Source organism: Quercus suber, unplaced genomic scaffold, assembly GCF_002906115.3.
Source record: "Quercus suber isolate HL8 unplaced genomic scaffold, Cork oak 2.0 scaffold_209, whole genome shotgun sequence".
Taxonomy (NCBI): domain Eukaryota; kingdom Viridiplantae; phylum Streptophyta; class Magnoliopsida; order Fagales; family Fagaceae; genus Quercus; species Quercus suber.
The window spans coordinates 1-72089 of record NW_027069667.1 but is presented as its reverse complement, the minus strand read 5'-3'; the positions used below and the strand labels follow the sequence as shown (position 1 = coordinate 72089).

The 72089-nt window shown below is 35.0% G+C and overlaps 3 protein-coding genes, 1 long non-coding RNA gene and 2 other non-coding genes across 8 annotated transcripts; 4 read left to right on the top strand and 2 right to left on the bottom strand.

Annotated features, from left to right (window-relative positions):
- The first annotated feature begins 20763 nt into the window (after nucleotides 1–20763).
- LOC136070090 (uncharacterized) lies at nucleotides 20764–21488 on the top strand. Its single transcript, XR_010631333.1, has 2 exons — nucleotides 20764–21215; nucleotides 21365–21488. It is a non-coding gene; the product is annotated as an uncharacterized LOC136070090 (long non-coding RNA).
- A 713-nt stretch (nucleotides 21489–22201) lies between these two features.
- On the top strand, nucleotides 22202–28636 carry LOC112028501 (heterogeneous nuclear ribonucleoprotein 1). 3 transcript variants are annotated; one of them, XM_065779461.1, is made up of 5 exons: nucleotides 22202–22347; nucleotides 22768–22993; nucleotides 23303–24503; nucleotides 27230–27311; nucleotides 27966–28636. In XM_065779461.1, the coding sequence occupies exons 2-4, from the start codon at nucleotides 22772–22774 to the stop codon at nucleotides 27232–27234; spliced, it is 1428 nt and encodes a 475-aa protein (XP_065635533.1). In that variant the 5' UTR covers nucleotides 22202–22347; nucleotides 22768–22771; the 3' UTR covers nucleotides 27235–27311; nucleotides 27966–28636. The 3 variants fall into 3 exon arrangements, with proteins under 3 accessions (XP_065635533.1, XP_065635531.1, XP_065635532.1); XM_065779459.1 differs by lacking the exon at nucleotides 27230–27311 and adding an exon at nucleotides 25234–25331; XM_065779460.1 differs by lacking the exon at nucleotides 27230–27311.
- A 16684-nt stretch (nucleotides 28637–45320) lies between these two features.
- On the top strand, nucleotides 45321–45401 carry TRNAL-CAG (transfer RNA leucine (anticodon CAG)). The gene has a single exon. It is a non-coding gene; the product is annotated as a tRNA-Leu (tRNA).
- Nucleotides 45402–46125: 724 nt separating this feature from the next.
- On the bottom strand, nucleotides 46126–47652 carry LOC112028504 (cytochrome b561 and DOMON domain-containing protein At2g04850). Its single transcript, XM_024061207.2, has one exon. The coding sequence runs from the start codon at nucleotides 47504–47506 to the stop codon at nucleotides 46307–46309; it is 1200 nt and encodes a 399-aa protein (XP_023916975.1). The 5' UTR covers nucleotides 47507–47652; the 3' UTR covers nucleotides 46126–46306.
- Nucleotides 47653–51407: 3755 nt separating this feature from the next.
- Nucleotides 51408–52923, bottom strand: LOC112028493 (uncharacterized). The gene is made up of 2 exons (XR_010631332.1): nucleotides 52700–52923; nucleotides 51408–51856 (listed from the first exon to the last, which is right to left on the bottom strand). It is a non-coding gene; the product is annotated as an uncharacterized LOC112028493 (transcript).
- Nucleotides 52924–62719: 9796 nt separating this feature from the next.
- LOC136070097 (uncharacterized) lies at nucleotides 62720–70338 on the top strand. The gene is made up of 4 exons (XM_065779479.1): nucleotides 62720–63221; nucleotides 63347–63572; nucleotides 65044–69844; nucleotides 69945–70338. Exons 1-4 carry the CDS (start codon nucleotides 62720–62722, stop codon nucleotides 70311–70313), a joined length of 5898 nt encoding a protein of 1965 aa, XP_065635551.1. The 3' UTR covers nucleotides 70314–70338.
- The last annotated feature ends 1751 nt before the right edge of the window (nucleotides 70339–72089 follow it).

The following is a 72089-nucleotide window of genomic DNA, read 5'->3' as shown; positions in this document are numbered from 1 at the left end:
ATGAGGAAAAGATAAGGGGATAAGAGGTCCCATTGTCTAAGACCTTCTGAAGGTGTGAAATATTGTGTTATGTTACCATTAATAAGTAAGTTATAGTGATAGTGGTAACACATTCCATAATCCGATTCACCCACCTGGGACCATATAAGGACAACTTTTAGGAACTTCCAAACAAACCTATCTTATGCTTTACTCATGTATATTTTTAGGGCACCAAAGCATTTTTTCCTACCTTTCTTTTTGCCTAGGAAATCAAAAATTTCATGAGCAATTAAGATGTTGTCAATAATGTTTCTCCCTTGAATGAAAGCATTTTGAAAAGGGGTAATGAGGTTATCCATTAGAGGTTTAAGTCTATTAACCAGGAGTTTGGAAATGACTTTGTAGATAACATAACATAAAATTATAGGCCAAAAATGGGTAACATCATCAGGAAAGGAGATTTTAGGGATAAGAGTAATGTAGGTATGGTTAAAGGTTTTAAGGAGAGAACCTGAATGAAAGAAAGCATGCATTGTGTTGAAGATATCAGTACTAATAGTGCTCCAATATTCTTGGTAGAAAAAAGCAGGGATGCTGTTAGGACCAGGAACTTTATGTGGACCTAGCTGAAAGATAGTACTATCAATTTCTTCATTAGTGATAGATCTATTAAGTAGAGTAAGTTGTTGATTAGAGAGTTGAGGGATAGGAAGAGGAACGATTTCTTCAAGAATGAAATCAAGGTCACCAGAGATAGGACCATTATAAATTGCTTAAAGTGATTAACCAAAGTGGTTTCAATTTCCACTGGGTTTTCAATGACATTTCCATCAGCAGTTTTAAGTTGTAGGATATGATTTCTAGCTCATCTTTGTTTAACCCTAGTTGGGAAATTCTTTGTGTTCCTGTCTCCCAAAACTATCCAGTTACTTCTTGCCTTTTGCGCCCACATTAATTCTTCTTGATGCATCATGAGTTCTAAATCTTCCCTGATTATTCTCTCCTTTCTAACATCATCAATAGTGAGAATGGAGTTTTGAATGTCTTGAAGTTGGAGTTGCTTTTGATGAATTTCACGCTCAACTTTTCCAAATATTTCCTTGTTCCAAGTAATCAGATATGTCCAGACTCTGGAAATTTTGTTTTTGAAATGGAAAGCTCTAGAGCCAGCACTGTGGGGGTCCTAAGCTCTTTGGACAACATTCTTCAAGAGGGGTAAAAAAAGTGTATGCCGAAAAGGGTGTTGGAATTCAAGGTCAAGGATGATTGGACCATGGTCTAAATGTAAAATGAGGAGATTTCGAATGGCGAAAGAGGGGTAAGTATTGATCCACTCAACACTAGCAAAAGCCCTCTCTAATCTCTCCATTTCAAAATCACCTTCCTCTCTTTTATTCATCAACCTGTATTTTTGCTCTAAAGTAGCCAATTCACACAATTCTAAATTTGATATTAACTGTTGAAACAACTCCGCCCCTATAGATTTACCCTAATTGAAGGAAAATTTGTCATCACTAGTGAGAAATTGATTAAAATCTCCTATGCAGAGCCAATTGGGGTGTACAAGATTTTTAAGTTCCCAAAGTTTAACCTTAACTTCCTCTCTTTCGGAATGATCCGGATGCCCATAAACAAAAGTAATAGATAGAGGGTTACCTTTATTATCCAACAACTCAATATGGACTAAGTTTTTTTATTCGTAGGTGATGTGAACATGTTGTCTAAGCATCCATGCCAATAATAAACCACCACTGAGTCCTCTTGACAACTCCCAGTCTTCGAAAAAATCACATTTTTCCTAAATCAGTTTACTTCTATCTTTAACTAATTGAGTCTCCAAAAGAAAAATCATACCAGGCTTGGACTCAAGGGCCTTTTTCTAACATTGTAGAACTACAGAGGGTTTACCCAAACCTCTATAGTTCCAACTGAGTATCCTCATGGCTATTGGGGAAGCTAATGAGGGCCAGCATTCCAACACCCATTTGGATTTTCAGTATGTGGTGAACAGAGATTTGCATTAGGATCAGATGATTGACCTTGACCATTGACAAGAGTACCAACTACTTCTAGTTGCTTCTCACTAATAACCTTTCTTCTAAACAGTCCATAAAAAAGTCTCTAGCAAATATTTCTTCCAAATTTTCCTATCTCCTTTCAGAATCTCTTTCTAGAACCCAAGAGTTGTGATTTTGTTTCTGAGGTTGATTCCTAAGTTTTCTCACAGAGGAGACTAGAAATAGGGCTGGGGTCAGAATGGGTTGAGTTTGGGGAAGGAGGACCTGGGCCAAGTGAAAAATCTACGTTATTGAAAGAGCCCAATCTTGTGTTCAAATTGATAATTGGGGTGATACTTATGGCAAGGATTGGGCCTTGGGTCAAATGGAGTGACTCAATAGTCAACTTCTTCCTATCATCTCATAAACGATCCATAACATAGCTTTGGGCTTGTACTTGGGATAATCGAGGTCCAGTACTAGAATCGCCTAGTTCAAATATGAATCTTCCTCTATTCACTCATTGCACCAAAGATTCTATGAAAGAATCAGGTGATTCAGGGATTAAACCTCTATCCTATGTTGTTTCTTGCATGACTTCGGGCCTAACAACATATAGACTATCCAAGTTGAACATTATAACTGTGACCAAGTCACCTTCCATTTTCGAAGGTGAATGATAGGATTCCTTAACTTCTCCATTGGTAATAAATGGACTAGAGCCACCAAACCAAGTCCACCTTAACCCCGAGGACTTTGGGAGAAGCCTAGAAGGTCGCATGTTAAAAGTATTCGATGGATTGCCAAGGGAAAAAACTGTTGGTTAGGTTGTGGAATATGGGTCGGATTCAGGTTAGCCATATTTGAGAGGTTACGATCAGGCGATGAAACGTGGGAGTTAAAGGGTGTAGGTGGGAAGGAATGGTTATCAAGATCCAAGGAATTGATAACATAATTGAGGGTTGCATGGTCGTTATTGGGTTGGTTTGTTGCATGTTGGTTTGGGATAGAATTTTTGCTAGGTGGTAAGTGGTGTTATGGTGTTTCAAGATCGAGGTAATGTGGATGACTAGTTGCATGTGAAGGTGAGGATGTATTTGAGGAATGGGTACCTGAATTATGAGGGTTTGGGGGATGATGTGGTTTGGGATGGTTATGGTGATGATGATAAATGTTGCCAAACCAAATTTGGGAGGTCCAACGTCTCCTCAGATTATAAAAAGCTTTAAGATCATTAGCAAACTAGGGTTCTAATGCGTCAAAACTAAATTGAACCTGGTGCAAACTCTGGATACGATACCATTGTTGAAAGAGCATCATCTCGATGTCATCCATGCAATAGGTGCATTGGCTTCTGGTATGACCAATCAAACCACATCTGTCACATAGCTTATGCACTCTATAGTATCTGCATTGAATCCAAAATTTGGAACCATCATCAAGCCTCAGCATGAAACTCAAAACTACAGGTAACCAAGGATCCATACAGACCCTTATTCATATAAAACGAATGTTGCAAGGCATGCAATCTTCCCAAACCACTCTTTCAAAGATGCCCATAAGTTGTCCCATCATCTTAGCATGTTCTGGGTATTGGTATTCAAAAGGGAGGCCATGCAATTGTATACATAGAGAGACATAGCTAAGTTGTAATCTACTAATAACCAGATTTGGCCTCCATTTTTCTAAAACAAAGAGAGTTCCATCTACTAAACATGGACCTTCATTGCTGATATGGGTAAGATCATCCAGAAATTCAAAATGGAGTAAGTAGAAGTAGGAGTCTTTACCCACAATAAACACAAAGCTTTTGATGCGCCTTGCAGGATGTGCTTGAGGTGATCTACAGAGAATTTCTTATAGTCTAAAATGAAACCAATCACATAGCAACTCCAAAAATCCTGTTGAGTGGAAATATGAAAAGGGTCAGCTTCAATGGTGGGACCATGCCATGCAAAATGAACCTCCTCATCGTCTCTAAACTGGTAGTTAGATTCAAATTCATCAAAAAAAAAAGTTCTGCGCTGACATCTGAATCACTACTTTCAGTCCAACCATATTCTCTAGTAGCAAAAAAATTGGCCATAAGAGACAAGAACGACACACAGAGTGCAAAGAAGTTGCATGCAAGAAAAGGAAGTATCAAAGAAAAGTTAAAAGTGGAAGGACCACAAAGGAAGACAAAAAGAACAAGGAAAGGAGTTGAAAAAGAGTCAACCAAGAAAAGAAAAACATGGGTAAGATAAGGGTAGAAAAAAAATGATTGATAGTAGACCTGAGGTTCGACCATGCCTTAACCATGCAGAGGAAACCAAAGTACGAAAACAAATAAAGAAGGTGGTTAGCAGTTAAGGGACAAGACGACTAATAATGAAAGAACTAATGGAAGAACTAAATGGGAAAGTACAGTGATTGGAAGGGAAAGAAGGTGAGAAGCTAGAAATCCTGAAATACAAAACACTGGCGGAAAACCCTAAAAAGGGGATAGGTCTCCTAGAGAGTGAAAATTTTCATCCAATTTTTTCATCTTGTCAATTTTTTAGTTCTTTAAGAGTGGTTTTGCTTGTTTTTCTTAGTGATTTCCATTTTTTTTCCTTTTAATCTTAAGGGTTTTATTTTGAGATTTACCGTCTATTCAGTTTGGTTTTTTTTTTTTTTTAATTATTATTATCTACTTATATGTTAGGTGTTTGTTAGTTTTTTGTTTATTTGATTGCTAAGAGAAACTAAAATAAAATGATCACGCCAAACTGTGGCTCTCATGGTTAGTACGGTGCAATTTTGTCAACGTATTGGTTAGGTTTATTTGCCAAAATGGCAACATTAAGACTCAATCTAGGGTAAATATTTTAATTCCCTTCTACAACAATTGAAACACATTGAAACCAACCCTACTTGAACCCAACCAAAATCAAACGGTAATGACTAAGTTATATTAAATATAACTTTTTGTCAATGTTATACCTTAAAATAACTTTTTTATTAGATACTAGTTAAAGGCCCATGAGTTGCACAGTTTTATCATAAACTTAGAAAATATATATTTTTATTTTGATAAAAAAAATAACAAAATAAATAATTATTATACAAAAAGGAATAAATTGCATTGGTGTAACAACCATTAAATATAAAGTGATAAGCCGATAACATCTCAATAAATTTTTTTTTTTCTGACATACCAATTGTGCTATAATGACATTTGTAGTTACATGTATCAAACTATTTGCGTTTGAATTTTGTATCTAATGGATTTGCAATATTAGTACTTGAGTTTTGTAAGTAATTTGTAGTATTGTTAACAATAATATTAATAATTAAAAAAATGTTAGAAGTAGGTTTTGCTTTTGGGAGATTGTTAAATACCTCTTCATACACTATATTTTTAGTGTATCCTAGTCATTTTTTGTCATTGTTCTTTATTAAAATATTTAAAAAGTGAAAACCAAATTTGTCCTAGTAATAGTCAGAAAAAATCAAAACACTCACAAACTAAATACATAGAATAACCAAAACCCAAAAACACATACAAAATAGTTCCAAAATTAATAAAAATTAATTTAATTTGTAATTAAAGTAGCTTTTTATCATGAAAACAATTGCTCAATTTAAATACTAAATATGTAGATAGGTTTGTAGACACATCAATATATGATTGGAAAACAATGCCACGAGTTAAAATATTATTTTTACATGTCAATGTATTTGCCAAAATACTAAACACATTGCATATAATTAAAATTTTGAATGAAATAAATACATTTATTATTTATGGTTTTAAAGCAAATATGGACAACTTGCCCTGTTTCCCTAAAAAAACCTTCATTGTTGAGTTCAAGATAATTTTTTAATACATCTTTTATTCAAAACGAATATCTGAGTGAGATTTGGTTCATTAGAAAGTACAAATCTTGGGCTTTAATTTGAACATAAATTTTACATGATTTAGATTAATATTGAGTGAGTTATTTCCATTTGAAGTCAAGCCAATAGTGCAGTCGAAATTATGGTTTCGAGAGCATGTGTATGCATGGGATTAACAATGTGTACACCCTCTTTTCCAGTTCACTAGAATTTCAGTTTTAGGGACCCAAAACATCATTCTTTGATGTGGGCCAGCCTCTATACCGATGGAAATGTCCAAAGACCTCCAAAAAGGCCTCGAAAATCCTAATTTAACATATAAATACTCACCTTATGTCTCCAATCAAAACGCTAGCTAGAAAAAGTGCCTCCATCTTTTCTAAACCCTAGTTCATCTTTTCTAATCTCACCACAACACCTTTACACGTTTTTTCTATGTACTCAAAACCTCTTTTTAGCACTGTCGAGGACTCTATTTTTGCCCCACATGGCACTACTTCATTGGCAACCCACGCCACATCAACATATTATTGATTTTTGGATAAATCTCTTTAAAACCCAAAATAAGCTCATATCTCATTCAATTACATGGATTGGGCTCACATGGCCCACGAGATCCTTACTTCAAGAGTCAAATTCATGATCCACATTTTCTCTTTATTATTGGGATCATAACCCCACGACATCATCAACATCAACATCAACATCAACATATAGATCAGCCTCAAGTAATGAATCAAAGTTCAAGGCCCATATTACCTCTCTCATACTCATGGAAAACGGCTTCTTCAACAAAAGCCCATATTTCCACAAAATAACAACAAAACACAAGGTATGTCATCTCATCTTTGATTTATGATCCAAGCTTGTGAGTCTCTTTGGGGAAACTTTGGGAGTTGTGGTTTGAAGGGCCAAAAGGTATGTTTAGTAAAAGTCCAGTGCTTTAAAATATATAAAAGAAACATGTTGCTTGACATGTCTTCTCCAACTCCCTGAACTCTGACGAGTCTGTGTGTAGCAGGTAAGCCCCTCTTATTACATAGCACTTAAAATGATAAAACTCCACATTGTTCTTTTCCTAAAACTTAATATTCATTATATGACAAATACTCAATATCTCCAGCCATCTGAATGCTGACAAAATAACTATTCATTCAATCTCCAGTTGTTCCTATACAAATTTAGAAACCTAAGTGTATTATTTCATATAATCTTATTACTACTTTCAGCTAAAATCCAACTCAAACACATGGCCTAATCTGATTGGCTATCTTAATCTCTAAACATATAAAATATTCATTATATCTCTAATACCCAGCTGCTATCTGCCACAATCAGACCAAATATTCATCTACCAGCTGCTAGAGTAGAGCATTAATTGCTCTTCTTGCTCACTAAGACTATGTCATAACATAATGAGACTTTGACTAGATCTCTAAAGCTTCATTAACTATCAATCAATCATTTTATTACTTATTAAAAATGTGCTGTAATAGAATCTTAGACAAAAAATACAAACACCCAAAGAAGGAAACATTTCTAGTAGAACACTAGCAGTGTGTTTAGCACTTGACACTCGGCTGAAATTGACATCACCAGCCATTTAATGCTTAAATCCCAGCAGCCAACTGCTATACCCAAAATAGTAGGATACCCCTAAAAGAGATCTTACCATTTTCAGCCAAACCCATGAAATAAATGCTGAATATTCTCTCCAACAGCTTGACATCATCTACTTCTGCCCCAAGCAACAGCTATCTTATGATAGTTGTGATAGTTTTTTTTTGACATTTGGGACAACTATTTCAGAACAGTTGTGATAGCTGACTCAGCAGCCTTAACATTACTGAATGTTCCCTATTTGGCTAAAAACCAAAACCAACTAAAGAAACTATCTTTTTCTTGCTAAAATCCTTTTATTTTCTGCTGCCATTTCCCCAGTAGCTATTACTCAAAACATCAAGAACACCTTAAAGCTAAACATACCATTTTAGGCCAAATCTTAGGATGGATTTTTTGAAGATTTATTACTGATAGAGACAGATTTTGGCTAAGAATATTTTGCTAAAAACCCCCTTTAAGCATAGCTATAAATAGAGCCCTTTATCAACACCTCAAAACACACCAATAGAGAAGAACAAATTTCTCATAAACTTCTCTATTCTCTCTTTCTCTAATTATTTTCTTAAGCTCTTAATAAAGTTCTGAGCTTTGAGTATTTAGTTTCCAAATTAGGAACTAAACTCTTCAACCCTTAGCTCATAAATGCCCTTCTTAAGCCCTCATCCACCCTCTAGTAGAAAATTCCAACAGCATTACTAAACACACTACAACACCATTACTCCTCTCATACTCATTCTCTCACTCTCTATATTCAGAAAATACATCTATCTCGCTGCCTATATCTCTAAACATCTTTTTCTCCAATTCTCTTACACAATCCAATACACACTTACTACACCATTACATATAACACATTACAACTCTTCTAAACTCCACTCTCATACTCTCTCACCCTGAAATTCTACTGTTTTGCTGCCCATAAACACATCTCTATACTCTTCTCCACCTCTCTTATAAAAGCCATTTTCATGGAAGACATAAACTTCTAATACTAAAGTTCTTCTCCTAGAAAGCACTAAGATCTCCTATCAAAGTCCTTCTTCTAGAAGGCACAAATACTTTTTACAAAAGCCCTTCTCATGGAAGGCATAAACCTATCTTACAAAAACTCTTCCCATGGAAGGCAATACTATTCATAACTTCACAATAACTAAAAGAGCATTGTCAATGGGGAAATTCATTTAAGTGCATGATAAGAGCGGCTAGCCAAACCAGCCTCTACACATAGCTGGACATACTCTCTCTCTCCCTCTAGTTGCACCCATTTTTCCCCTTCAATTTTGAAGTTATTATGGCAAACTGTCTCTCCATTGCCGGATTTATTCTGTTGGAATCCTATCAACTCACTGATGCTACACAATTGGAGCTATAAACCATACAAAGATAAGTGACCGTGTTTCCATATCTTTAAATTTACATCATTGAGTACATGATTACTTCACTTTTAAATACGTGTTGCTTTATTTCAACCACTATTACAAACATTAATAAAAAATATTATATCAAACACATATTCCATATTTATTCAACCATTATTATGATTCTTAGACTTTGGCTTTAATGGTTTTGTAGGTTTAAAAGTATGCCAGTAGCCATTGGACCATGTGGTCCAATGTTGAGTTCCGGATACAACTTCCCAAACACAACCCGAGCCTAGTAAGATCACCCCTTCAACGGACAACATGTGGCAGAGCAATCGAAAAAACGGCCCCCGAACAAGCACAAAACTAAGGTAGGAACTAGTTCTTATTCTTGTTTTCAAAACCTTTTTAAAATAATATTGTTCTTCAGTTGTGATTACTTAAGGGTTTGACTTACTTTTAGTACTTTTTGAATTGGAAGTCTCTTTTTTGTTTTAAATACACAATGGCAAGTGGAAATGTGTTTTAATCTTCACATTTTATTTAGTTAGTGAGTGATGTGACAGTTTCTCATTAAAAAAAAAAAAGAAGATTATAGTTTAAAAAGTACTAGCTTACCCATTACTTAAGTATTGTTGTGATATTTGATTATCATTGTTATCTCAATCCAATCTCAGTATAGTAGGCACTAAGGGGTCAGTTAAATAATCTCAAACTCATAATTTTAAGCAAGGTGAGTCTTCTATCTATGATTTCTTCCTTTGCTCAATATGATTCACATGAGTTTCTTAATGTAGTTTCTCCAATTGTTATATTTGTTTTGTTTGTTGTTTTTAACTCTTTTGATATGTTTTAATCTGATCTTGGGCTGATTATTATCTGTTCCTATTGTGTTTGTGCCTTTGTTTCATTTTTGCGGTATATGCATGTGTTTTTCTTACTGTAATTTATTATATATTTGTGTTTAATTGGTTTAATTGCCATGCTCTTTTTCTTGTCATGTTAATCTAATTTTTAGTAGTTGATCATATTTATTTTAGGGTTTCTCTTGTGTTTTTTTGGTTTTGTGTTTGGTTGATTCAATAAAAATGTAATTTTTCAGATTTGTGCTAAAGAATGCGTGCACATGGTTCCGAGTATGCATACGCATACTCATATTTTATTTGGTTAATTATTAATGTTTATTTGTTTTCCATATTTTATTTGGTCAATCTCGTAATGTTTGGTTTATATATGTGTTTCCTTATATGTTGTGATGTGATATTCAACATGTTGTGTGTGTTATTTATTTAAGTGCATGATGCATGTTTAGGTTAAGGATTATGGCTATTTTAATAAACTCTTTAATTAAATATGGCCTAGCAACACATACTAGAGGCCAACCAACAACCCGGGCGGTCTTGGTTGCCTAACACCCTCCCATGCCATACCCAAACTCCAAACCCATAATCTAGTATGTAGATCTATGCATGTAAGTTAGTGGTCCAAAAGACCCAATTTGGTTCCTGGATATATACTAGGTGGCGAATCCATTTTCACCTTCCATTCGGTCCATTCTATGCTGAGGCGTACTTCTCACGAGGAAACCACTCATCAAGGGCACTTGCGCCCACAAGTATTAACTTATAAGTTTTGATTTGACCAATAAAGTTGCAAGATTTGTTAAAACACTAAGGAGACGTTGATAAGAGCAAATAAACTTTTGTTTCTATCTAAAAAGTTACTATAATTTTGTGAAGCCACTTGACATAACCTCAGCTTCTAAGTTTAACTTTTATTATGACTAGTGATAGGCCCGTGCGTTGCATGCTTTTTTTTTTTTTTTTTTTTAAATTGTAAATTAGTATTATTAATTGTGATGCATGGAAACTCATAAGTCTTATTTTTTTTTTTTTTTTTTTTTTTAAATTGTAAATTAGTATTATTAATTGTGATGCATGGAAACTCATAAGTCTTGATATATAAAATATTAATTAAAAGTAATAATTTAACAAAAAAATTATCATAATCTAAGAAAAAAATTGTTGTTTTTTGCTTCCAATAGTTGCTAATTATAGTCCGTTTGGATAGAACTTATTTTGTTAAAACTGAAAACTGAAAACTGAAAATACTGTAACAAAATAATTTTTAAATGTGTGAATAGTGCCGTGGAACCCATTTTTAATGAAAAAGTTGTTGAAAAGTGAAGTTTGTGGGTCTCGTGATCAGTGCACGAGACCCATTGATGTGGCTGGAAATTGGTTGAAAAGTCAAATAGTATGGTTAATATATATATATATATATATGAAAACGTAAACGTGAGACGTGGATGCGCAAACCAAACGGATACTTAATAGACATTATCAACGAAACAATAAATAAAATTTTATTTCTATTATTTGAATTAATAATATTACATAAAATGTCCATTAAAATCTCTTAATATATTAACATTATTTATCTAACTCTTAGAAAGAGTATTATATAAAATTTGAGACTATACTATGATATATAAAATATTTATATTACAATATTTATATCATTCTTAATGTAATGGAAATAAAAAATGGGATACTAAAATTTATTTGATAATAAAATACAAACTAGGAGGAAAATAAAACATCTAAAAAAATGTTTTCTTTTAAATGTAGAGTGTTAATTTTTACCATATATGTTAGTAGTGAGTTTCAATAAGAACATAATATATATATATATATATATGTAACCATATTTAGGAGGTTGCATTTGCATAAAAACAGAGATAAAACTTTTTATTTGAAACATGAGGGGGAAAATTTGTATGATTTAAGGATAAATATTAAAAAAAAAAAATTCTAACCCAAATATTGGATACAAAAATGTTGACATAATTATTATTGTAGGGTCGGTTTTTGTAGCCTAAGCCCAAAAGAGATTGGTTATAGGCCCAATGAACCCAGAACAATGAATTTGTAGAGAGTGGGTTGAAGGTTTAGGCGCTGACTGGCGTCCTAGAAGCATGAACATCTCTTTTTCTTATTGAAGGAATACTTGGAACAATTTACAGCTAGGAGATGCTCCTCGGCCCATGGCCGAGGAGGCTCTTTTCCTCTTGTTCCTCCAAAAAAACCCCCCCTTACATTTTGCTTGTCTCTCTTATATATCACTCTCTTCCTCCTTCTGTTGATCGTTCATTGGCCTCTCCTCTGGCTGCCTATCCCATCAGAGGTCGTATCCGCGCTCAAGTGGTTCACCCGGATCGATGTAGCCCTGCCCTGGGGTTGCATCCCCATTAATGCGGCCAGAAGGGTTAGGTGAACGTATTAAGTGTTGAGGTGACAACTTGCTCTGGGTCTGTCCACCCTCCCCTAGTGTTGTCCTTAGTACGCCGAGGACGAGGGGATCCTCGGCGTGGATCCAAAGAAGAATTTTCTCCCCAAATTGGCCTTGGGTAGCCATTCTGCCTCGGACTGGGCCATTTGGGCCAGGCCTGGGGTGGGCCATGGCTGTACGATTTCCTGGCCCCACAATTATAAACTTTTATATACATAATGAATTCCACAATCACAAAAATATCAATAAACATTTGGATTACAATTGGACAAAAGTTATACGAAATAACAAAATTGAACATCACCTACTAATTGATTCTCCAAATTAAATAAAAAATCACCCACTAATCAAAACGCCAAAAGAAAATATATTCACATTAACATCAAAATAATAACAACAGTTTCTAAACAATAAAAATACATAAATCAATCTTTTGCCTTAAATATTGTTCAATTTTTAATTCCATATACAAAAAAAAAAAATGTAAAATGAAAATTATTAAAGTAAATCATAGAATAAGATTAGAGATTAGTACATTATAGATGTGCGTGAGAGAGAGAGAGAGAGAGAGAGAGAGAGAGAGAGAGAGAGAGGTACCTCTAATAGTGGAGATCAAAAACAAAATACGATTGCAAAACAAAATTTTCTTCAAAATTTATAAGTTCGTTTATTGGTTATAAGAGGGAAAAAGAGAGAACATATTTATATATAAAAGGGGGGGAGGGTGATGGGGAAGAGGATGAAATACATGTAGATAATTGAAGTAAATATAATTATAATTGCTAAATAATGATGTAATATAAAAGTAAAAGCACTTCCTATCAATACCCAAAGCAAATACACACACACTTTTGTGTCAAAAAAAGAAACATCAAAAGCTAAAATTTAGGAGAATGCTATATACATTTTATTGTTATATGTGAACAATTTTAATTTCATGTGTTTAAAAAGTGAAAAAAATAAAATGACTTCTAAGCTTCTTTTCTAATTGTGATGTATTTAATTATGGTTCCAAAGTAAGTTTCTTAAAAAATCTCAATATATAATACCTAATATCTAATTAGATTACACATATATTACTCAATTAAAGAATTTTTTTTCAACAAATTACTTTTTTTTAGAACAAAATACTTGAATAGTCTTTTGAATGGGAATGGTTAGGAAAATAAATAGGCAAATGACAAATTAAGAATTAGTAGTCATAAATAAGAATAAAAATGTGAACTTTAATACAATACTGGATAAATGTAATTATTTCATTCAAAATTTTAATTATATGCCACGTGTTTAGTATTATGGCAAATACATGGATATGTACAAATAATATTTTAACACATGGCATTGCTTTCCATTCCAATCATACCAATTAAATATAGAAAGTTGTCATGTGTCATTATGGTATGCTTTGAAATGAATAAGTATCATCGTAGTCTGTTGAATAATTTTTCCTTCTTGCTTTTGACATTTGTTACATGATCAAAGTGAGTTCAAAGATGCCTTCAGAAAAGTTTAAATTTATATTAACAAACTGTATCGATTGATTTGTAACTATAGCGTGAAGACAATGATTTATTTTACTAGGTAAGTTATTGAGGGGATTCACCCTCTAAAACATGCTCCTCCAATTAAAAAGAAATGCCAATTAACCTTAAGATTATTCATAACATGCAAACGATAATTAGAAACTTTGTAGGACCACAATGTTATATTTTGCCATTTGTACGTACCAAGGTAAAATCAGTGTCCTATAGAGGAAAAGAAAAGAAGAAGGTAAAATCAGTGTATCAACATATAGTTACTGTAGTGGGTTCTAGTTAGCTCAACTGATAAAGTTTTTAATTGTTGAATAAGAGATCTGGATGACGTATTCTATATGTCCAAAAAATATAGTTTGAAATAATACAATTTAAAAAAAAAAAAAATTGAAATAGTACAATTATTTTTTTTTAAAAGTAAAAATATATAGTTCTAAAACTTCTATAGAATTATTTTATAGTACAATTATTTTAAAAACAAAGTAATTCTTAGATACTCTTAGAGTACAAAAAATGGTAGTATATTTTCCTCTCACATTCATGATGGGGTCTAACTGTATGGCATATTCTATATGTCCAAAAAATATAGTTTGAAATAACACAATTCTAAAAAAAAAAAAATTGAAATAATACAATTATTTTTTTTAAAGTAAAAATATATAGTTCTAAAACTTCTATAGAATTATTTTATAGTACAATTATTTTAAAGATAGAGTAATTCTTAGGTACTTTTAGAGTACGAAAAATGGTAGTATATTTTCCTCTCACATTCATGATGGGGTCCAACTTTAATAAAAATCTTATTTACTTTCTAAAAAAAGTAGAGGTAATTTATTAAACTATACAAGTAAGAACTTACATATATTTTGCAATGTCTCATAAAATAAATCAAAACATGTAAATTGAGACAAATAAAAAATATAAAACAATAAAGGAATAATGCACACCACAGGTTTAGAGGAATCATTTGCTACTTACTTCTTACAAGTTACAACATGTCAAAGTTCCTAACTTTAAACTAATTAAAAATTTATCAGATATTAGCTGCCATCTGATTGAGATCAAAGAGTAAACCTTAAGAAAGAAGATGATTGGATTGGATGATTAGAATCAAGGAGACACAAAGCATTCCACACTTTATACTCGTATCATATATATATATAGCATGTGATGCACCTTTGCCATTATCACCAGTTACCACCCCAACCTGTGCAGGCTGGGTACCTATTACCAACCATTTATGATATATATAACCCACCAGCCAAAACCAGTGGGTGACCAAAATAACCTATACCTTTTAATGTTTCAAAGGTAGCCAAGCTTGTGATGGAGGTGATGTAATTGTCATTATAACTATAGCCACATGGACCAATGATGCCATATGGTCAATTGCAATTTTCCTTTTATTTATTTATTTATTTTTAGTTATGATATAAATTCAACTTATAGCATCAACTTTATGATGATACTAATTAGTTTTTTTGTATAATCAGGCCAGACCTCAAATCTTAATTATTTTATTCGATAACAAGAGACTTAGGGGGTGTTTGTTACTGTTGTTTAAATAATAGTCTTCAGTGTTTAAACAATATTATACATATTTTTACACACTTTTTTACTTACACGTATTTTTATAAAAAAATAACGTCACTAGAAATCTCTTACCAAACGGACTCTTATTTACAAGTTCTCAATTAGAAGCCATAATTTAATTTTATGGTTCGTTAGGATTGAGTGAGAGGGAGGGACACTAGAGTAGCGTAGAGTAGAGTGAATTTAACACAAAATTAACTTATTTTTAACCAATATTACTCTATTTTCTTTCACTCTCCTTCTTTCCTCCTTCTATCCAAACAGACCATTAAAAAGAAGAGAGAAGAGGCCATTAAAAAGAAGAGAGAGAGAGAGAGAGAGAGCAGCTATTAATAAATTTAATAGCTGGAGCTCCTAGGCCAGCTATGGAAAGACCAAACTACCTTTCGTGGGGAGCACGATTCTAGATGCTGATTGCTAATCATATTCATATTTCCATCATATTCAAATCAAATATATGTCACCAGTTTTACCCTCCATTTCCATGAGAAATTCCGCCCCAGAAATTCCATTGACCATTGTGTGTGTGAGACTCAGTCCTTTGGACTTTTAGCCTTTAGGCCATGCAAATGGAATAATCTTTGTGGACGCTAGCCAAAAGGTAAATAGTTAGTTATTATAATAAAAGATAACAATATCAATAGTAATTAAACAACATGCTTAATTGCCTACTATTAATTATTCTCCAAATCAAATAACCTTGAATTGCTGTGTATCCTGTATATATATTATCATCTAACTATATATAATTAAGTTTAGTTTTTGTAACTTGTCAAAAACCTCTTGGACTTGGTTCAATGGCATATCAGACTCTTCCCATGAAGGCGAATTTGGATTTGAAGCCCGTGACAAAGTTCTTAATTGACCTTATTTATTCTAGTAAAAGGAAGAAAAAAAAACCTTGTCTATTGGGTTTGTTCTTTTTCTGTTTGATACCAATAATATTGTTAATTGTAAATCTGGGTCGAACATAATCAATTTTGTATGAATAGACATCACTTGCCAAAATCTATTACTTTGTGCACCATAAATACCATTAAAGGGGGGGAGGGGGAGACAATGGTAGAACCATCACTTTGACATTGTGATGCATGTTAATTATCATGTACCAATTGCCTATGGCATCAACATAGACTAAGTACCTCTACCAAGATAAACACTACAGGCAATAAGCGGATTTGTCGCTAAGATTGTCTGGACTGATTGTGGCCAAAATCAAAATGATTTCGTACCAATTTATCTAAAGATTTTTTATTTAGTTTTTTTTTTTTTATAATAATTTTCTTTTATGGGATATATAGGATAAAATTTCAACTTGCAATCATTCCATGATAACTTCTCTTTATCATTAAGCCAAGAATTCAATTGGTTCTTTATGTAAATAGAATTCTAACTCAAATTTCTTATTCCATCGTAAAAGTCTTTACATATTAAACACTTTATGTATTATTATATTTGTGCAAAAATATTTCACCTTAACCAAACACTAATATTCTTATTGACGGTATAATTGTTTATTTTCCATGGTTTTTAAAATTTTGGTATCGACTATGAATTTTTTACATACTAATTATGGTTGGCCATATGTATTTTTATTGTCATTATATATGACAATAAATTATCAAAATTAATATTTTTAGTTCCATGTTTACTATTTATTTTAAACATGAACATTTTCATATTTTTGTCATAATTCTTATTTTTTCTTTGAACTATTAATAATTTTTTATAATTTGGATTATTAGATTTAATTGTCATATATAATAGGGCTAATTATAATTTATCCACATGTGATTTGGCTGGAATTTAAGTTGTCTACCTATAGTTTAAAAGTTAGCACTTTGCCCACCTGAGGTTTACTCTGTTAAGCTTCCGTAACCCACACCTTTACTTACACTATTAAAATACAAAAAACATAACACAAACATAAAAATCAAGATCTAAAAGTATATTTCTTAAAATTGTGAAGTTTTGGCTTAAGAACATTCTTCCTCTTCTTAAGAACATTCTCAAGCCTATCAATCCAAACAAAACTGTCAAGGGGATAGAAAAGATTGAGAAAGAAATTTGAGCTGTGTTTGATTTGGTTTTAATTTTTATTTGCAGTGGTTGTGGGTTTATGTTCAAAATTAATGAGTTTAATTTTTGGTTTATGTTCAAGATTTTTGGGTTTATGTTCAAAAAATCTGAGTTTAGCTTTTAGTTTCTAAATTCTAGGTTTAGCTTTTAGTTTCTAACTTCTTAATAGAAGCTTGATACAAATAGCTATAATAATTGTTGATGCATGAGTCATGAAATGCTGCATTCATGATTGTTTCCAAGACGAGACATGAAAATTTTGCAACAAAAGCATGTCTAGAAAATGCAGGAGGCGAACAATCCAACAAAGTTTAACAAACATAATACTAACATAATTGTATCTCATCTTTGCTCTTTGCTTGTATTTGGAGTTGAAGATCTGCCATCTAAGTTGTCAATTTCAAAATTATTTCATGCTAGATTCAAGCTGCTCAAGGTGCTAGATTTGCAAGGAGCTAAAGTGACTGAACTACCACAAAATTTCAATAAATCCAGTGGTTCTGAGAGCTTCACAATTTAAAAAAAAAAAAAAAATTTTAGATCTTGATTTCTATGTTTTTGTATATATATATATATATATTTTTTTTTTTTTGTTTTTAACAGTGAAAGAGATTCAAGCTGCTCAAGGTGCTAGATTTGCAAGGAGCTAAAGTGACTGAACTACCACAAATTTCAATAAATCCAGTGGTTCTGAGAGCTTCACAATTTTTAAAATCTTTTAGATCTTGATTTTTATGTTTTTGTTATATTTTTTGTGTTTTTAATGGTGAAAGTAAAGAGGGGGGGGGGGAGGGTTATAGAAGCTTAACGGAGTAAACCTGAGGTGAGCAAAGAGCCAACTTTTAAACCATAAGTAGGCAACTTAAATTTCGTCAAACCACAAGTGGATAAGTTATAATTTTCCTTATATATAAGTATGTGTGATAAATTTTACATAAAAGAAAAAATAAATTTAAATAATAATAACCTGAGATGACAAATAATTTTCTTATTTTGATTTATTTTCAACTAAGTAAACGAATGAAGGAATATATTAAACAGTATCCTCTTCATTTAATTATTTGTTATATTGTTCGAAAAATAAAGCCAAAATTTTAACAATATTATAAATAATATATAAATATTACATAGATATATATATATATATATATATACCTTATGAAATTATTACTTTTTTTTGGGAGAAGATTATGACATTATACTAAGATTACATAAGTGTACCATTAAATTGCAATTAAAAAAAATTCAACGTATATGGGATTTTATTTTAGTTTTGAATTTTCTTTCAAATCCCTAATACACTTGTATGCAAGCTAATTTATGTTTTTTATGCTGAATTTTAAATCATTTTTAAAACCTTAAACGAAATAAAACATATTTACATATATTTTACATATTCCATACCATATATTATTAAATATGTTAATAATATGTGATGTGCTTTTATGTTAGAACCACTTTCTCTTTTCTTTGTGTTTGTTTGTTTCAAAAAAAAAAAAAAAAAAAAACGTTTTGACGAGAGTAAACGTACACAAGTGATGAATTAGATTATTGGTCCCACGAAGAAAAAGATGTGCAGTATTTTGCCTCCAAAATGATCAATTGTACATCCCCATTTTTTTTTGAAAGCATCAATTGTACATCCCCATTATTTCACTTATTCAATGGAAAATGGAATACTATTGTTATAATTATATCGCTAAATGAAAATAAAGAAGATTATCTCAACATTGTTGTGGGGTTGGCTAGACACATGATAAACGAGGAAGATGCCTAGAGAAAAAGTATATCATATATCAAAATATTTAAGTGGGGCATGTACAAAGCTTAAGAAATCCTTCACGAAAGTACTTAGTATTGATTCACATTAATATTCTTATTATAACTTAGAGTAATGATGTACTTAAAAAAAAAAAAAAACTTAGAGTAATGATATATATAAAATTTTGACAATTTTTTTCACATCTACTGAGTTGACAACTTTTTATTAATTATTATTTAGATCTACCTTTAATATTACGTTTTACCTATCACTAATAATTTGTTATATCAACAAATGTTAAATTTTTTTTTTTACACCTATTGAGTTGAAAGGTTTTTATTAGATCTTATTTGATTTGTCTTTGGTATCACGATTTTACCTATCACTAATAATATGCCTCATCAACAAATTTTTTTTTTTTTTTTCATTTGCAGAATTTCTGTAACTTCTAACGTCACATCTATAGAAGGAAGTCTGGAAGGGGTTAGAAACTAGAATTGAACCATAATTAATAATTGTATCCAAAAAAAAATTGAGAATTACAGGAATATAATTCATTTATCGCTTACAATGCCCCGGGGGGGGGGGGGGAAGAAGACCCATTTGGGCACGTGCTACACAAGCTTAATGGTTCAGAATTAACCAAAGTATTTGTCCACTTTCCAAAGTATGAACCAAAAAAAAAAGGTCCAAAGTGAATTCTAAGGTCTAAGCTTTAAGTTCTACTGTCTCCCCTAGTCTCTCCATCTTTGATTGGATGCAGAAGAAGGAAACAGAGGTAGAGAAGACTAAAGTACATTTGGATCATTAGAGTTTAGGCCTTCACAAGAGTTAATGCTAAGGATTTTTGATTCCAAAAAGAAAATTATGAGATGAATGGTAAAAAAAAATATATATATATATATATTTACATGGCATTTGTTCTGGTATTTTACCTATAGTTGGTTTTTAGCAGAGAAGGAGATCAAACGTCAAATATCTTGTTATGGTAATAATAGAGTTTACTGGGTGGTTTTTTTATTTTATTTATTTATTTATTTAAATTTGTGTAAGAAACTGAGATATAATATTTTTTTCACCGACCGAATGTGTTAAGCATGGTCAGATATGTTAGGAAAGCCACGCACACATATAAAAACTCCATATTGTAACTATGAAAACAAAAGTATTCTCAATAAAAAAAAAAAAAAAAAAAAGTATTCTGAGCTTTCAGTGAAAGAAAATTGTAATAAATTTTTTTTTTCCTCAAATCATTGTCTCCCCATTAACAGTAAAATTTTTGCAGAGAATTTGAGAAAGGTTTTGAGTTTTGACATCATTTTTGTCGACTGGTGAGAGAATCAACTGACTATTTTTGTTTCCAATAATGTGTTTACAAAAGGTAAAAGAATATTCATACCCATATATTTTCTATAAATAATTCACCGAGCAACATTTATATTTTAGACTCATAGGTCAATCAAAATCGTTGATAACAATCTTAGCAATAAAATCAAATAAAAGTCAAGCTAATGATCGGTTTCAGATCAATTTGTCTGATTTTGATCAAATATCCATATGCATGCAGAAACCAAAAAAAAAAAAACAAACATATATAATACTTCTTCCAATAATCATAAAAGGAATGAATGAAAAATGGAGGACCAGCAAACATTTCCAATATATATAAACCCAAATAATTTTGTTTTGAAAATTTTAAAGCATAATTTTCTTCTAAATCCCTGTTTATTGTTATAAAACCATTTTCATAAATGAAATTGATATTTACAAAAATTAAGAAAAGAAAAACAAAACATTAAAAGAAAAAAAAAGGAAAATCTTCAACTTCTATTCTCAGAGAGAGAGAGAGCCCGCTATATAATCCTCACACACAAGACATCTCAGCCCTTCTCTTTCTCTCTCTAGAACCCCTCTCTCTCTAAAACATATGTTAGAAACATATTTGTTCCAATCTGTTTGTAACTGAATTTGCATTTGCTAATCCAATAAAAACCACAACAATTGAAAGAACAAAGAAAAAAGGTTGTGGGGAGGCATAATCTGCTCTCTGTTCTTATTCATTATTGTGCCTCCCCTCTCACTCAGATCTTAGTTTTCTGTAGGATTTGGCATCTGGGTTTTGCTTCAACCGGTGGGTTTTGTGGAAATTTCGATCCAAGTTTGGATCTTTTCTAAATTTTTTTGTGGCTCTTTTTTTTTTTTTTTGGATCTTGATGAGTTTACTGATTGAAATTGTATCTGGGTTTCTTGCCTTTTTTGTTTTTTGTTTTTTGTTTCCAGGTTTTGTTAATTCTGGGTGCGTTAATTGATCGATGAACGATCCGATGTTTTTGAATTGAATCCAATAGTATTGATTATTGTGTTGGAGTGAGAGTTGGTGGCTTGTAATAAATATACAAATAAGGTATTGGTTTTATTGCCTGGAATCTGGATTGGTTATTCATCTGCATTTCAATTCATTTGCTTGGATTCTTATAGTCGATGTAAACCATAATTTATATTCCTGGCAATGCTTTGACTTATGGATTGTGATTGGAATTTTAATCTGACTTTCATTCAATCCACTAGCATGGAATTTTAATCTGCCTTTCATTTAATCCGCTAGCGTGGATTGTTCTAGATAATTTTGATGGCTATGCTGTTTTTTATTTTTATTTTTATTTATTGTAGAATTGTGTTTAATGGATTGGATCCAATGTATAATATGTTTTTAAAGTTGAATTTAGTGTTTGTGAATAAGGATTTACGTTTGAATTCCTAATAGTGCCATTGGCATTTGTGAGTTTTTGAACTTATAACTGATGGAAGTATCTTTGGCATGTAGAAAAATGCAATCTGATAGTGGCAAGTTATTTATTGGTGGGATATCTTGGGACACAAATGAAGAGCGTCTCAAGGAGTATTTTAGTTCATATGGTGAGGTGGTAGAAGCTGTTATTATGAAGGATCGGACCACAGGTCGTGCTCGAGGTTTTGGCTTTGTTGTTTTTGCCGACCCGACTGTTGCGGATAGAGTCATAAAGGAGAAGCACAACATAGATGGAGGCTCTTTTTTTTTTTTTTTGGATCTTGATGAGTTTACTGATTGAAATTGTATCTGGGTTTCTTGCCTTTTTTGTTTTTTGTTTTTTGTTTCCAGGTTTTGTTAATTCTGGGTGCGTTAATTGATCGATGAACGATCCGATGTTTTTGAATTGAATCCAATAGTATTGATTATTGTGTTGGAGTGAGAGTTGGTGGCTTGTAATAAATATACAAATAAGGTATTGGTTTTATTGCCTGGAATCTGGATTGGTTATTCATCTGCATTTCAATTCATTTGCTTGGATTCTTATAGTCGATGTAAACCATAATTTATATTCCTGGCAATGCTTTGACTTATGGATTGTGATTGGAATTTTAATCTGACTTTCATTCAATCCACTAGCATGGAATTTTAATCTGCCTTTCATTTAATCCGCTAGCGTGGATTGTTCTAGATAATTTTGATGGCTATGCTGTTTTTTATTTTTATTTTTATTTATTGTAGAATTGTGTTTAATGGATTGGATCCAATGTATAATATGTTTTTAAAGTTGAATTTAGTGTTTGTGAATAAGGATTTACGTTTGAATTCCTAATAGTGCCATTGGCATTTGTGAGTTTTTGAACTTATAACTGATGGAAGTATCTTTGGCATGTAGAAAAATGCAATCTGATAGTGGCAAGTTATTTATTGGTGGGATATCTTGGGACACAAATGAAGAGCGTCTCAAGGAGTATTTTAGTTCATATGGTGAGGTGGTAGAAGCTGTTATTATGAAGGATCGGACCACAGGTCGTGCTCGAGGTTTTGGCTTTGTTGTTTTTGCCGACCCGACTGTTGCGGATAGAGTCATAAAGGAGAAGCACAACATAGATGGAAGGATGGTAAGTTTTCTCCCTTAATTATACTTTGAGATTTTCACATGGCATTGAGTTTTTCTATTTGAATTGCTCAAAATAGAAAGGAAAATCCATTTCCTTATCAAGTTATGGGTCCGGAATTGTAATTGCAGGAATTCGTTTTATTGTGGTAATTTCAAATTGGGCCAAGAGTAATCATGACTTCTCTTCTCACATTGATTTCTTTTAATCGGTTTTGTTCATGTATGTCTTAATTGCCTTGTGTTGAGATCTTAGAATTCATAGTTTTGCTATTTGATCGTGTTTTCATGATTGTGCCATCTCTATTCTCAGGTTGAGGCAAAAAAGGCTGTTCCTAGGGATGACCAAAACATTTTGAGTAGAAGCAGTGGTAGCATCCATGGCTCTCCGGGTCCTGGCCGCACTCGAAAGATATTTGTTGGAGGTTTAGCATCCACAGTCACAGAGAGTGACTTCAAGAAGTATTTTGATCAGTTTGGGACAATCACTGATGTTGTGGTGATGTATGATCACAACACCCAGAGGCCTAGAGGCTTTGGATTCATCACTTATGATTCAGAGGAAGCAGTGGACAAGGTTTTGATCAAGAGTTTTCATGAACTAAATGGTAAAATGGTTGAGGTCAAGCGTGCAGTTCCCAAAGAGTTATCACCTGGTCCCAGTCGCAGCCCACTTGGTAACTACTATGGTCTGAATAGGGTCAATAACTTACTCAATGGCTACCCTCAAGGATATACTCCAACTACAGTTGGAGGATATGGACTTAGGATGGATGGTAGATTCAGTCCAGTTTCTGGCGGCCGAAGTGGTGGTTTTCCTCCATTTGGTTCTGGTTATGGAATGGGTGTGAATTTTGAGCCAGGGTTGAGCCCAGGTTTTGGAGGGAGTGCAAATTTTAGTAGTAATCTCAGCTATGGACGGGGATTGAATCCTTATTATGGTAGTTCAAATAGGTTTACTAGTCCACTTGCATATGATGGTGGTAATGGAGGAAGTACTTCCTTTTTCAGCTCTATGACTCGGAATCTGTGGGGGAGTGGGGGGCTTAATTATGGCACAAGCTCTGCAAGTTCCAGTGCATACCTGGGATCAGGAAGTGGGAGCATTGGGGGAAGCACATTTGGTAATACTGGAGTTAATTGGGGTTCTTTGGGAATCTCTGCTCAAGGTGGGAGTAACAATGCCCCTAACAATAGTGGAAATTTTGGTTATGGAGGTGGTGAGGACAGTTATGGCTTGGGAACGGGAGGGTATGGAAGAAACAGTGGTACCAATACGGCCCCAACATCATCTTATGCTGCATCAACAGGTGGTTTTGATGGGGACTTTGCAGACTTCTATAATAGTGGTTCTGTATATGGGGACACCACTTGGCGATCATCAAATGCTGAACGAGATGGGTCTGGTCCCTTTGGTTATGGACTTGGCGGCAGTGCAGCTCCTGATGCTTCTGCTAAAACTTCTCCTAGTTATGTTGGTGGTTATAGTGTTAATAAGAGACAGTCAAATAGAGGTAAGAGCCAGTTAATTAATATCTTCACACAAACTCGATAATCCTTTTTTTTAGTCACTCATTCAAATATTATCAAGTTTGGGAACTTTACTATATTGAACAATAAAACTAAATATTCTGACATATGGTAGAAAGAAACAAATATCTTGTGGGAGCCGTTACAGAATCTGGCTCATTTTTAATCTTTTTGCACGATGATCTAAATCCTTGCCTTTCACTTGATGAATTTGGTTGTCTTTGTGCAACATTCAAAAGCTTCACCTCATTTATAAATGGAGCAATTTTTTCCTCTTACCTCCAGTACTTTTAGCTGACCACTTTGTTTTGGACCATAAGTTAAGTAGCATCTTATAGAATACTAGAGAAAAATTAAAGTGTGGTGTATTGGTGTACTGGGAACTACTTGACTACTTTATTTACAGAATAATGTGTATACCAAAATCCATTAAGCCCATAGTTTTGGTGCAATGTCCAGCCGAATAAAATGGTTCAGGTTCAAGCACATTGTTCAATGGATTTAACAAGCATGCTGTTGTTTGTAACTTGATGCTTTGTATATCCTACATTTTGTATGCACTTGTTCTTCTTGATTAGTCAAGCTGTGAGCTACATAGAAGAATATAAACCCAAAATAAAAAGAAAAAGAAAAAAAGGCACATTAGTCTATTCTCTATTTTTTTTATAATTATGTTATGTTTAATTGATTATTTTGCTTTGAGTATTTTAACAGGTCATGGACTAGCATGTGACACTAAATGAAGTTGGATGGTTAACATCTAGTCATTGTTATATATAAGATGAAGGACTACGATTCTAGGGTTACTAAAGGTTATCATAAATAGTCTCTTTTGAATATTTGCTTACTTTGAGCCTAGTTGTTGATGTTTTAGTGTTCCAACTTGAATCCTATTTTCTTCTTCTAGCTGTAATCTTTTTTTATTGCTGGAAATTTCTTGTTAAACCCTTCTTCTAATCTAAACCTAAATTCTCCTCATCATATCGTTTTCTTTAAACCTCAATTATCGAGGTTTAGAAATATAAAACTAAGGCTCTGTTCGCAGAAAATTGTTTTTTGAAACTTGTTTTTGAGAACGAGAACAAAAACAGATTATCAAAAAGAAAAAGAAAAAGAAAAAAGAATGAAAATAAGAAAAGTTTAACAGAAAATTGACCCATTAATGAAATTTCCATTTAAAGTTTTTCCAACCATTATTTTATAAGTAGCTCTATTCTTGCATTGCCCCAAATAGGTTATTTTAGGCCAATAATATCCAAAGCTATTATCTGGAAGGCATTTTATTAGAAATTAATAAGTACTTACCAAATAATGGATAAATGGACATTATCAGTAACATGATAAATTTAAGGTTTCCATAGATAAAATACATAAATATTAGCGTGTTCCAAGGTTCATATTAATGTCATGGGATACAAAATGATGTTTAGATTGATAGTGATGCCTGGGTTTTTTCAGATGACCTCCACATTTTGTACCAAATTAGTTAAGCAGAGTATTATAAAATATATAGAAGTCCTTAGAATTTCAAGATATATCTTCAAACTTGGAGCTAAAGGTCGAAGATAACAATTAGTGTACTAGTGATGATTGGGGATAATTGTTACATAATTATGCTATCATAAACAGTTATTGAACAGCTGGAAATACCAAATATGTTCTTCAGGTTGTTCTATGGTATTGGAACATGTTCTTCCACTCAACCATTTGTGTCCTTGCACTTCTGCTGCACATGTATGCTTCACCCAGTTGCTCACAAAAGCCTTATATTCCAACTAATTGGATTGTTGCAAGTATTTCCCTCTTCAATAACAATGCAAAACATTGCTTGTCACACAGATACATGCTGATATTGATATAGATAGGCAACAATATATATTCTCTATTTATTCTGTTCTCTAATTTCTAGGTCATATCATCTTCATTCTCCCCTTATGGATTATTGGTTGTTTGTTACAAAATCCTTATATTAAAAAGAAGAAATTTTTTTTTTTTACTGAAGCTGTGGCATCCTTAGTGGTGGTTTGTATATGTCAACCTAGAAGTGCATTGCGTTGGACCTAGATTATTAGGATTGTCTGATCTGTTGATATATTAGATTATTATGCATTGCACCAATAAGAAAGATCAAGTTTAATCCAAGTTGAGGGAACGAGAAAAGGTAGAGGAAGACCAAAAATCACATTAGTAGAAGTAATAGAAAATGACATGTCAATTAAGGGAGTAATAGAGTGTAGACTAGGGGAAAATATGGCTGACCTTAACTAATTTGTCGAGGATCCATAACCCACCCCAAAATTTTGGCACTAAGGCTTTATTTGTTGTTGTTGTTGTTTGGTAAAACTTGAACCTAGAACCTACCCCTAACCCCATCTCCCCTATAGGAATTTATAGGCTGTGGACGCCCCTTAAAGAGTGCCTTTTTGCTCTTTTTATGGGGTGGAGCTCCCAACGAATAAGCTTGAGTTTGTTGTCTTGAAAATTTTGTCTCAATAGCTTCTGGGATTGGCCATTAGCTCTTTTCCTTTCTTGGTTGTTCTTAGATATTTTTGGACGAGTTGTTTTTGAAGTGGTGCTCTATGTTTTCACTTTTTATTTTATGGTAAGATTCCTCCTGTACACACTGTGAACTTGGGTTGTGTTCCCTATTCTTTTTAAAAATTATTTCCTTGCTTCTGTGCTGGTTATCACTTATTCTGCAATTCCTTAGGTTGATGTCTCAAGTTGACAGCCCATGCATGAAAATCCTTGACCCAGTCTTTGCATCGACCCTGCAACATATGCTTTTGAAGGTTAATAAGCACCATATTTATGATCTTTTTTTTTTTTCCCTTTTGCATAACTTTATAATAGTTGCTTAAGTAAATAGCCTGTTTTGTTTTGGCAGCGTAGACTTGAATGTGAACTTTTTATCTTTCACACACACCAATAGTCACTCCTTTGGTGCATTGAATTAAATGTATAGCTAAATTTGGTGTTCTGAGGTTCCCTCTCCGAATTAAAAATTTGTCCATTTCAAAATTGGTTGTCTAGGCTCTGCTCTACTATATACCCTCTGGTTTTGCCATGACTTATCTTTTCCAAACATAAAAGCTAAGTTGGAAAGAAAAGAGTTTGGACTGACGATGTGTGCCTCTCCTATGTACTTACAGAAGCATTCTCATCACTGTTTTTTGTCAGCAAACTTATGTCTTAAAAGTTAGATCATAATAACTGGGGTAGTCTTTCTATATTCCTCCTGTGTACTTATGTGTTTTTGTTTTCCTATTTTCTTGATGAAATTCTTTACGCACACTCACCCACATATATATAATTACATATATTGTGGCGAGCCTTACTATCTCACTATATGTGTATTCAAGTTCTCCTTTTCACTAATGATATTATTTTCATTCTTGTCTTGATTAATTTTGAAACTTACAAGTTCCTTTTCCCACTTGCTTCAGGAATTGCTGCGTAGGAGGATCATTTGGATTTCACAACATTGTAGGTGAAGCAGGTGAATTGTGAATTTCACACACCTTCCTCGTTAATATATTTCAGTTAAAACTTAAGGAAGTTCGGTTATCTAGATCTAACTGGAGTGCCCCTGTCGAAGAATCAAATTTAGAGATAGAAGTTACAGGAATTTTGTGTTAAGACTTGGGTTTTGAGTTACCATTTTAGGTTTTTTGTTCTTGGTACTTGAGTGAGATGTAAAATCAGATTGCGGGATATAGTCAGAAGTGTATCATGCATCTCTGGTGAGGCGGCAATACATAAAAGATAGACATGATTTTTTTTTTTTTTTTTTTTTTTTTTTTTTTTTTTTTTTTTTTGATATGGTGTCTATTTTTTTTTTTTTTTTTTTTTTTTTTTTTTTTTTTTTTTGTTTTCGTAGATTTTGATATGGTGTCTCTGGCAAAGTTGTGGGTTCTGGTCAGGGATGCTTTGTTTTCTCTTTGTTTCCATCATTTTGGTTTGTTTTTGGGCAGATTGTACTGAGGCTTTTGTTGTTTTCCTAGTGTGAAACATTTAAGGGATACCTATCTTGGAATCCCATGAATAAGTTACTACAGATGCCGATTCTTTTTCCATGAGAATATTTTATGCAACAAGTTCGAACTCTTCTTTGGTCTTTTTGTGATGGAATATAATTTTTAGTGTTTTTATTTTTTATGGAAGAGACCAGATAAACACATACAATCCTTTGATGAATCTTTATGTTGTGTTAATGACTGGTAACTTTAGTGTTCAGGTTTCTTTCGACAAGTTAGATAAGGACACTGATCAAACTTGGTGGAATATTGCACTTTCAACCATGTTCTTGCCATCATCACATTGCACTATTAAATGGAAAATTGCTTTTCATATTTCCCATCAAATGTAAAGTCAATCATCCATTTTATCAGTTTACTCCTATGCCAGCATACTCTGCATCCTGTTGAACTGAATGGCATAGTTTACCTGTATTTGGAAGAAATTATTTTCAAAATTGTATATTTGTCAATATCTATTTCACTTGTGCTGGTGGCTCGGATTAGGATGATTCCTGTTGTATGTCTATGGATGGTTCATGACTCTAAGCACATCAATATATTTGGTCTAACCACAGTATATAAGCAGCTTATATTGTTTTCCCCAAAGAAACTCTCTCTCAGGCTCCCTGATTTCGAATGAATAAAAGATGTGTTAAAAAATTATCTTGAACTCGACAATGAAGGTTTTTTAAGGAGACAGAGCAGGCTGTCCATATTTGCTTTATCTATCTATGCAGAATTTCCAACAAAAGCCAACGTCACTTAGAGTCACTCTTTCCTGTAGTAATAAGTTAAACTCACAAGTTACAACTCATAGTTACAGAATTTGAGGCCACTTTGTGCATATGCATGTGGTAGGTATCCTCTTTATCTGTCTAGCTTGAAGATTCAGAAGGAAAGTAAGGTAAAGTTATTTGATCATATAGAGCTGGTATAAACTAAATCATAAAAGTCAGGGTGAATGAGACGGCCACATTATTTATTTATTTTTTTGAATAAGATGGCAGATTTTGCATTGTAGAAACACACACAGAGTCTCCATAACAGGGATGTCTGAGAGAGACCTGCCATAGTGTGCCTTGAAGTAGCATGATTCAAGGAAGTAACCTCACTAACTGAATTTAATTAAGAAACCCACAATGTAATGATAGAGACACATTAAAGAGAGACCAGTTTGCCTAGTGCTTTCATTTGCCTACCCCTTTGCTTTATGTGATTCTTTGATATTTCTGATGATATGAAAGATATTTAAAGTGGGAAGAAACTGGAATATATTATAACTGATGGCCCAAAAGTTCAAAAGTGAAGAAAAAAAGGGTTGGAACATTGCCTTTTTCTTGACTTTGTTTTCTTCATACCTGTGCTGTGACTCTCTCTCTCTCTCTCTCTCTCTCTCTCTCTCTCTCTATGAAATGGTGGTGATCAATCAAAGTCCTACTTTTACAGGCTGTAAATTCTGAAGATCTCAAATTCTCAACCCCACACAAGCAAACACATGACACATAATGAGAAATCAATGGAGCGGTGAGCGGAATTTTTTCCATTTTGACTGGCCTGCCAATGCACTAACTAATAGATGTCCCACTCCAAAGAAAAATATATGAAAGAAGAGAGTGTGTTGATTGTGATATCAGAATTGTCAAATTGCTAAGTACCTTGTACATCATCAACCAAAATATGAACAAGAATAAACTATAACAATGAATGTTGTCTGTTGACTAGATGACCCACAAGAAGCTTTTGATTGCAATTTTCTAGCATGAAAGAAATTTTTATACCAGTGAGGCACAGGGTTAAGTTTCCAAAGACAACAATATAGGAGTAAATTCAGAAGGAACATTCGTCATATCTGCTAGAAAAAATAAGTATTGGACAATAATGCCTTTGAGCTTAATGAGCACGAGCACCTTGATATGAAAGCAACCAGCCACAAACACCCCGCACAAACCTGGATTTATCAGTTCCAAACCACAATTACAGTTAACGTTAACCTACATATTAATAGCATGTTCTCTTTCAAAAAGAGGTTTCATACAAGCTTAAGCTATTCTATAGTCCATAAGCCCATACAATGTTGAATACCCATCAATCTCAAAAGCTTTAATCTTTTATGTTTCCAACAATGTGTATCAAGATAACGCACTTTGGGATTTGATATTATAAGGGATTCTTTGATACACGGATAGAATTAGGATTTGAACCTAAGGGGGCAAGTATAATCTATAAAAAGTTTCGTCATTATTAATTTTAGCCGACCAAAAAATGCATGCACATCATAATATCATATTTGTGGATGTATTCTGATATTAATTTTTAGGAATTTATCCTACATAACTATTCAAATTATTTCTTGACTTGCAAAGTCAAGAATTTTTATCCTATATAAAAATTAATATATATATATATATATATTTTTTTTTCATTCTGATATTTATTTCTTTAGTTAAAAAAAAAAAACCCACAAGCCACAAGAATATTATTATTAGTATTTTATTAGCACAATAAAGTTTTTTTTTTTTTTTTTGGGATGAAATTAACACAATAAAGGTACAACAAAATTAATGCTAATAATCATTGGCAAAACAAATTAACAGCTAGTGACCATTTATTTTATATTTTATTGTGTTATTCACTCTATGGAGTGAATATCATTTTAGAGGTCATTTGTTTTGGTCAAGGAAATGAAATATGTATGTATCGATCTCTACTAGTGCACCTTTTCTAGATTATATATATATATATATATATTACATTTATTTATAAACTTACATATTTTTGTATATTTATAAATTATAGATATAATCAAAGAACTTGTAAAAGGTTCAAAAGCCAAGAACATTTGAAAACTCTTAAAAATGCAAGTCTATTACCCAATCATTGACCAGCCTAAAAAGTTTAGTAGGAATTAAAATTTAAAAGCTTTGCCTAAAGAAATAAAATACAACTACATTCTTTTTAAGATAACTTTATGAATATAAGGTAGTATATGATTAGACCACCAAAAGGATGCCTTCAGTGAATGAATGAATCTATAAGAGAGAGAAAATTCTCTCCGTACACTTGGGTTTTCTTTCTCCGTACGTCACACACGTCGTTCGGATCCCTTTGCACTCAACTCCTGCCCTCTCTAGGGAGGAGGAAGCTGAGCTTGCTCAAAGTAACAAAAAGATCAAGGATGTAAGCCATGCTGGTTTTATGGAAGACTAGGGGTTGGGCTCCTTTGGCCCGAACCGAACTTTTGCCTTCCGAATGCCACCATTGTCCTTTAAAGACAAATTGGTGGGAGAAATAATTGGAGCTTATACTCAAGCTTTTAACTTCACGAAGGTCATGGAGGATGATATGGAATCAGATGATGAGATCGAATCCTTTCAGCAAAGGCTTACAGCAATGAAGTTCTCCAAAGAGTTTAAGCAACACATGTAAACTCCATGGTCAAAAGCCCTTATTGTCAAAGTTTATGGCAGAACAATTGGCTTTAACTTTCTTCATTCAAGAATCCATTTGTTGTGGAAACTAGCTGGATGTTTAGACTGTGTAGACCTAGGTCATGATTTCTTCCTTAATCGATTCTTTCTAAAAGAAGACTTCGAAGCTATTTTGAAGAAGGGCCCATGGTTCGTTAGGGAGCACTTCCTCTCCATTAGGCCTTGGGAGCCTAACTTTAAACTGTCCTCTGCAAATGTTCCGTTAGTAGTGGTTTGGGTCAAACTTTACGAGCTTCCCATTGAATACTATAGTGCTAAAGCCTTGCAATAGATAGGTAAGACCATTGGTAATGTTCTGAGAGTAGATACTCACATGGCAACTGAGGCTAGAGGCAGGTTTGCACGTCCATGTGTTTAGATAGACATCAATAAGCCACTTATTACTGCTGTCATGATTGGGAGGTTTGAGCAGCCAGTAAGCTATGAGGGAAACCATAAGCTTTGTTTTTCTCAAAGATGAGTTGGTCACATACTCCGTCTGGACTGAGAAAATGGAGTGGGATGAAGATGCAAAGTTGGAAGGAGAGAGGATAGTTCATGCATGCAATAACCATGAACCTGACAGTCCTGAATAAGGAGAGGGGACCACAATGGGATGCTTGAGGGCACCTACGGTCCATGGATAATGGTTGTACGAGAAAAGAATGGGACAAAAATCCATAGAGGTAGTGGGCTTGAACTTGGCAAGACACAAGGCCACCATTTGAAGGTACATGATGTATCAGTGAATGAGATAAGATTGGGTGCTGACGTTGGCAAGACAACTTTTAGTAGTGGATCCCCAAGAGAGGGGAAAAGGAAAATGTCTCCCATTAGGGTACCAACAGGCCTTCACTATCAGAAGCCCTACATAATATTTCTAAGGATATACCTCCTTTAGACTTGAGCCATATTGTCCCAGGCCCAAAAGCTAAAGCCCCAACAGGATCGAGTAACAACCATGGTTCTCCGAAGCCCAATGCTAGCCTATCTATTAAGGGCAAAAAAGTAATTTCCTGTAGTAGGACAAACTAGCTTTCTTTTAAGGGACCAATGTGGGTGCAATGCTTTCCTCTTGGAGGGAGTTACACCTCGGCCGAGTGGACCAAGGCGGAGAAAGGATGCTTGGAATCGCCACCTAGTTTAAGTCTAGGAACCATATATATAGCGCCGTTACATAGAAGAACTGATCTTACTACTAGAGTATAGGTTTGGAGTTTAGGTATGGAGATGGGAATATGTTAGGCACCCAACCCTACCCGACCTGTGGGTTGGCTTCCACCTATTGTGTCTTATGTTTTAATCTCATTCAAGGCATATTCAATGTTGCATTCTATACTTATGCACACACTAACATACATCTAACAATCAACATGGCATCAATCATCCACCCTTATACCATCCAAGATAGCAAATAAACAATATATCACAAGGTCAGGAACATGGTCATGTTAGTAATCAAACAAAACATGTTGTCATATTTGAAGCATGGCACATAAACATGCATATTCATTTCCAACAAAGAAAAGCAAGATCATCTATCAAACCAAATGCATGTTCATGTGAATGCCTGACTTGCCTCCTTTACTCACTGCATCATAGCACATATGCATCAATGCATAATCATATCATATGCATGTTCATTGCAAAACAAAGAAAGCATTGAAGGAAAACCCTAATTTAACATGTTAAGGATGATAAAGCATATAAATAGAGAAACAGAGACATATACATATGGAAATAAACTAGAACAGAGACATATTAAACAGATGAAATAAAGAAACAGAAGCAGAAAAGATTGAATTAGGGTTTTTGGGCTCAAGTATGCATGCGCATACATAGGGCCTACATATGCACCCTAGTTGTATGTGTACACATACTTTGAGTATGCGTATGCATACACGCCCAAATCCTTCTCCAGAAACAGCAACATAGAAAAACATAGCAAAACTTAAAAATTATAAATCTAACAACCTATCATGCTTTAAAACAGAAAACTACTAAACCCTAGGCCACCTAAACATAAATAAAACAAGAATACAAATAAAAAGTAGAATTAAAACAAAGAAAGGAAAAAGAAAATGTTAGAGCTTAATACCTTAAACACAAAGCTTTTCAAGCTTGATTTTGACCATTCCCCTCAGTCAATCTATTCACAACCAAACAAAATTGATTAGTAAACTTCAAAACTCAAAGATCAAGGCCAGAAAAGATCTCAATCATAAGAATATTGACTTGAGGATGTTTTGTGAAAAACTCACTCTTTGATCCACTATTTCTAGTGAATTTTAGGTTTTCCCTTAGGATTTTTTTTGTGTTTCTTAAAAAGGTACCATGTATGACTTTTTATATTAAGAAAATAAGAGTTTGGAATGGCTCCCAGATGATGTGGGATTCATTCCAAACCTCAGCTTTAATATAGAAAACTTGTCTTTCATAGTTTCTAGAACCCTAACATGCGTATGCATGCCCATGTATACGTACACATGCATGAAGCATGCGTACGCAGGTCTGGAGCAGGCGTATGCATACGTGTGTCTGTGTACTCATGCCCTAGGGTTTTCGTGGCCTTTATTTTTCAAAAATAATTTTATTTAGCTCATAAAAGAGTTATATTTTCAATATATATATAAAAAAAATAAAATAAAAACCTTTCTTCAATCAATTTCAATCTAATCGGGCCATAAACCAACCTTGGGCTTTAGAATTTTACCATCATTGATGAATGAGGTCCGAGTCGTAAGGATACAAAATGCGGTGTTTACAACCAACTGATGCTGCCACCCCACAATCTCTATCAAACTTTCACACAAAGGTATCCCACAAAAATGTCAAGCCACAATAGAGAGCTTCTCATGAGTTTTAGCTCTTAAACCCTTCCTAGCCAGAGACGGGCTATTAATTTAGAGGGAATTGTGGTGGAGATTTCAGAGGTGGTAATATTCGAAATTCATGCAAATCAAACCCATGTAATGAGATGGTTCAATGAGAAGTTGTGAAAAGCGTGGAAATTCATTTTTCCACTGACGATAGTGAGTGCTAGAGAAGGATCGATGCCGTTGACGGACCTAGCATGGCAAGAAGCCGAACAAAACATTGCCCCAAATATCACCAGTTTCCCTTCTATGCGAGGTGAATCCGAGCAAGCCTTTTTTAGAGCAGCGTATTTTAAAGGGTTAACCAATCTTATCCTTCATCATAGGGAACAAATCCACAAAAAAACTAATATAGGTGTTTCTACCCACAGTGGAGTTCAGTTTCCATGTGATGACTCAAAAGATGGAGATGGGAGTACTCCAGCACAACTTGACTTTGATTTCGTGGAGGGGATAGACAATGGAGATGCTGAGAAGGATCAGATGGAAATTGAGGGAGAAGACGAAGTCACTACCTCCCTATGATGAGTGCCCTACCCCAATCCATACCCTAGTCATGAATATCATTGTCTGGAACTACAGGGGCGTTTTAAAGCCCTCCTTTCAAAAGCATGTTAGCGATAGGGCTCGTGAAATTACAAATAGGCTTCCCTTTGATGGTGCGATCCACGCTGATACAATTGGGTACACTGGTGGTCTCTGGATGCTATGGAACTACGATAAGGTGGAGATCACCCCTCTCTCTAACATAGAGCAGGAAATCCATGTCACCATCATGGTATGAAGCTCTAGCTCTTCTTGGATTCTCTCTACCATTTATGCTAGTCCTAGGAGTGTTGAAAGGCACATTTTATGGAAAAATTTTTCTTAAGTTACAGACTACATAATATGTCGTGGGTTATAGCGGTTGATTTTAACAAACCCCTAATTGGCGAGGATAAGTTTGGAGGTAGACCTGTGAGTGTAAATAAGTCCTTATTTCTGAAAGAGTGCTTGGATAAATGTAATATGATTGATTTAGGGTTTTTGGGACCACGTTTCACTTGGAACATTCAAAGAGAAGTTCAGGGTTTAATCCAAGAAAGAATCAACAAATTTTTTGTCAGTCCAAACTGGTGTTTGCTTTACCCGAAAGCAAAAGTAACTCATCTTACTAGATGTCACTCAAACCACTGCCCAGTGCTTCTTGAAATGCAATCTGGAGCCCCTTCATTCCAAGTCAAGCCTTTTAAATTCCAGAAATTTTGGCTCTCTGATCAGACCTTTCTTGAGGTGGTGGCTAATGCTTGGAATCAAGCCCTATTGCTTCATGATGCCATTGATAAGTTTTAGAAGGAAGACTTCCTTTGGAATAAATCTCACTTTTGGAAACATTTTTGCTAAGAAAAAGAAAGCTATGGCTAGGTTGAATGGGATCCAACGTGCTACTGCTATCAGACCTTCGACTTTCCTCCTCAATCTTGAAAATGAGCTTCGTCACGAGCTGGATGTGATAATTGGGCAAGAGGAGGATTTATGGGCTCTTAAGTCTCGAGTAAATTGGATGATTCAGGGAGACCGGAATACGACATTCAATCATGTGTCTACATTAGTTAAGGGGAAGAGGAACCAAATCCTAGCCATTTAAAACTCTGTTGGGGGATGGATCCAAGAGGAACATGAAATTGCAGATTTTATCAGTAACGGGTTCAGGGACATTTATACTTCTTCCCTTACCTCTTTTTTTAGAGCTATGTCTCCTTACTCCAAATGGCAAGCTTGGCTAAATGAGGAAGAAAAAGAGAGTATAGGAGGTCAAGTATCAGTGGAAGAGATTAGAACGGCCCTTTGGTCGTTAAAAGCTTTTAAAGCTCCAAGTCCAGATGGTCTGCATGCGGGCTTTTTCAAAAGATTTTAGACAATAGTGGGAGATTTTGTAGTGGAGGAAGTTAAAAGAATATTCACGGAAAGAAAAATCGTTGATTACCTCAACCAGATCCATATTTCCCTTATTCAAAAAGTTCAGGGGATTGAGACTCTTGGAAATTACTGCCCGATTAGTTTATGTAATACAATTTATAAGGTGGTAACAAAAATCATAGTAGCCAGACTTAGGCCTCATTTGGGGAAACTTATATCCCCTCTCCATACAGCTTTTATGTCAAGGTGGAAAGGAATTGATAATGCTATAATCGTGCAAGAACTTATCCATTTCATCAATAGAAAGAAGGGAAAGGTGGGTTATATGGCAATTAAAATCGATTTGGAGAAAGCATATGATAAACTTGAGTGGAGTTTCATCAGGGACATGCTTTGGAGGATTAATCTTCTAGGGGACCTTATAGATCTTATTATGAGTTGTGTTTCATCGGTATCCACCTCGATTCTGTTTCATTTACAAAATCTAGAATTTATTTTTCCCAGAATGTGGATAAAGATACAAGGGAGTTGCTATGTGATATTCTTGGGTTTGCTTCCACACCGTGGTTCGGAAGTTATCTTGGCATTCCCATTAAACAACTTGACACCTCTCCATAAGACTTTAACTTTATTCTGGATAGGCTAAAGCAAAAACTTGCAGGATGGAAAGCCAACCTATTGTCGCTGGCTAGAAGGGTAGTCCTAATTCAGGCCTCGTCATTAACCATTTCGTCTTATGTCATGCAATGCTGCTATCTCCCTAGGAGAATTCTTGAAGGAATGGATCGGGTTAATAGAAATTTTCTTTGGGGCACTACGGAGTCAGTAAAGAAGATTCATTGGGTTGGCTAGTAGAAGGTAGTCAAACCAAAAAAAGGAGTTCTGGGATTACAAGCAATAGGGGCCAGAAACATTGCCCTTCTCTCAAAACTGAACTAGAGATTTCATGTAGAAAATGAATCTCTTTAGGCACAGATTTTAAGGTCGAAATATTGTACTAACCGCAGGATGAACTTAAGCAATGCTAACAGTCTCCCTTACTCTCAAACGTGGTTTGTGATGAAAAAAGGAATGAATTTTTTTTAACAAAGTATTAAATAGGCAGTGGAAAGAAATAACAATCTTAACTTCTAGTTTGACCCCTGGATAAATCATGGAGTGGTGTGGCAAATGATTCACGGTCCTCTCTCTCGAGAAGCATCTCAATTAAAGGTCCTAGATGTTCTTCAAGATAATGGTTGGGATAGGAATTAGCTAGCCTTCAATCTTCCCTAAAAAAAATAAACTTATAATCCAAGCTACCTCGATGCTTTGGCTTCGAGAGTTGAAGATAGGCTAGCCTGGTTAGGATATTCTTAAGGAAATTTTGATCTTAAGTGTGCCTACAGGATGGCCATGAAGGACAACTCAAAGGCAACCTTCTCAGCCAGTTGGATTTGGAAATTTGACATTTTACCAAGAATCCAAACCTTTACCTGGATGTGTGCTTACAATAGCATTGGAGTTAGGGAATGCTTCAGGAGAAGGGGAGTTCTGGAAGAAATAAATTGTCCTTTATGCAATAGGGAGATGAATTAGTCCTTCATGCCTTCCATGATTGCGAAAAAATTAAACCTATTTGGGTCCAGTTGGGGATTAAGATGGACGGATCCTTATTTTTGGACCAGGGATCTCCAAGATTGGTTGGAATCTAATGGGAAAGTAGCAAAATGTCTATTCCCTCGAAACCCTCCTTGAAAATTTGTCCTTCTTTTTGCTATTTGGAAGAATAAGAACCAAGTGTTTAAAGGGAAAAGCCAAAACCCAAGCCTAGCAACAAAACCAAGAATTAAGCTATGGAGTATCTTTCTTGTGCATCCTCACCCAGAAGTGCTAATCAATTAGTCTTGAGGCTAATTAGATGGGAAAAACCCCAAGCGGGGTAGAAAAAACTGAACACTGATAGGTCCTCTATTGGCAACCCAGGGTTAGCTGGTTGTGTAGGTATTATCTGAGATGAGAATGATCACTAGTTAAAGGGTATGCTAGAAAAATTAGGATCACCAATAGCTTTATTGCTAAGCTCTAGGGTCTCAAAGATGGCCTTCTCATTTGCAGCAATTGTAACTTTGATTGTTTAGAGATTGAACTAGATGCAAAAGCTATTATAGATGCCTTAGCCAATCCTAATTATGTAAATAACATTGTGTCTCTTATCTTGGATGATTGTAGACAGTTGATTTCTAATCTTCCTTAGGTTCAGTTTAGTCACTGCTACCGTGAAGCGAATCGCTGTGCTGACAAACTTGCCAGGATAAGATCTAGCCACAGTTTAGATTTTGTTAATTATGACAATTCGCCTATGGACTTATTTTTTGTTTTTGAGGATGACTTTCATGGGATGTACCTAAACAGGCTTTGCCCTAATATTCATGTTCTTGTTTAGTTTAAATTTACCTCCTTTTCACCAAAAAAAAAAAAAAAAAAAAAAAAAGAAAAGAAAAGAAAAGAAAGAAAGAAAAGTGCACATGGCTTTATATTGGCCATAAGAACCACAATGAGTTGTAGCCATCTTTGCCACAATCTCCAAGGTGCTTTTGTCAGTCATCATTTTGCAAAAGAGAGAGAAGGCATGCATTGAAGTTTGAAGGTTGTGAAGTTAGAAAAAATTATAACAGTCCACTTGTGGACTTGTCAGGATAAGATCTAGCCACGATTTAGATTTTGTTATATATGACAGTTCGCTTGTGGACTTGCTTTCTGTTTTTAAGGATGACCTTCATGGGATGTACCTAAATAGGTTTTGCCCTAATATTCATGTTCTTGTTTAGTTTAAATTTATCTCCTTTTCACCAAAGAAAAAAGAAAAAAGAAAAAAGAAAAAAAAGATCGGACCACAAAAAAAGAAAAAGAAAAAGAAAAAGAAAAAGAAAAAGAAAAAGTGCATGTGGCTTTATGTTGGCCACAAGAACCACAATGAGTTGTAGCCATCTTTGCCACAATCTCCACGGTGCTTTTGTCAATCATCATTTTGCAAAAGAGAGAGATGGCATTCATTGAAGTTTGAAGGTTGTGAAGTTAGAAAAAAATTAGAAGAAGAAGAAAGCAAGTAGAGATGCAGTCGGCTAGAGAAGAAGATGATGGAGGTGGTGGTGCACTAAAGGATTGTTTTGCTAAGTATTTGTCATTTGTAATATTCTTGTTTTTTTTTTTTTTTTTTTTTTTTTTTTTTTTTTTTTTTTTAAGACTGGATTTGTTGTTTAAAGGTTTTTCTAATTATCTGGGTTTATGAATTATTTTGTTGGTTTGTCTAATGGATTTTCTTGATTTTTTGGGGCAATACAGCAAAGGGTTGGTTTGATTAAAACAATTTGGGAAATTTCATGGGTCAATTTGTAAAAACTTTGTGGGGGGGGGGGGGGGGGGAGGGGAGGGGGAGGACAAGTATATACAATTTAGGTTCAAAAATTAGAATTTATGTGTGTATACTACTTGTTATTTTTTCAATATCTAGGGGAGGGGCCATGAACAACAACCCCCCCCCCCCCCCCCCCCAACCAACATGTAGTTTTGTCTTTGCTTTGATAGGAAGTTCACTTTGATTCAAAAATAAAGGGAATGCATGTAATTGGTATTTAAACAAAACCAATGCTACCCAAGACTTTTTAATTTTTTAAGTTTGTACCTACAAGCTTATGTTGCAATCCATTATAACTGCTAATTAAAATGCATGGAAAATGCTAAAGATACATACTTTTTTTATAAAAAATTTTACAAACTGCTGACGTGGTAAGTAGTTATTGGTAAATGAAAAAAATATATTAGATGTGGACCCAAATAAGAACCAAAAAAAAGTTGGCCACAACAATAGTTTGTAAAAATATTGTAAAATAGTTTGTAATTATAGCATAACTTAAAATGAATTTCTAACCCAAAAATCCAAAAGTAATGGACCAAATACCCATGCTCAAGATTCTAATTTTAGCCTAAACAAAGGGAAAATTCATAGGTACTCCTAGAATATGAAAAAATGATACTCCATCCTCTCATATTCATGGTAGGTCTCACCATGAATTTAATGAGTAGACCCCATCATGAATGTGACAGGAGGGAGTACTATTATACGTGTTCTAGGAATATTTAAGAATTACTCGAAACAAAGATAAGATTTTGTTTGAAACACGCCAAGCAGGAATGACATTGGGTTTTGGGACACAAAAATTTTCCAAAATCAAACCTACAAAATATTCACCTACCAAACTCTATTAAATATTGGGAAATGAATCATAAACATATCTTATTTATATATGAAAAACTTAACTCGTTCCCAAACCTGCCTATTTATCTTGCCATAAGTCCAAACAAATGGGTGGATTAACCCAAAATTAAACATCAATAATATTAATTAATAAAATTTAAGAACTTAGTAAGGCCACGTTTAGTACAATGAATATGGATTACGACAAGAATATAATCTTTATTACGGAAAATAAAATTTGTTGTACTAGAATAATTGAATTTATCCTTAAGTTTAGTTGTGAGTTGTAATATTAGAATAAAACTTAAGATATATTATAGGAAATATCTTACTTATACTATTATATTTTGTAGAAAATAATATATTTTAAATTGAGAGAGAGAGAGATGAGTTATTTTTTGAAAATTTTTTATTTTCATAATTACTATGTACATATGAAAAGATTATTTATTTGGAAATATATTAGTTTAGAAATTATTACATTTACTAAGGAATAACTATTACAATCATTTTAGAGAGGAATAATTATTCCTCATTTTAAAGAAGAGTAATGCTACAACACAAACTATTTTATAACATTTTTACAAAATGTTGATGTGGCCAGCTTTTATTAGTTTTCATTTAGGCTCACTATTAATATCATTTTTTTTCATTTACCAATAATCACCCACTATATCAGCAGTTTGTAAAAATTTTTGTAAAATAGTTTATATCTCTAGCATTATTCTTTAAAAAATGACTATTCACAAGGATTGACTATTTCTTATAATAAAAATATAACCAAACTATAGAATAGCTAAATTATAAGAATATCTATTATATTATAGTCAACCAATCATGCCCTAAGTAATTTTATAATAAATTAAATCATATTTTAAAAGAGAAAGAGGCACATACTTATTTAGTTATTTTTATTTATAAAAATTCTATTTTATTTTTTGTGAAGAGAATATAATAATAAAGGTATTTTAGTATTATAAAAACATAATTTAGTTGGGTTCAGGTACTCATGGGCCATTGTATAAAATCTAAATCTTTCCCAAACTTGCAAGCTGGTTTAAATATATGAGCTCAAATCCACCCCAAAACCATTAAAACAATCTCAAACCCTTATTATTAAGGTCGGGTTGGATTGAACAACCCATTAAACCTGACCCATTGCCATTTGACTACAAACTGCAAGTGCTAACTATCTTCTATCTTAACCTTGACCTAAAGTCAAATCAAGATTCCAACCGTAGACGAAACAAAGACACATTTTCACACCCCTTAAAGATAATAATAGAAAAAAATAAATTGACTATATTGGTAAGCACATTCTTATATTTTTGGAGAGATTATGACTAACTTTAGAAAAATAACAAAACCATATTGCTAAGCACATTCTTATATTTTTAGATAGATTATGACTAACTTTAGGGGTATTTACTATAATTATAGTTATTAGGTGAAACTATATTATTAGTCTATGAAATTTACCTTATGTGCGCAATTGGTCCCTTAAGTTTCAAGTGATCGTAATTGGTCCCTTAAGTTTTCAAGATGAACAATTTAAGTCCTTCGGTTAACTTCCATTAGTGGTGTTACTTACATGACTAACGGAATAATGACCTAGCATTTTTTAAATGATGTGAAATTTCTTTTTTATTAAAAACTTACAAAATTAAATTTACATATAAGAAAGAAACTAGACCAATACAAAAAAATCTCCATTTGCAATTTGATTTATTCATCAATACAATATTTATAGTTACCAGCAGCAACAATAGCAGCTTCTATGCTCTCTTGTACTCTTGTAGCTCCAGTGCATGTTCAAGGCCTACCTGCACTTCACCCATGGTGGGTCAACGTTAGGCTCGAGGACAAGGTACTGGAGGTCTAGAATGATTGATGGTGCAACCTCAGACAAGGACAAGGTGACTTCGGTGTACAAGCTCGAAGATATCTGTAAGCTTCTCAGATCGTCGCATGCGAGTATTGTGAAGGAGGTCTTGGAGATATCTGTGAGGCGTGAGATTCTCAGATCGTCACATGTGAGTACTGTTAAACAAAAGGTATAATCGTGATTATGAATTTGTGTTTCTGTTTGTGTTTTTGATTTGTGGTGTTTAGATTTGGGGATTGGGTTGGATAGTAGATCTGTAGGGTTTTTGAAATCTTGGGGAATTTGTATTTTATTTTATTTTATTTTTTTTTGTTTTTCTATTTGGTTGCTGGGAAAGTGAGGGGAAATAAAGAATTAAGAATTTGGGTTTTGGGTATTTGGCTATTGGGAAATAAATTTTATTTTTATTTTTGTTGTTTTAAGCTTTTTTTGATGAATAATCTTTTTCTTAAATTTTTGTAATTATCTAATGCAGCTCAAGATGTTAAGAATCGTGTGAACTGAGTTGTTTTATTACGTTGAAATTTCCTTTAAATCCATACAATGAAAAACGTCGACCACCATGGGTGAACTGTAAGTAGGTCGTGAACACGCACTGGAGCTACAAGAGTACAAGAGAGCGCAGAGGCTGCTACTATTGTTGCTGGTGACTGTAAATTTTGTATTGATGAATGAATCAGGTTGCAAATGGAGATTTTTTTTTTTTTTTTTTGGGTACCAGGTTAGGATAAAGATTTGAATTGGAATGGATCTAGGGCACGTTTGATACACTGTAATGATTATTACATAGGAATAAAAATAAGTATTACAAGGAATACATTAAGTTGGAATGTAATAAGTATGACTATTCATTAGTTTGGTGACCATTTAGGAATAGAATTCTGAATATGCATCCACAATTTAGTAGAGTATAAAAAGAATGTGTAATTAAATCATTTTTAAGTCAAATTTTCTAAAATACACTTATTTTAGGGTGTTCAAAATAGAGCTAATAATTAACAACAAGGAAAATGTATTTATTTTCCTTTTGAAAATGTGGCAACTAATGGCTTTTTAGGATATTTAAAAAAAAAAGTTATTACATAAGGTGAATGAATATATATTCAATACTTTTGATAAGGAATAGTTATTCTTCATTTTGAAGAATAGCTATTCATAAGGAATAACTATTCATTGTAATAAAAACATAACCAAACAACCGAATAGTTATGCCATAAGAATATCTATTACATTACCGTGTCTATTACAGTCTACTAAACGTGCCCCTAGTTTGTAAATTTAATTTTGTAAGTTTTTAATAAAAAGAAATTTCATATCTTTTAAAAATATGCCAGATCATTATTCTGTTAGCCACATAAGCAACGCCACTAATGGAAGTTAATCAAAGGACTTATATTGCTTATTTTGAAAACTTGAGGGACCAATTACGCATATAGAGTAAATTTCATAAACTAAAAATGTAGTTTTGCCTAGTTATTATTAGAACCATATTGAATCAATAGTTGAATCATCAAATGGGTGAATCGTATGAAATTCTAAATAAGTACAAAGAAAATAATAGATTTCCAATTAGAAAAAAAAAAATGATTGAAGCACAAAAAAGCAACAATTTTTTAGAAAAATATTGAACTACAAGGTTAGTGTGTTAATATTATGTTAATTTGATCAAATACTATATATATATATATATATATAATTACTAATTATTAATCTAATGGTTGGATTGTAAAAATTAAAAAAAAAAAAAAAAAGGAAGCTAATGGTTGAATTAATGATTCAAAAGTGGAATGATTGAACCATTATATAACTTCCTTAACGGTTCAATAGTTAGTATGGTTTGGTGGGTTCTAGTTAGCTTAACTAGTAAAGTCTTTGATGGTTGATTAAGAGATCTGGGATTCAATCTCCGCATACACTAAAAATCGATTGATGTCTTGGTTTGATGATAAAGAGCTATCTTCAGGAGCAGATGCTATAGATTGAAACTCTAAAAAAAAAAAAAAAATAGTTAATATGGTTTGGAAAACGATAATTATAAATTATTCCATTCACCTAGAGGCTTGGAAGTAAGGTGAGGTATTTTTGTTTGTTAAGTAAGGAAGGAAAAAGGAGAAAAAAATGGATTGCTAGAAGACAGATGCAGCAGCCAATAGACGTATGGTAAAGTTTTGTCCACGGCTAAGGCTAAAGCCCATATTGGCAGGGGTACGTAGCCAATTAATTAGACAATAAATTTTGTTTATAGCGATTGAAGAATTAATGAGTGGAGATATTTCAGTTTTCAGACAAAGCTTTATATGCCTTCGGATAACAATTTAGATATTGATACCCAACATTTGTTAATCTCTTCCTCTGTTCTTTATGTTGCTATCTATTATTGTATAGATTAAGCATTTATTTGACTCGAGCTACAACAAAGTCAAGATGGCCGAGTTGGTCTAAGGCGCCAGTTTCAGGTACTGGTCCGAAAGGGCATGGGTTCGAATCCCATTCTTGACATTTTGTACTTTTATTTTTAGAAACAAAATTGTTTTGTTTAAACCATCACCGCTTTGATAGTTTTTATCTTCGAATCAAGGAGATTATTATAGAAGAGGGATAATCATGAATTGGGACCAATCTTGTTTTGTTTGTGAGAAATCCCACCGCAACTTTATAAGCAAAAGAAGAAAATTTTCTAATCATAAAGAAGTTCATACATTCCTGTAGGTGCAAGATACAAAAGAAACAGAATAAAAATTTTACAATAAATTTATTTGAAGAATATCAACAACACAATTGGACTTGGACTGGGACTGACTCACATGAGAAATATCTCCTCCTTTTAGCTTTCTCTTTGATTGACTCATTTTCTTGTACATTATTACATTTAAATCCAATATATACATATATATATATATATATATATATATATATCTTCATGCTTATAAATTAATTACATTTAAATCCAATATATACATATATATATATATATATATATATATATATCTTCATGCTTATAAATTAATATGCACTCTCAGTCTCACTTCTTATTAATATGGAATCCCAAATTTGATAACACACTGACTCCTCCTCATTTATCACATTGATTAAACTCCAATATGTTTTTATTAAATTTTCCAACTTACAATTTAATTAATTTGTTAAAATATCATTTTACCATTAAAATGCTACAGCAATTCCCAAATTACCAAATCTGCTAGGTGACAGTATAAATTTGCAATTTAACAAGAATTCCAAATATGTATTGAATAAATTTGGATAAACATGGGCAATATTGCAACACTAAGAAACAATATTGTTTTAAGAATAAGGAAAAAGAAAAAACCCCTACATATTGAAGTCGAAAACTGTTCCTCATTACCTAAAGAAACCTTTTCAACCACACAAAAATTCTTGTAATCTCAACTGTGGATTCCACTCCCTTTATCAGATCCCCCAATTAGTCCTTCTCTCCTCAGCTTCTCTTCCTTCGATTTCCTACAGAAAATGACCCAAGAATTTACCTCCAAAGCTATACACACACCAAGCAAGGTAGAGAGCCCCAAACAGTAGCCCAACTTAGCATAAGACCTGCCTGCTCCCATTACTTCAAATCCTTGAAAAACATTCACAACCCCAAGAACCACACAAGAATACCCAACAAAATGGTGGTAAGATTTCCAATACTTCCTAAACTTGTTTGTAGTTTTAGGCCTAAACAATAGTGCAAGTGTTTGTAGCGCTCCTAAGCAAAATGCTGCAAACCCAAGTTTCCTGTGAAGTCCATATTCCACACCAGGTGACAGCTCCCCAAGCCTAATTCCAATTGCAAATCCAATAGTTCCTAGGAAAAATGCAAACAATTGCATGCCTGCATGAGCATAAAACCATGCAGGGCCTAGTGCCTGAATGTGCCTAAGGTAGCGTGCTGTCACGGCTCCAATAGGCAATATAAGGCCCCATGAGATTGCATTTATGATACCATGCACGGTTTTGAGTGTTTTGATGTTGTCATGTTGGGCTGTAGCTGAGCCTGAGAGGACATCTATAGTGGCAAAGGAGGAAAGGTCGTTAGAGGTAGTTGGATGAATGGTTGGTGAGTAGCCTTGGACATAGAGTCCACGGTTCCACACATGGTTGATCTTTGTTTTATTTGGTACAAGTTTGAATGTGGCATAGATTTGGATTGTGGCACCATTGTGAACTGTGGCCATTTTGCCACCATATAAGGTGGCAGAGGAAGAGAGGAGGTGGATGTCAAGGGGCCGAGAAAGGAGTGGGTTCTTTTGGAGCTTTACAGTTGGGTCTAGGATGTATGGTAGTAGGACAATTTGGCCGGAATTTGGGTCTGGAAAGGCGATTAAGGCACGGGTTCCGGTCATCTCAGGGGAACTAGGATTGATGCCCCATCCAACCCAGCCCGAGGGTGAAATGAAGGTACCAAAGAAAACAAGGTCTAAAGTGGCATTGTGGGGGTGGAAGGTCCATGCTATAGAGGCTTGTTGGGTAGGGAGTGTCGTGCATTTTTGGAAAGTTTTGGTGGCAGTGGTGGTGGTGCAATGGGCAGAAAATGCAACATGAAGATTAGAGGATAGGAGGAAAAGGAAGAGGAAGAAAACCATGGTGATGGTAGCTAGAAGAGTAGCGAGGAGTAGAAGTGGCTTGAATGGGGTGGGTTGCTTTTGTTAACATTTTGAGTTTGGTAATGATATTTTTGTGAGGGAAGGAGAGTGATGGGTCATTATGGCTATTATGCATTTTACGAGAATAAAGTGTGTGCTTATCTTTGAAGTAAAGGCAGTACTTAGTGTTTGTTTGGTGGAAATAGGAATGAAAGTTTTGTGTTGTAATCGATTTTAAGTAGTGGGTACATCATGTGCTTATACAATGATGTGATTATACATGGGTTTGTCCTTTGCACTCCTGCTTATTAAAGACTAAAGAGATGTAACTTTCTATATTTTTGTTGGCTAAAATGGGTAGTGGAAGATTCTCAATATATTGTGCTTGGCTTTGAAGCAAAGTTATCGATGGTGAGTAAAATAGTGCAACTCTTGATTCTATAGTGGGGGTAGCTCTCACCAATGGGATTACGTGTATGAACATTTGCAGTGATAGATGCCCAGTTAGGAACTCTTACCAATTACCGCACAGTGCTTAACTTGTACTTACTAATACTTCCTTATCTTATAATTTTCATGGTAATTAACTTCTTGTTGCAGTTAATTTGTATGCCGGTTTTAACCTCAGCTCAAGTCTAATCATTTTATGATAATTTTGTTTTAAGGTCGTCTTAGTTATAGACTTATAGTGATATAATAATAAACCTTCATTTGGAACACTGAATGGGTGCCAAGGGATGCCCAACTCTAATTATTTTTGAAGGAACAATGATCACATGTAACCAACATATTTTGGTTACAACTTACAAATGGATTAATTTATATGTTGTATCTTATTATTTAAATTAAATAATGGGTTTTATACTGATCCAGGTTGAGGAAAGATGTTCAAAACGCTTTTAAATAAATTAGTTGTGCCAGCGTTGGCTCAAATGATAGATGCAATGAAAGGTAATTCTCGAAGTGTGTATAATCTATAGTTAGAGAAGAATTAATTACGTAAAATTTCTTTGCACTACATCAGCTAGAACAGAGGGGAGTTGCGTTAATTTGTTTTGGCAGAAAATACTTTTTAGAATGATTTAGAATATATTTATATTCTTCAACTTGCTTATAATTTCGTTAATATATATTAACCTCTTCACATTTTCTATGCGCTTATCATGATGGACTTTTACTTTTCTTTTAATTTTATTTTATAGTCATAAAAATAACATTTTAAAGTTGTTACTGTACATAAATAATTATAGTTTAAGACTGCAAGTATAAAATGTGTCTTAATGACATTAGGGTTTTTTGGTGTGCAACTACATAGGCGTACATAATCCCTAATGGCCTGTTTGGATGTTTAAAAAAGGAGAGGGAGTAGAGTAGAGGGAGGGAGAGTAATCTAATTACCTTGTTTGAAAGTTTTTTAAGGAAGGAGGGGGAGGGGTTTGGAGGGGTTTAGAGGGGTTTCAACTCCCTCTAGCCCCCCATTTTTAATTCCCCCAAATTGGAGAGATTTGGAGGGAGAGTAGAGTACATAAACTATTGACCAAGTAAATTACCTAATTTACCCTTATTATATTAACAAAATTACACAAGGGGAAGGGCTAATTACTCTCTTCCCCCTTACTAATTTTAAAAACATCCAAATAAGGTGGAGGGGAATCATTTTCCTCTACTCTCCTCCCCACTACTCCCCTCCCCTCTACTCCCCTCTACTCTCCTCCCTCTCTAAACTTCCAAACAAGCCATAAGTGTGTAAAGCTCTCCGAATATACGTTTCATTTAGAAAAATAAAGAACCACACACACTCTCATTAGCACTCTCAAATCTCAAGGTTCCATCACATGAGCTCTAAGTCCTGGCCTACGAACAAAGAGTAGAATACCCTATTTGCGGTTTCTATCCACCGGGAAGCCATTGGAGATTGAGGTGGCTGTCGAGGTTTGTGGGAAGAGCTATGGTAGATTTGTTTTTGCTGCAGTAAGTTTTTTGGTTAGGGTTTAATAGTAAACCCAAGTGATATGAATTGAAACTCTTAGAGTATGAATGGTAGCTGTTTTTTCCTTTTATTTTCTTTTTTCAAAAACAATTTTCTATTTTTGAGACTAAAAAACTTATTTGGCAACCCAAAATAGATAGAAAACAAAAATTGTTTTGAAAACTCAATTTATGAAAGAAACTGGAAACATGCAAAAGACTGTTTTCAATTTTTAGTTTTCAAAAGTTAATGAAAACACACGTCTGATTTAATGAATCTATCTTATTTAATAAGTTAGCACTAGAGTTCAAATCCTAGTAACAACATATTTTGGTATTTTCTTCTTCTTTTTTCTTTAAAAAACTATTTTTTAAATTTCAGCTAACCAAACATGTTTTTTATTTAAAAAATACAGAATTTTTTTTTTCTTTATACTCCCAAAAAAAAAAAAAAAATTTAAAAATAGAAAACAAAAAACGTTACCAAACATTACCTTAGTTTTTCATATGAGAATACATTCATATGCTTTTTCCTCATCATTCAAGTTAAATAGATCCATTAGCTATTTATTTTTATGAACATTGTATTTTTCCAGCATTTCATTCTAGACTGTGAGAAATGTATCTTCATCATCATATCGCTAATAAATGCTAAGAAATCTGGGTTTAATTGAGATTCACTTTTAAATAAATGACCCAAGTGTCCACATGTGCGAACTACATAATGCAGGATATGTTTCAAGCATTACTACTTGAATTACAAATGACAGTGCTGTATCTTAATCTAAAAAAAAAAAAAATAGTAATCGGTTTCTTTTCGGATATTGCTTCAAGGATGGTCTTAAATAACCATACAAAAAATTCAATTATTTCATCGTATAAAAGTGTAACTCCATATATTATAATTTCTTTATGGTGATTGAGTCCCAAAAATACACCAAGTGGCCTTGCATCTCAATTTATATATGTAGTAGCAAACGTTATTACATAAGCAAAGTGATTATAGTCAATGACCATTCTTGCATTAGCCTAGATTATATTAGTGATCAACTCTTTACAATCCAATTAAATAGCGTAAGAATATGAAGGGTTTTCCTTAAGTTGATGACTGAAAGTTCTTTCCAACCTAATATCTTCCCCATACTTTAAGGCTCTTTGTTGGTTATTAGTATTACGTAAATAATTATTGTGATCTTGCTTGGTAAAATCAAGGTTATAATTTCCATCGACTTGCATACTAATTATCCCATTTTACCATCTAAAAAACTAGGGTAAATTACATATTTGGTCTCTATCCTTTACACCAGATTTCAATTTAGTCCCTAATCTTTCAATTGTGTCAAGTTGGTTCCTAACCTTTCAATGTCGTGTCAATTTAGTCCCTGCCGTTATGTAGTAGATGGAAAAGTTTGACATGTCAAACGGTCTAAATAAAAGAAAAAAATTGCCACATCATATGCTACCTAGACTAATACATCAGTGTATTTATTTTATTTTATTTTATTTTAATAAAACACGTTAGATATATATATATATATATATTTTTGGAGAAAACCCAAATCAAATCTTTTTAGTTTGATTCAGACCTATGTAAAACACTATCTCCCTAGAATCCAAAATCCCTTCTCCTTCCTTCCGGTGGCGCCTCTCTCTTCCAGCGGCACCAGGTTCGTCCCTCTCTCTCTCTCTCTTACTGAGTAAATTAAATGACAATAGAAACATTCCCAAACCCCTGACTCTTCCTCCACATTCCCAAACTCAACTCTTCCAGCGACAGCAACTTCCTTCTATTTATTCATTAGTTTTGTGGTAATTACGATTTTGTTGCAATCAAATGAATCACTCTGCTTTCTTAATCCTTTGTTATTGCTTTGAAATGATCAATTGTAATAATTTTGTAAAGTGTATACATAAACTTGTATCAGAAGAGATCTAAGGGAGCAAGTCTGCATCCTTGCAATTTATTTAAAAGAAGAAAAGTTCATACGCATCGATACACTAAACAAGATAAAAAAAGAGAATACAACAAATCAAATCTATCTACAGAAGACCAAGAGGCCTCCTCTGATGCCAACTTTCTTTGCTTTGCCACAATAACAGGTAGGATCTGCAAATCTTCAAAAAAGAGTAGTAGCTTTAGATAACTTCTTGTTTTTGTTGATAGGTAGCTTTACAAAACTTGTTAAGATCACTATTGCATTCATTCCCCAGTTACTTTTCCTCATATGGTTTCTGAACAAAAATACTTCACTCTAACTAGTCAAAAGGATGACTACTTAAATCCAAAGCTCCTTAAGGCTAAATAAAGCTTCTCTCACAGCAAGCACAGCTCTGTCTTCCTTTGTTGCTCCTATATCCACGAGTATGGTCATGCTTGAAAATCTGGAAAAAAAAAAAGTGTCATAAAAACTTGTTCCCAATATATTGCTCATAAAAATTACTAGCACAAGGAAAATTAAGAATGAAAATTTTAAGATATATCCTAAATAAGTGAACTTAAGGCTGACGTATGGAGACTTAGAAAAGCAGGGTGGTCCAACTAATTAGTGTGGACACCTCAGGAACACTGCCACCTGAATGACAAGGGCAGGTCCGCAGGTGTAATCCAACTGCAGACAGCAAAGAAGTGATGAGCCCTTAAGATGGGTTCCTGGACCATTCTCCTGACTCAGACAAACATCACATGTTCAGGGCAGAAGCATTAAGCATACACACGCACATTATATACATTTTGGCATTCCTACATCCCACTGGTTCTTATGAAGTAAGATCTTTCCTCCTCAAGCAGGTCACAATAAATAGAATATATAATTGGATGTTGCTTAACAGATATCCCACTAAACTTCTACATCTTTAGGCCCCCGATAATTCTCTAACGTTTTATGGAAATTTCTAAAGCAATATCTAGTTTTGAAAGTTTTTATTGATAATTTGTGAGAAGTGCTATGTTTCAACTTTCACCACTGGAGGGGCCTTGACTAAGAAAGGATACAATTATACAACCAGTCTCCTTTTCCCCCAAAATTTCACTCTCAAAAAAATTATGCAAATTCTCAAATAACATGGTCACATCCAAACCTCAATTAAAAATCTTTTTTTTTTCTTCTGCTGAGCAACTATTCTTTTTTCAAAAAAAAAAAAAAAAAAAAAAAATCTCCTTCTTGGATCTACCTTTATACAGTGAAAATTTCTAACAAAAGATTGCGAAATTGAATGTGTACCTACCGTTACAAAGACCATGTCTGCACCGTGAAGTGATTCCTCTATTGCCGCTTTGCTTTCATTGGCAGCACTCATGCCTATATCTGGGTTTCCACCAGCGCCAAGACCCCTAGTGAGTTCCTGACCAATTTGTAAGCGGCTCTCTGGGGAAACCGGAGACATTTTAATCGCTTGAACATACGTGTTAACAATCCAAAACTCCACACCCTTCATTGAACTCTCTAACATTATTCGATTAACGGTGAGTTTGCTTCAGCTTTTTGTAAAAGTGCATAATAAAAAAATGGAGTTTTCAAAAAGTGCATTTTCAAAAAGTTGAGTGTTTGGTAAAAACTGTTAAAAGTACTTTTTCAAAAAGCTGAGTGTTTGGCTAGCATTTATAAAAGTGATAGTTTGAGAGGTAAATTACCAAAAAGGACAATGTATATATAAGGGAGTTTATTTCATACTTTTTTTTTTGGATGTGAGTTTAGTTCATACTTAAATCAACTACTTCATCATACTTAAATCAATTTTTCTCTTTCTAAAAATTATTTTTTTCTCACCAATATTAGCTAATAATAACATACTACTTAAGATTTATTGTAAAAGTATTGTGAAAATATTGTGATAAAAATTGATACTGATTTTAATTTTAACGTACTATTAGAATTATTTTTTTCTCTTTTTAAAAAAATTAATTGTTCTCACCAATATTAGTTAATAATAACCTACTACTTAAAATTTATTGTGAAAATACTGTAATAAAATTTCCTTCTTTTTTCCTTTTTTTTTTCTTTTTTTCCCGCTTTTTTTTTCTCCTCCACTCACTTACCGCATTTCCTTTTTTTTTCTTTTTTTTCCCTCTTTTTTTCTCTCCACACGCGTACCCTTACTTTTTTCCTCTTTTTCCTTCTTTCCTCTCTTTTTCCATACCACTTCTTCCTCCAAGCTCCAGAAGGTTCCACTGAGCTTTTCTTCTTCCTCTTTCTTTTTTCTTTTTCTTTTTCCTTCTTTCCCCTTTTTCCCTACCACTTCCTTTAGAAGCTCTAGCTTTGATCATCTTCATCGCAAATCTCCAATGCCCAATGGGACTCTGCCTGCGCCTACTGCCACATCCCCACCACCAAAAAGTGCTCCGGCTGCAAGGCCGTTCGCTACTGGTAACTCTAAAGATGATCACTTTGGCTTGCTTGTTTGTGATTCCTTGCTTTTTTCTTTTTCTTTTTTTAATCTGGGGTCTCTTGTTTTTCAATTAAAGTGACTGTTTTTGATGTTTTATTGTGACAAGTTTTTGTTTTTATAGGTAATTTTGGATTGATGCATTATAATTGGATAGAATTCAGTATAATTGGTATTCTGAAATAGTTTTAAGTCTAGCGTAATTTTAAGAGTTAGGGCAATTTGGTAATTGAACTCACCCCCAACGGATATATAACAAACGCCCAAACCAACTTTTACAAAATGGACCGAAGTTGTTCCAAAACTCAAACGCCCATTTCTTCACAAATTTAAAATGCAACTTTTTCCAAAAAGTTGCGTTTTATACTCACCAAACACTATTTTTGGGTTGGCTTTTTGAAAAAGTCAACTTTTGGGCTTCAAAAGTTGAAACAAACGGGTACTAACAGCATTAGAAGTTTAGAACCACCACCCCATAGTATTTCTTTCTTCCTTGTTTTTCGAGGAAAGGGATTATTTTGTTGTTGATAGACGTGGGTTAGGGATTAAATTGTCTGTTTATTTTTTTTTCTTTCCTAATTTAAAATTATGCTGACATTTTATAAGATAAAATTAAAAACACTGATGTGTTAATCCAAGTGGAAGATGAAGTGGCAATTTTTTTTTTTTTTATTTGAACAGTTTGACATGTCAGATTTTTCCATCCACTAGATAACGATAATGATTAAATTGACACAATATTGAAAAGTTAAGGATCAACTTAACACAATTGAAAGGTTAAGAACTAAATTGAGATCTAGTGTAAAGAATAGGGACCAAATATATAGTTTCTTTATTTATTATACCATACCATTTTATATCATTCCTAACATCTCAAACTCTTTTTTTTTTTTTTGCCATTTTATTTGAATATTCTTTTTTTACTATTTCTCTCTCTTCCTTAACTAACCAACAACCATAACAACACCACGACCATCACAATGCCACTACCATGCCAACACCACGCCAGAACCACTGTACAAAAACACAACAATACAACCACCACAGAAACAGACCACCACATTAATCACCCATCCCCACCACCACGAAACCCTCCACCACCACGAACAGCAAATATAGAAAAACCCACCCCACACTACCAACAAGGTAACCCCCACCTCCACCACCATCAATCACCTACCATCACCACATCAGTCACAACCCCAACCATAACCACACCACCAAAAAAAAAAAAAAGCCACCACTGCAACCCATAAACCACAACCACAATCCCCACCATCAACAACACAAACACCACCCATACCCAAATTAACTCAACCAAACCCATGACCATTAAGATCTCCACGGCCAAAACCCATCACCAAAACCGAATAGCAAGCAAACCCATCACCAACCACGACCAAATTCAATTAGCAGACCCACAAACACGCTGCCGCAAACCACCATACCCACACTGATCTCACAACCAAAACCATAACAAACCTTGACTAAATCACCCAGAAAAAAACCACCACCACCGTGAGAGTGGGAGTAAGGAGTGAAGGAGATCTCGGTTGAGGACTGAAGGAATGAGGACTGAAAGGAGATCTCAGCATCGTTGGAATCACTTTCTCGCTCATCTAGTGGCTACTCGTTTCGAAAGTCAAGCTCACACCTTCATCAGAGCATGCTTCGGCCAACAACGGCGCCAGAAGAATGAGGGAGAAGAGAGCGAGTTAGAGAGAAAGAGAAGGGGAGACGAGAGATCAGAGATGAGGAAAGAGAGAGTTAAGAAAGAAAATGAGACCATCAGACTAGAGAAAGGGAAAGAGAAGATAGAGGAGAGAGGAGAGAGATAATAAAAGTGATTAAAAAACAAGATACAATAGTCTACAGTAATTTCTATAAGAGCATTCTCGTTAAGAGCATTAGCATTGGAGAATGCTAATGCCATATCTAAGGTCAATTTGGCATTTTAAGCCTTAAAATTCATTGCATTAGAAAATGCTAAACTCAACTATTCTAAATTTTTTGCAATAGTTGCTACAGTACAATTCTAAAGATAGAATTGTACTGTAGCAATATTCTAAAAAAAAAAATAATTTTTTATTCCCTTTTAAAACCGAAATTTCTCTCTCCTCACTCTCATTGTTTCAGTTCTCTTCTCTCTCTTCGTTCTTGTTTCTCATTTGCTCTCTCCTCTCTTTATCAGACCCAAACACCATTCTCCATCACACATCACAGTGGCTTAGTTTTTCTGGTGGGTTGCGATCCGGCGGTTCTGTTGTTGTTGTTGTTTTTTATTTTATTTTATTTTATTTTTTTCGGCGTGGGTGACGGCGTGGGTGACTGGTGCCGTGGTTTTTGGTGTCTGGTGGCTTGCGATTCGGCGATTTTATGGTTGCTTTTTTTTTTCGGCGTGGGTCACAGCGTGGGTCACTGGTGGTTGTGGTTTTTGGCGTCTGGTGGGTTGCGATCCGGTGGTTCTGTGGTGGTGGTTTTTTTTTTTTTTTCGGCATGGGTCACTGGTGGTTGTGGTTTTTGGCGTCTGGTGGGTTGCGATCCAGTGGTTTTGTGGTTGCTTTTTTTTTTTTTTTTTTCGGCGTGGGTGACGACGTGGGTCACTAGTGGTTGTGGTTTTTGGCGTGGGTCACTGTGGTAGTTGTGGGTTTTTTTTTTTTTTTTTTTTGCTGTGACCGGTGCCTAAAGGGGTTGTGGGTCATGGTTGGGTCCGGTGTTTGGGTCATGGTTGGGTCTGGTGTTTGGGTCCGATGTTGTGGCTGAAGTGGGTTGGGTCCGGTGATGTTTTTTTTTTAATGGGTTTTCTCCGGTGGGTTTCAAATCGGTTGGGTTTCAAATCGGTGGCATGGGCTGATGGGTTTTTGGTGCTGTGGCTGTGGTTGTTGATGGGTTGAGGTGCGTGGCTGTGGTCGTTGATGGTTTGTGTGTTGCTAGAGGTTGAGGGAGAAGCAGAGGAAAAAAAAAAACGGTTGGAAAGCCCAGGAAACAGATGTCTGAAAAAAATAACAGTTATAAAGAAATAATAAAGAAATATTAAAAATAATATTTTAATAAAAATAGAGTTTTGGGATGTAGAAGAATTGAAAAATGGTATGGTATAATAGAATTGTGGGTTTTTAAAATTGTAAAATAGAATAGCATTAGCATTTTCCAATGCTAATGCCCTAAGGGTTCTATATGCCAAAAGATGCTTTTTTTTAGCATTCCCCCCCCCCCCCCAAAAGCTTGCTCCATCAAGGGTTTCAAATGCTAGAATTTTTGGCATTGGTGAACAGTGTGGTCTCATATTTGAGACCGCACTATTCACTAATTGTAAAATTTATATTGTTTTTTTATTCAAGTCGAGCTCACTTTTTTTTCTCATTTCTCTCTCTCTCTCTCTCTCTCTCTCTAAACCCATGGTTGACAGTCAATGACCGTCCAAATCACAAACCCCAAATTAGCCACCAACCATCACCACGGCGGCCCACGGTGAGCAACAGCCCCATGGCCACTCGCGATATGAACCAACCCACAGCCACACATGCAATCTGAAGCCACCCATGGCAATCTACAGCGATCTGAGCCGACCCACGGCCACCCACTGCGATCTGAACCCCACCCACGGCGAGCCACGACCACCACCGGCCCACGGCAATCTGAAGCCTACAAGCCGATCTTGAGAGAGAGGAGAAGCTTTCACTGCTAATGGGTTTGCTGGTGGCGGTGATGGTGGAGATTTCTTTTTTTTCTTTTCTTTTTTTTTTTTTTTGCTGTGGTTGGTGGTGGTGAGTGGATTTGGTGGTTGTGGGTGGATGTGGAAGTTTCTGCTGTGATTTTTTTTTTTTCCTTTTTTTGTTAGTGGTGGTTATGGTATGGGTGGTGGGTTTTTGGTGGGTGGTTGGTAGTGTGGTGCGCGGCGTGCTGTGAGAAAGAGAGAGACAGATGAGAGAGAGGAAAAATAAAAAATTATTGATGGATAATAAAGAAACATTATTTAAATGAAATGGTAAAAAATTAGAAGTTTTGATGTAGGTTGTATTGAAAAGTGGGGTGTTATATGTTATAAATTTGGGTTTTGAGGTGGTAAATGCTAAATTTTTTACAAACCTTGATGAGAATGCTCTAAGTAAGCGTGCACTGTAGCAAAATTGTAAATTTTTTAGATTTACGAGTCCGAGTAATGCATCATTTTTGTGCCTTGATGCTAAAATATAGCAACATATGGCATATGGAAGACTAGATGTGAATACTCTAAGTGCATTCTTATTAAGAGTGTCAAATGCCAAATATTTGGCATTTGACACACTAATCTCTAAAAACAACCTTTATCAAGAGTTTTTAATGCCATGATTTGAGACCGCACTGTTCATCAATTGTAAAACTTAAATTATTTTTTTAATTCAGGTGGGGCCACTTTCTTTTCTTCTTATTATTTGCCTTTCTCTTTCCTATAACTTCTCTCTTCCCTCTTCTCTCTTCTTTGTCCTGTGGTTCAGCGTGGTTTGATGGTCAAGGTCGTGGTTTGATAGGTTTGAGTCCGATTGGATGGTTCGATGGTTGTGGGTGGTGACGGTGATGATTCGTGGTTGGCGATTGTGGTTTGATGGGCATGGGTTGTGGGTCCAATGGTCCAATGGTCATGGTGGAGGTTCGGCAATGGAGGTTTCTTCTTCTTCTTCTTCTTCTTTTTTTTTTTTTTTTTTTGCTATGGTTTGTGGTTGTGGTTGTGGTTCGGCGTGGGTCGTGGGTCACCGATCCTGGGTTTGTGTGTGTGTGATGGGTTTTGGTTCACCAATCTGGTTTTGGTTCCTGTGGGTTTTGGTTTGGCGTGATGGGTCTGCTGGTTGTTTTTATGGTGGTTGGGTGGTGATTGGTTGTGATTTTGGTGGATGGTTGTGGTTATACTTTGGTTTTTTTCTTTTTCTATTCTTCCTGTAGGGGGTTGTGGTTGCCACGGTAGTGTTGTGACTTGTGGTGGTGGTGGTGGCTGTGGTGGGTTGTGGTTGTTATAATGGTGGTTGCTACAATGGTGGTAGGGGTGGTGGAGGAGGTGGTTGGCTGGTTGCTCTAGTTTGTGGTGTAGTTTTATTATTATTTTAATGAGTAGTTTATATTATTTAAATGAAATGGTAAAAAATATAGAAGGTTTGATGTTTGATGTATCTTAAAGTGGGGTGGGATAATAAATAAAGTAGGTTTTTGAAGTGTTAATTGTTAAAATTTTTAGAATTCTTGATAAGAATGCTCTAATAAGCTGATAAGACTCATGTAGTCTTAATCATGATTCATATGACAAATCAATATCAATAGATTGAGTTGTAGACATCCTTCGTTGTGATGACATCATGGGTATACTATTTAGGAGATAAAAATAGTGGATATATTCATCAATAAATTCATTTGTGCAGGGACGAAGTCAGAACTTAGAGTTAGGGGTAGCGGCTTTGTTGTTGGTTGTGTGCAATGACTTCGGCCTCTGACTTTGTTATTACTTAGTCGCTTAGCTGCTAGTTGTTTAAAACTTTTTAAATGATCAGATTGTTTGATTTAGGTAAAATTGGTTGATTATGCTTAATTTTTTTTTTTTTTTTTTTTAGTTTTACTATTGGTAATTTTTTTGTTGTACTAATTTTTTTGGGCTTGTATATTTCTTTTTTAGATTTTAGACTTATAAATTTTTTAATGGTCTTTAAAATGAGGAAAATGTTTGAACTACAAACTTCTTTACAAATTGTTGATAATGTAAGTGATGAACTCAAATGTGAACTAATAAGAATTTGCTATCTTAACAGTTTGTAAAAATGTTATAGAAAAATTTGTGACTATAACAATACACTTAAAAGAGTCAATGATATATTTAAGGGGGCAAAAAATGTAATTTTCTAAAACAACATTTCTAAAATTAGTGTTTTGGGGGGGGGGGGGGGCATTGCCCCTCCAAGTCCAACCATAGCTCCGTCCATGCATTTGTGCTTCACAACCACGTCTTGTTTATGCACGAGTCTTTCTTATGTTATGATCTCCTTGTCTATGTATTGAAAGTAAATATTTTGGTCTTTTAAAATTTATTTAAGTACTCTTTTTGTACTACTAATTAGGAGTAGAAAAAGAGTACTTAAATAAAACCTGCTTTTCTATCATACTCATTATAAAAATCAAATATAATATCATTAATTTGATTCAAACTCTATCCATCAAATTTGATGGTGTAAATTGCATGGACACATTAGGAGGAACAAGTACTCATATTGAGATATTCATTCCTAACAAAAAACTGAATATAAATTATAATTTTATATGTCATTTATTTATTTATTTTAAAAAGAAATGATATTTACCAAGAAAACAAAATTTATAATGCTACAAAACATGGTATTGTATATAGTTTGATAAGAATTATACATGTAAGATATATGAAATCATTTTTAAGATGCGGAGATAAAAAATTGATTTGATAAGAAAAATTCCAAAAAATAAAATAAAAAAGAATATATGAATTCATTTTTAATTTGATTCCTTTAATGCTTTAACCCAACCCAAAAATCAACAATCCTACGTTTCACCTATCGAAATCAAATATTTTTACCAAACACAAGACTACAAGAGTTTCACCCAAAAAAAAAAAAATCAACGTTCAACTTTGCCCACGTTTGAGTTCTATTACATCTTTACCCAACCCAAACATTAACAATCCTACATTTCACATATTATTCCTTCAATGCTAAACCCATCCATATAATCTAAACAAAGGCATGATTGAAATTTCGCTATTGCTTTGTTTATGGGGTGGCCAAAGAGGAGTGCATATAGAAATAGAGCTGCGGTTTTGTGCTATAAAACCTTGCATCCCTAACAATAACTCATTTGATATATTAATTTGTCCCCTCCTCAGTGTGAGCCATATGTTTCTCTCTGTCTTTTTTTTTCTCTCTCTTCTTTTTTTTTTTTTTTTTTTTTTTTTTAAGTTGAGTTAAAGGCTTAAAGCTAGTTTTGTTAAATTTTCTATTAGTCAGGTTAAAGGATTTTAAATGAATTGTCATATTCCAAACTCTTGATTTTTTCAAATGAATCATGACCTTCAAATTCTATATAAAAATGAAATAGAGAAGATTCTAGATTCATGGATTACTTAGGTTTTGGTTGGTCACTTTGCTGTGAGATGAAGAATAGTTTATACTTATTTTGTTTTCCTAAAATTATTAAAATATTTTTCCTATTAAAAAACGGCATCATTTTGGGACTTGTCAATAGCAAATTAGAAAGTCTATTGCCTCCAATTTTTTCACAGAAACAAATCCCACCATGGTTTTATATTTGTATTGTGGTGGGGCCTAATTAATGAGATGAATGTGTTAGAGTATGACTTAAAAAAAAAAAATAGTGGCAATTATATCGTGTATCTTAAGGTACAAAAACATTTAATAAAATTTATTAAAAAATTATAGATATACATATTGTAGGGTCAGTTTTTGTAGCCCAAGCCTAAGAGGAATGGATTATGAGCCCAATGAACCCAGGACAATGAATTTGTAGAGAGTGGGCGAAAGAGCTGAGCTGGTTGCAAATTAAATAGTAGTTAATTATGGTATTTAAGGATGCATTAGCACAAAATCATGCTTGACTAATTGGACAAATGTATGTTCGAAGAGGTGTATTGCTGAATGAAAGGTGATTACAACTCTTAGAGTTACAGTAAAATTATTTCCTACTTCTCTCCCTTTCTCTCTCTCTTTTTCTCTCCCTCTTTTTTTTTTCCCTCTTTTTCTCCCTCCTCTTCGCTCTCTTTTATCAGAGACCTCTTCTCCTTATATAGCACCCTCTCCCATCATCTTCATCGTCCACTTGTTCTTCATCTAAGCACCCACTTGAGTGAATGTCCCACCAGGTATCCTCTTTAACTCTCTGTGAGTGGTGGTAGCTGAGATTACACTGTTCAGGGGTCTTCTCCACATTAATGCGGCCAGAAAAGTAGTTGCAGTGCATTTAATGTGGTGGTAGCAGCTTTTTTTTGAGATATTTCCTTGTCCTTATCATCCCCAGGTATGCCCAGAGCTTATCTTTGTCGTTGGGATTGCCAGAAAGGTCATTCGGACCTTCCATTTGTTTGCTTGATCAAGACTATTCATATCCGAGGAGTAGAACCTCTTCGGGCAAAAGGTGACCTCTTCAGACGATACTCTTCCTCCCTTTCTGGGTTAGTTGCGCTCAGATGAACTCTACCCCGACCTGTTATTCCTCTTCGGACATACAATAATCTTCAAAACAGGGCCCCCGGCCCAATAGGTATGTCTGGGCTTTTACCCCCCCCCCCACAATAGCCCCTCAAAAACCTCGCATCCGAAGAGAAAAAGTGGGATTTTGACTTGTCACGAGGTAAGAAGCTTGAGAACAGACAAATATCTGAACTGGCACGTGTGTAGGCATAGATCTAAGCGCTTCATCATTGCCGCTGTTGTTTTCGTATTCCCAAAGCGCTGTATTAATTACTCTAGGCGGCGCCTTGTCCTTTGTATCCAACGGTGGGTTGTCGATCTAACGGGCGTGGTTCTTCCCCGGGATTTGGGCGAGGTAACTCCTGCCCCTTCGTTTGACCTCGTATAAAATCTCAGGAGAAGTTACTCTTTCTTTACTTTGCAAACTATCAGACTACCTAGCAAGAACAAGCACACGACTCCATCACGCTCTTTCAGTCATCGATCCCAGTCTTCTCCAGAATCTTTGAGAATCCTTGTGTGAGTTTGAAGATCAATCTCCAGTTTAGTTCCTGTAAGTTCTCATCTTTTCGATCCTTCAGTCTTCTCTTCGGCCAGTTTTCTCGACCTTTGAACAATCACTCCTTGGTTGCTACGCTCAGTGCTTCCCTCTTTCCGTTTAAGTGTGATGGGTAAACTCCAGTATCTGGTGGACAGTCCTGCCCAGTTGGAGGAATTTAGGACCACATATTGCATACCCCCAAATGTGGGTGTGAGGTATTGCCCTCCAGAAAAAATACTAACGGATCGTAGAACGGGCGAAGTCATAATCCCCGTCATCGTTTTCCTAGAATGGGGGATGACAATCCCCATGGGCCCCATTACCACTAGCTACCTTGGAAACCATAGGCTTAGTCCCGAACAGTGTGCGCCCAACATGTTTAGGATCTTAGGAGCAGTTGAGGATCTTAACCATCACCTAGGATTGGGGCTCACCTGGTTGGACGTGGTACACATGTACGAGTGTCACAGCCAACAAGGGGCGGGATATTATCTAAAATCTCGGTCCGACATTGCTAGGCTTGTCTCCTGTCTTCCTAAGTCCAACAAAGGGATGAAGGATGACTATGTGATTGTCTCGGGTGCATGGCACGACAGTTATCATTACCCAACCAAGCCAGGAGAGCCAGGTGGGACATGCTAGACTTAGGTTCACTAACAGTAGGCTTAGGATCTTCGCCTTTTAGCAATTTTTACTTCTTTTCGCATTACTATTTTCAAGTCTTTGACTGAATTCTGCTCTGATTTTTGACAGATAGAGACCACGTTACTCCTCGGCTCAGCCTCACAAACACCGCCGCCCTCAATTACCTGTTAAGATTAGAAATCTTTGTAAGTGAAGACGGGCAACTCCAGTCGGTTCCGCTTATCCTTGGGTACACAGCGAAACCTAAGGATTATCAGCCGATCGGCAACGCGATAACGCAGGGACATTATCGTCTCAACCGCATAGACGTTGCTCGGAAAGGCTTCTTGGCACCGTACGACCTCGCACCCGTACCCATCTAAACCCTCAAGGTGTACCTCCGCTCGTCCAGCCGATCCAGCAAATTCCCCTTGAACCGGCGGTTTGTTGGCAAAAGGGTTGGCTCTTCCATCTCCTCGCTAGAGGAGCAGATAGATAAATTTAAGTTCGAGGGAGAAGCTTCAGGAGGGGATCGAGTGATAGAGGTTTTTATATGCCAAAATCGAGTCTGAGAGACTCGAGATGCTACTAAATAATATAGTTTCAAAACTGAAACTACTAACTAGATAGTTTGAGAAAAAAAATTAGTTAGCTATTTTGGCCCATTCCTAACATCTCAAACTCTTTTTTTTTTTTTTTTTGCCATTTTATTTGAATATTCTTTTTTTCCTCTTTCTCTCTCTTCCTTAACTAACCAACAACCATAACAACACCACGACCATCACAATGCCACTACCATGCCAACACCACGCTAGAACCACTGTACAACAACACAACAATACAACCACCACAGAAACAGACCACCACATCAATCACCCATCCCCACCACCACGAAACCCTCCACCACCACGAACAGCAAATATAGAAAAACCCACCCCACACTACCAACAAGGTAACCCCCACCTCCACCACCATCAATCACCCACCATCACCACATCAGTCACAACCCCAACCATAACCACACCACCAAAAAAAAAAAAAAAAGCCACCACTGCAACCCATAAACCACAACCACAATCCCCACCATCAACAACACAAACACCACCCATACCCAAATTAACTCAACCAAACCCATGACCATTAAGATCTCCACGGCCAAAACCCATCACCAAAACCGAATAGCAAGCAAACCCATCACCAACCACGACCAAATTCAATTAGCAGACCCACAAACACGCTGCCGCAAACCACCATACCCACACTGATCTCACAACCAAACCATAACAAACCTTGACTAAATCACCCAGAAAAAAACCACCACCACCGTGAGAGTGGGAGTAAGGAGTGAAGGAGATCTCGGTTGAGGACTGAAGGAATGAGGACTGAAAGGAGATCTCAGCATCGTTGGAATCACTTTCTCGCTCATCTAGTGGCTACTCGTTTCGAAAGTCAAGCTCACACCTTCATCAGAGCATGCTTCGGCCAACAACGGCGCCAGAAGAATGAGGGAGAAGAGAGCGAGTTAGAGAGAAAGAGAAGGGGAGACGAGAGATCAGAGATGAGGAAAGAGAGAGTTAAGAAAGAAAATGAGACCATCAGACTAGAGAAAGGGAAAGAGAAGATAGAGGAGAGAGGAGAGAGATAATAAAAGTGATTAAAAAACAAGATACAATAGTCTACAGTAATTTCTATAAGAGCATTCTCGTTAAGAGCATTAGCATTGGAGAATGCTAATGCCATATCTAAGGTCAATTTGGCATTTTAAGCCTTAAAATTCATTGCATTAGAAAATGCTAAACTCAACTATTCTAAATTTTTTGCAATAGTTGCTACAGTACAATTCTAAAGATAGAATTGTACTGTAGCAATATTCTAAAAAANAGATATGCTTTGCCGATTCTCAAAGCATGCCAAGTACTTCTTGAGGATGAGAGAACTTCCTTGAGTTTGTTACACCGGCTTCTGGGTGTGTTGACTTTGATTTCTTCGAAGTTTAGTAGATGCTTTCAACCCCATTTTCTTGACATTGTTGATCTGCTTCTTGGGTGGGCATTGGTACCAGACCTTTCAGAGTCAGATAGACGTGTTATTATGGACAGTTTCTTGCAGTTTCAGAAACATTGGGTGGGTAATTTGCAGTTCTCGTTGGGGCTTTTGTCAAAGTTCTTGGGTGACATGGATGTATTGCTTCAGGATGGGAGTCCTGGAACACCGCAACAATTTCGAAGGTTGCTTGCATTGCTTTCTTGTTTCTCAACAGTTTTGCAGTCTGCTGCTTCTGGGTTGCTGGAAATTAATCTACTTCAACAAATAACTGAACCCTTAAGCAGAATGCTTCCAAGGTTATTGGGATGTTTAGCTATGGTAGGACGCAAATTTGGATGGTCAGAATGGATTGGGGATTCATGGAAGTGTTTGACTCTCTTGGCAGAAATATTATGTGAACGATTTTCCCCCTTTTATCCTCTTGCAGTTGACATCTTATTTCAAAGCCTAGAAATGAATCATCCTAACCAATTGATGGGCCCAGGGAAGATCACCTCCTTTCAAGTTCATGGGGTTCTAAAAACTAATCTTCAGTTATTATCTCTTCAAAAGCTTGGCCTCCTTGCATCATCTGTGCAAAAGGTACTGCAATTTGATGCTCCAGTATCTCAGATGCGGTTGCATCCAAATCACTTGGTCACTGGAAGTTCTGCTGCCACTTATATTTTCTTGCTTCAACATGGGAATAATGAAGTTGTTCAACAGGCAGTGGCCTCATTGAGTGAGGAGCTGGAGCTGTTAAAGGGCATGCTGGGAAAAACTTTGGGTCATGGAGATGGGGTCAATAGTATTTTAGACACTAAATCTTATTCAAAAAATGAGTTATTTGCATTGATTAAATTTGATTTGAAAGTTTTGTTGACCTGTGTTTCCTTAGGTGGGCGTGGCAGTTTGGTTGGCCAACCAGACACTGCCACCTTGTATCTTAAGAGGTCAGAGAATTTGGTGTCTTTTATTATTGAGAAACTGAATCCTTTTGACTCATGCATTCAGGCCTTTGTGGAGATGCAGGTCAATATTATTAAGACATTGGAAACACTAACTACCGTTGAATTTTTAAGCAAGTGCTCCTTAAGATATCAGAGTAATGGGAAAACTTCCTTGGATGTTGCTGCTGAAAAAGTCCCTGCAGACAATCACAGGGATGGGCTTTCATCTGTTATAACTGATCATCTTAGAAAGTACAATCTACTCCTTGTCAAAGCTCTCCATGTTTCTTCTCCTCTTGCAGTTAAAGAGGTAGCTTTAGATTGGATGCAAAAATTTTGTGAGAATATTATGGCTACTTATGAGAACTCAAACACGAAGACTTATTCCTATGAAGCATTTGAATATGCTGGTATTGTTGGGAATATTGTTTTCTCAATTTTAGATGCTGTGTCTGACAGGGAACCAAAAGTGAGGTTGCGTGTTGCATTAGTTTTGGAGTTGCTTCTGCAAGCAAGACTGGTGGATCCCATGTATTTTTATCCTATTGCTGAAATGGTCCTAGAAAAACTTGGTGATCCAGATTCTGATATAAAATACACATTTGTGAGGCTTTTTGCCCATGTCCTTCCTACTACAATATATTCATGTGGTCTACACAACTATGGGATACCTACCACATCTAATCCCGGCATTCTTAGGTTAGGCAGTAGTTCTAACTTGCACTGGAAGCAAGTGTTTGCCCTGAAGCAGCTGCGTCAGCAACTTCACTCACAACAACTTGTTTCCATTTTGAGTTACATTTCTCAAAGATGGAAGGTGCCTCTTTCCTCTTGGATCCAACGGCTCATTCATAACTGTCGGAGGTCAAAGGACCTTGTTTTTAATCAAACTGAGGAAGCAGGAAACTTTGGTTCCACTGGTGTATGGTTGGACATCAAAGTGGATGAAGATATTCTTGAAAGAAGTTGTTCTGTTAATAATCTGGCTGGTGCCTGGTGGGCTGTACATGAAGCGGCTAGGTTTTGTATTGCTATGCGCCTTAGGACAAACCTTGGTGGGCCCACCCAGACTTTTGCAGCATTAGAGCGAATGCTTTTGGACATTGCACACCTGCTACAGCTTGATAGTGAGCAAATTGATGGGAACTTAAGTATGATAGGGTCTTCTGGTGCTCACTTGCTACCAATGAGGTTATTATTGGATTTTGTTGAGGCCCTAAAGAAAAATGTATATAATGCATATGAGGGGTCTGCTGTTTTACCATCAGCTACTCGCCAGAGTTCCTTGTTCTTTCGGGCAAACAAAAAAGTCTGTGAGGAGTGGTTTTCTCGTATTTGTGAACCAATGATGAATGCTGGATTGGCACTACAATGCCAAGATGCTATAATTCAATATTGTTCTCTGCGCTTACAGGATCTCAAGAATCTTGTGGCTTCAGCTTTGAAGGACCAATCTAGGACCCAATTGGCAGAGAGCCTCCATAATAGTAGGGCTAGATTTTCTGGAGACATTTTGCGGGTCTTACGGAATATGGCACTAGCTCTGTGTAAGAATCATGAAGCAGATGCTTTAATTGGCCTACAAAAATGGGTTTCAATGGCATTTTCTTCCTTGTTCATGGAGGAAAACCAGACTCATAGTCAAAGTGGGGAAATGGGACCTTTTATTTGGATCACTGGCCTTGTATATCAGGCTCAAGGTCAATATGAAAAGGCTGCTGCTCATTTTATTCACTTGCTTCAGAGTGATGAATCACTAAGTACTATGGGTTCTGACGGTGTACAATTTGCCATTGCGCGTATCATTGAGAGCTATACTGCTGTATCTGATTGGAAGTCTCTAGAATCCTGGCTATTAGAGTTGCAAACACTTCGTGCTAAGCATGCTGGGAGGAGTTATTCTGGTGCTCTAACTACAGCAGGCAATGAAATTAATGCAATTCATGCCTTGGCACGATTTGATGAGGGTGATTTTCCGGCAGCATGGTCATACCTTGATTTAACACCTAAAAGTAGCAGCGAACTGACTCTTGATCCCAAACTGGCCTTGCAAAGGAGTGAACAGATGCTTTTGCAGGCAATGCTCTTCCAAAATGAGGGAAAAATAGACAAGATTCCACATGAATTGCAGAAGGCCAAGTCAATGCTAGAGGAAATGTTATCAGTTCTCCCACTTGATGATCTAGCAGAGGCAGCAGCACACGCTACTCAACTGCACTGCATCTTTGCTTTTGAAGAAGGTTACAAGCTTAAAGGCAGCCAAGACAAGCCCAAACAGCTTCAGTCAATATTAAGTTCGTATGTCCAATCGTTGCAATCTCCAATTAGTAGAGTTCATCAAGATTGTAATTCATGGTTAAAACTTCTTCGGGTTTATCAAACCATTTTCCCAACTTCACTGGTTACTCTTAAAATCTGTTTGAATTTGTTGAGTTTGACCCGTAAACAAGGAAACCTAATGTTGGCTAACCGTCTAAACAGTGTTCTCAGAGATCATGTGTTGAGTTACCCTGAGGAGAGTTTGCGTGATTTCCTTATCTTGAATTTGCAGTATGAGGGCATCCTGCTCATGCATGCTGAAAACAAGTTTGAAGATGCTTTTACAAATCTTTGGTCATTTGTGCGGCCTTTCATGGTTTCTTCTGCATCTATAGTTTCTAATGCTGATGATAATATTCTGAAGGCCAAGGCTTGCTTGAAGCTCGCTAATTGGCTGAGATGGGATCATTCAGATGTGAATCTGGATATCTTTGTTCTCAAGATGCGAGCAGATTTTGACATGGCTGATAGCTCTTTTCTTGGCCAAGATGGATCCTCTTGTAGCAATGAGGACCTAGCGTCTAGACCTAAGCTGGGTCCTATTATTGAAGAAATTGTGGGTACAGCTATGAAATTGTCCACTCATCTTTGCCCCACTATGGGCAAGTCATGGATTTCATATGCCTCTTGGTGTTTTAATCAAGCCAAAGACTCTCTTTTTAACCCACATGAACCAATCCTTCACTCATGCTCGTTTTCTCCTGCTCTGGTTACAGAAATTCTGCCTGAGAGATTTAAGTTAAATGACGTTGAGATTGTAAGAGTCAAATCTTTGATTTTGCAGCTTTTCCAGAATAAGGGTGATGCAGAAGGTTTTGCAGATGAACAGAGAGAACAGAATATTTCAATTGATTCTCCTGAACTTAATTTAAGCAATGACAGTCCTGTAAGGGCTTTGGTGCAGCAAGCAGTAAATATTATTGAAGCTGCAGCTGGGGCACCAGGTGCTGAAAATTCTAGTGGTGAATGCCTTTCTGCTACAATAGCTTCTCAGTTGAAGTTTTTCTTCTTATGTGCAAATGTTGGCTTGGATGAAACTGACATATTATCTATAGTTGATGATTTACTTGATGTTTGGTTGTCTTTGAGGACGAGAAGAGTGTCCCTCTTTGGGCATGCAGCTCATGGTTTTATACAGTATTTGTCATTTTCTTCTGCTAAGCTTTGCCATGGTCAGTTGACTGGCTTTGATTGTGAGTCTTTAAAACAAAAAACTGGCAGCTATACCCTGAGGGCTATATTATATGTCCTACATATTCTTCTCAATTATGGAGTGGAGTTAAAGGATACTCTTGTACCTGCTCTTTTGACGATTCCTTTGTGGCCATGGCAGGTGGGATGTTGCTTTTGCGTTATTTTTCTTATTTTATTCTTTTTTGGTAGAAGATTATTCAGTGGCACTGTGGCATTCTGATCACAATCTTATTTTGTAGGAAGTAACACCCCAACTATTTGCACGTTTAAGTTCTCATCCTGAGCAAGTGGTCCGGAAGCAGTTAGAGGGATTATTGATGATGCTTGCCAAACAATCTCCTTGGTCCATAGTGTACCCAACATTAGTTGACGTAAATGCTTATGCTGAGAAGCCTTCAGAGGAACTTCAGCACATAATGGGTTGTTTGGTAATGAAACTTACTTTCCTTTATTTGCTTAAAACTTTTGTGCATTTGGTTCATTGCAATATGTCTAATATAAATATTTTTTTAATCCATCATTTGGCGATTGGGCATAAAAGTATTCAAGATTGTCCTTATACTAATAAACCTATAACTAATCCAACCCTCTTTCGTTCGTACCGCTGACACTAGTTGTGTGCCTTTGTGTGCATTTTTTATACCATCGAGGTTATAATATGGCATGTTTGAATGCAGAGTTTGTAACAGCACGGTTTGTGATTCTGGTCTGTCCATATATTTTTCTTGTAATGATAGTCACTTTATCATTGAAAATGTCAGTTTTTTATGGTGGCTTCAGAACTCACCAAGTATCTCATTTTAGCTGTTTGGTTGGGATAATTTTTTGACTCGATAAGCACTTGCTGCTTTACTCTATGGTGTGCTAATTTTCTTAAATTCTTGTTCATATTCTAAGCCATTGCCATTATTGCCCTTTTGTTTCTTATTGGAGAGCAACCATTTTTCATTTACATTGTGCTCATTTTATGGTTCTTGGATTGCTTTTAAGAAGGATGAAGTTCATTGGAAGATGGAACTAAATATAATTTTCAATAGTGGTAGGGTGTATTGTGTATGTGGTGTTTCCCATGCATGTGGCTTCTCACATTGATGCAGGATGCACGAAGAAAATATTATTCCAGTTTATTCTTGTTTAATTTTCGTGGTCAAATGTATTTTATTGGTCTATTTGATATTAAGTCTTGGTAGTTAATTAGGTTATCAGTATTTTATTTAAATTTTCTTGAGTCAAGGGTATTTTTGTAATTCAATAATTTGTCTTTCCTCAGTCAATTAGAATTAGGGTATGGTTTTAGTAGTCCATATAAGTGTGCTATTGTATACCTTTGGAGACAGGTTTGATTAATAATAAAATTTCTCTTGGAGTTTTTTCCAATGGTCTAGTGTTGACTATAGTCAACCCTAGGTGTTGACTCCTAGGTTTGTTCTCTCTTGCTTGGTACTGACCTTGAGGTTATCTATCTTTTTATTTTCTGTTCTTTAATTTTGTTGTTGCATCTGTTTTGGTTTGGTCTTGCGTCACACATGCCTTTTAGTTTTGAAGTGCTTATGATATATGCATAATAATTTTTGTTTATTTATTTATTTATAAATAACGTAATTTATTGAAAGAAAAAAAAATAATGTATACAAGACGTATACTAGAGACCATCAATCATTGTGTAGAGTACAATGATCAATGAAATCTAAAAGAGAAGAAAAAGAATAAAAAGCCAATGAAGGCAGCCTAGCAAAAAGATAAGTAAGGAAAATCATCTTTAGTTTTGGAATAGTTCTTTCTTGGTCCTCAAAGCTTCTAGCCTTCTAGCATTTCGTTCACACCATAGGCACCATATAATGCAATGAGGGACTGTTTCCCATATTCTTCTATTTCAATGATGCCCAAAACAACCTCACCAAGAAGAGTACATATCCAAAAACTCTTAGCAGCATAACCAACTGAAACCCAAACATTCTGAAAACCACTCCACAATTCTGTAGCTAGAGGGCAGTGAAGCAGAAGGTGATCCATGGACTCCCTAGAGTTCTTACACATATAGCACCACTCTGTTACAATAATTTGTCTTTTACGTAAATTATCCACAGTGAGAATTCTACCCATAGCAGCAGTCCAAGAAAAGAAAGCAACTCTAGGTGGAACTTTCTATTTCCAAAGAATTTAGCAATCGACCCCCTAGCTTCACTCATAATTGCAAATAGCCATCTGCCATTATTAATTTCCACAATGTAGCGATTTAACTCCCCTCCAAATTTGTTGAATTTCCTTAAGCCCCCCTAATCAGTCAGAATTGGAAATCCCTACAGTGTTAAATGTCTTCAATTAGACAGAATTAATAATGGCAAGGAATGGCATATACATCACACATCCTAGATCAAGTAAAG

Excerpts from the sequence above, each read along its gene's own strand:
- LOC112028501 (XM_065779459.1), top strand. The coding sequence starts at position 22,772 with ATGCAATCTGATAGTGGCAAGTTATTTATTGGTGGGATATCTTGGGAC. Across the intron at positions 22,994-23,302 it reads ACAACATAGATGGAAGGATG|GTTGAGGCAAAAAAGGCTGT; the intron begins GTAAGTTTTCTC and ends CTCTATTCTCAG. Across the intron at positions 24,504-25,233 it reads TAAGAGACAGTCAAATAGAG|GTCATGGACTAGCATGTGAC; the intron begins GTAAGAGCCAGT and ends GTATTTTAACAG.
- LOC112028504 (XM_024061207.2), bottom strand. The coding sequence starts at position 47,506 with ATGGTTTTCTTCCTCTTCCTTTTCCTCCTATCCTCTAATCTTCATGTT.